Source organism: Plecotus auritus, assembly GCF_963455305.1.
Source record: "Plecotus auritus genome assembly, chromosome: 2".
Classification (NCBI taxonomy): domain Eukaryota; kingdom Metazoa; phylum Chordata; class Mammalia; order Chiroptera; family Vespertilionidae; genus Plecotus; species Plecotus auritus.
In genome coordinates, this window is record NC_137771.1 from 159,445,596 (window position 1) to 159,498,036 (window position 52,441).

Here is a 52,441-nt window from a genome sequence, read left to right on the forward strand (position 1 = left end):
TTCTGGCCTTACATCTCTCAAGAAAGGTATCTATTCAGTTTTTATTTAGCTAACTTTTCCAGCTAACTTTTCTTTGGTTCTCAAGACTCCAAAAATAGGCTGACTCACTTTATCTAACCTTCACCTTTAATTCTAGCTCCAAATCATTGCTCCAATATTTATGACCAAGACATTAAAGTAGCTTTACTCAAAGTATATCAACCACAGTGACTTTTTAAGTAGTGAAAAACAAGATAAGGCCTTACTTGTTGATGCTTGAGACGCTCCAGAATTACATTAAAAAGTGTCAGAGCCGGAATCCAGAAATCCTTGTATCACATTTTATTTAACCATTTTTCTGTTATTGGCCATTTCATTTTTTTCTTCTGTTTGTTTCCAAAACTGATGCTGTAGTTGCCCTAGCCAGTTTGGCTCAGTGGATAGAGTGTCAGCCTGCGGACTGAAGGGTCCTGGGTTTGATTCTGGTCAAGGGCACGTACCTCAGTACCTCAGTTGCGGGCTCTTCCCTGGCCAGGCCCTGGTCAGCGCTCCTGCAGGAGGCAACCAATCGATGTGTTTCAATATTTCTTTCCCTCTCTCTTCCACTCTCTCTAAAAAACTCAACGGAAAAATATCCTCTGGTGAGGATTAACACCCCCCCCCAAAAAAAAAAACCACTGATGCTGTAGTAATAATATGAATCCTTTTGTGTTAATATTGTTTTCTATAGGGTAGTCACAAAATGGGACCACTGGATCAGGGGTGTTGAAAAATGATACATATTTTAAATTATAAAGATGTGGTCATATTAGTTGACAAAAGAGTTTAGCAATTCACATTCCCACCCACCATACATTTGTGCCAGTTTCCCAGGATTCTTGACAATAATTGCTGTTTTTAATTTTTGCCAATCTGATGGGTGGGGAAAGATGTCATGTTATTTTTTTAATTCACATTTTCAAATAGGTTGAACATCATGTTTACACATATGAACTGCCTATTCATAGCCATTGACCAATTTTATTGGAATTATATTTTTTATTATTTCTAGAAGCAGATTAAATAGAAGTATTAATGTTCTATTGTGCTGTAAAATGAATTTTTCTACTCTCATTTGTCTAGAGGTGCCTTTTACCATTCAAAATGTTTAGGCCTGGCTGACATGGCTCAATGGTTGAGCCTCGACCTATGAACCAGGAGGTCCTGGGTTTGATTCCAGTCAAGGGCACATGCGGAGGGGGGGGCGGGGGGGGGGGGGGAAAGGGTGCAGCTGATGGATGATTCTCTCTCATCATTGATATTTCCATGTCTTTCTCCTTCTTCCCTCTCTGAAATCAATAAAAATACATTAAAATGTCTGTATATAGTCAAACATTTTTATTCTTTATGATTTGGGAATTTCAAATTTTAAGATTAAGTCCTTTCTATCCCCAGAGTATAAAATGTTCTCCTATATATACTTATTTCTTCTGTTGAGATGTTTTAAAATCCTCACCTGAAAATGTTTTTGATTTTAGAGAGGAAGACAGAGAGTTGTTTTTTTGTGTGTTTTTTTTAACCTACTGGGATTTATTTTTGCATATAACGTGAGGCAAGGGTCAGAATGACTCAGTAGTCAGGCAGAGGAAGAGCAAGAACAAAACCAAATTTATAAGGGGCTGAGGAGCAATGAATGTTCTGTTCTTGTTCTGTTCTACTCCTCAAACAAGGAGGTTTAAGGTCAGATTGTGGAAGCCTTTCCAGTACAGGTTAAAACTGTCAGGGGGTTCGAGGTGGAGGAGATACAGGGAGGATAAATGGTGATGGGAAAAAATAACATAAAGTTAAAAATAAAAATGCAAAAAACCCTCCAGGGTGAGTGACTTGTAATGCATCAAGCTTAGCTTTTACGCTCCCACTCCCTAGAGTCCTCAGGTCGATGAGACGGGGGTTTCCAAACTAAGAACCTTGGAAGGGTTCCTCTCTGCTTCCAGCCCTGCAATAACTACCTGCCCGCTAAGTAGGCTCCCGACAGCCCCAGAGGCGAACCCACAGCCCCAAAGCGAAAGCAGGCAAGAGTGACGCCGCTTTGCGCGTGCGCGCTTCCGAGTGCTGCGAGTCTTCCGGGCGCTCTTTAGCCAATCCCGACTTCCAGCCGTGGCGCATGCGCAGCCTCGCTTCCTCTGCGCCCTGCAGCGTCTCCGTAGGTCAGCGCGGGGCGCAGGGGCCGCTGGAAAGATGGCAGGAGTGGGCATGGCGGCTGCGGCGGCCAGGGGTCCTTGTCGGAGGTGGGGCTGGACGGCGGTCTCCTTCGGCTCCCACCGTGGCCTCTGCACGTTACTCGTTCGGAAGCCCGAAAAGGCGACACGGTGGTTCCCAGGTTAGTGCCCGAAAGACGGGAATAGAAAGCGTTCTTTCGAACATCCCGGTTTCATCCGTTCATTTCTGTGCGTTTTTGGCGCCCCATTCAAAAATGTTCTTGTCCCATTCAGTACCCCAGTCCTAGGCGATTTCGACAATTCTGGCGAACGCTCTGCAGAGAGCTGTGCGGCGGCCCGGGGTGTCCTGGACCGCCCGGCCTCTGCTAGCGGTTTACGCTCTTGAAGGATCCCGGTCTCTGCCTGCCTTCCCTGCGCTCAGCGCCAAAGGGGGAAAATTAACGTGCATTATTTAATGCGTTTGATTATTAGTTTATTTTTCTTTCTTTTCTCTGCGGGTTGTAGGGTGGGTTTACAGATCGTCACTCTGTGAAGGTGCTTAGACCTGCCCTCCTTGGACTTGAGGGGATTTACAGTTGGAACAGTCTCTTTGTTAAAAGTGTATAAAGATCGAGCCTTACTTCTGATTTTGTCTTCTCGATGCTCCCGCTCTGTGAAAACCATAATCATTACTTGATAAAGGACACTGTAATTTAAGCCAAAAATCAGAGCACTTTAATATTTTCTTTATTTTGTGCTTGGTTCCTCCCTCTCCCTATTCCAGCCCCACCCTCCCATATATAGGGTGTCCCCAAAATGTATATACACTTAACAGCTGAGCTCCATTGATGTTTCTTACTTTTCAGATTTAACCCATTGGAATTAATAATTATTCAAAGTGCATATACAATTTTGGGGGACACCTATATATAGTTGGTCTTTCTAAAGTTTGCCTTTTTACCTTTTGGTTTGGTTTTGTCCACAACTTGAGCACTCAGATGCATGATTGCTTGGAATGGGAATTGTCATTGCAGATACTCTTTGTTTTGAGTTAAAATTTTTAAACGTTTATAATCAGTTTAACTTGCATTTAAGTGTGCACAATCAAAAGACGTGTTATATGTTTCTCTGGGGTAGTATTAACCGGTAAATTTCGTTAAAAGAAGTTTCAGTTCATCTATTGAGCACTTAAGCACCAGGCTTTGAGCTAATTCTTATTGTACAAAGGTCCTTTATGGATATAATGTTAACCTGTCCACTTAAAACTTACCAAGGTTAAATAAATATTGTCTCACGGAGACATTCTTGTGTTGGGAGGTAATATTAAGAGGATAGGAAGGATTTTTGAGTGGTGAACTAGGGAAGTGGGAAATGAACATTTCTGCTTATACAATCTGCCAACCAATGTAACTGGCTCCTGCTAACCCTGTTTTTCACTGAAAGTTTTAAATTTGGAATACTTCACTATACATTGAAACTTAGAAACAAGCTTACATGTAAAAATAGTAGTTTTAAGATCTCCAATTTAATTTTTTAAAATCAACTTCTTAAATTCAGAATGAGGTAAACTTTATCAGCTCACGTAGAAGAGACTGAGAAGTTTTTGTTAGCCGCACTGAAGGAGAGGAAGGTTTCATATGTTTTTGAAGAAGCAAGATTGGACCTTGCTCAAAGAAGGTACTGATTTTGAAATGAGGATATGCACAGACTTGTCATAGAATATGCACAGATGCATAGAATACGTCAATGTTTTGTGTTTTCTATTAAGTGGAATTAGTATTTGACATCAGTTTGACAAGCTAAGAAAGTTAAGAATGAAAAAAAAAATATATATATATATGGTTTTCCAAAAACTGTATTTGCAAACTATGGTTTATGTTTTGTGTACTTTGTTTAGCTTGCAGACAAAAGGCATCAGTCTCTTTCCTTAGTCGACCAGACCTTCCAAAACTGGCTTATAAGAGACTAAAAGGCAAAAGTCCAGGAATTATCTTCCTCCCTGGCTATATTTCTAATATGACTGGTACAAAAGCATTGGCGATTGAGGAGTTTTGCAAATCTCTAGGTCACGCCTATATAAGGTAGGAACAACACATTTCAGAGAAAATATTACTACCATTTAGCATGGCAGTGGAGAATTACTTCTGCTCTAACCAATTGAAGCAAGTGCCAGCATTTTTATAGATTAATTTATTTTAATGGTTGTAAACTTTCTTGTGACTTAGGGTGCTTGTAAATGCAACCTTTAATAAGACCTTTTTAAAAAGTCTTTGTGCCACATTGAATGCTGGCAGGAAAGGAAACTAATGTAACTAAGCTCTTTAGATACAATAACCTAATATGACAACAAACCAATATACTATTGTTGGCTTTCTTGTGATTATATTGTGGTTTTCCATTTGGGGCTTAAGGACTTTTACTTACCACTGTTTATTACCGTACTTTTTAAAAATATGTATTTAAAAATAACATATGCATTTAAAAGTACAGTAAGTCATCAGTTAATGTCATTGATAAGTTCTGCAACTGTAAGTGAAATGACATATAAACAAGCCAATTGTACCATAAATGCCTGTGACATCTCATCAACATTATAATGGAACTAGAGGCCCGGTACACAAAATTTGTGCACGGGAGCGGGGAGGGGGCGTGTCCCTCAGCCCAGCCTGCACCCTCTCCAATCTGGGATCCCTTGAGGGCTGTCCGACTGCCCATTTAGTCCAAATCGATCCTACCGAGCCTGAATGGGCAGTCAGACATCCCTCTCACAATCCAGGACTGCTGACTCCCAACTGCTCACCTGCCTGCCTTCCTGATTGCCCCTAACCGCTTCTGCCTGCCAGACTGATCACCCCCTAACCACTCCCCTGCCAGCCTGATTGATGCCTAACTGCTCCCCTGCCAGCCCAATTGCCCCTAACTGCCCTCCCCTGCTGGCCTGGTCACCCCTAACTGCTCTCCCCTGCAGGCCTGGGTCCCCCCAACTGCCCTTCCCTGCAGGCCCGGTCGCCCCCAACTTCCCTCCTCTGCTGGCCTGGTCACTCCTAACTGCCCTCCCCTGAGGCTTCATCGCCCCCAACTGCCCTCCCTTGCAGGCCTGGTCCCTCCCAACTGCCCTCCCCTGCTGGCCTGATCGCCCACAACTGCCCTCCCTTGCAGGCCTGGTCCCTCCCAACTGCCCTCCCCTGCTGGCCATCTTGTGGCAGCCATCTTGTGTCCACATGGGGGCAGCCATCTTTGACCACATGGGGGCAGCCATCTCATGTGTTGGAGTGACAATCAATTTGCATATTACTCTTTTATTAGATAGGATTAGATAGGATAGAGGCCTGGTGCACGGGTGGGGGCCAGCTGGTTTGCCCTGAAGGGTGTCCCAGATCAGGGTGGGGGTTCCCTTGGGGCGTGGGGCGGCCTGGGCAAGGGGCCTGTGGTGGTTTGCAGGCCGGCCATGTCCCCCAGCAACCCAAGCAGAGTCCCTGGTATCTGGGATTTATTTTCCTTCTATAATTGAAACTTTGTAGCCTTGAGCAGAGCCAAGCCTCCTGCTTGCTCGTGGCTGCAGCCATTTCTGTTGGGATTTATTTATCTTCTATAATTGAAACTTTGTAGCCTTGTGTGGAGGCCTGGGCCCGCCAGGGTGTGTGGAAAGCTTGGCTTCCTCCATTGCCGGGGAAACCCAAGCCTCCTGCTTGCTCTGTGGCCGCAGCCATCTTGGTTGGGGTTAATTTGCATACTCGCTCCTGATTGGCTGGTGGGCATGGCTTTTTGGTGTAGCAGAGTGATGGCTAATTTGCATATTACTCTTTTATTAGATAGGATAGCCTTGAACAAAACATTGGAGGACCTCCTGTATTATAAAATTAGTATTGTATAATTCATATTTCTTCTGAGTTTTCTTTCTACTCACTGCTGTAATTTCAGTATGTATAAGCATAAATAGGGATAGATGGTGTTTAACTAAAACTTGATTTCACAATTTGTAATATTTTATGCTGATAATTATTTTAGTAAAATAATATGTTTATGTTGCTGTAATTAGGTTTGTTTACCTATAACAATTATTTATTTAGTGCCTAATAGATAGTATGGTTTAATAGAAAGAGCACTGGCCTGGAATTCAAGAAACATGGGTCGTAGAAACAATTCTAGCAATAACTGTGACAGATAAATCAGTTAATAAACACGACCTATTTTCATCATTAAAAAAATGAGATTTGATTAAGGTAATTTCTTAATTATTTTCAGAACAGCCTAGGTAAAAAGTAGTTCTACTAACATTTCCTCAGTAGATCTAGAAAATACAGCTTTTAGAAATAAAGTAATAAATAAAAATTAAAAACCTTTAGACTTTATCTGTTTAATATAATAGTAGAAATTGTATCAATTATATGCATTTAGTCTTAGTTCTTTTATTAGATTAACTGAATTGTTTCATTTTCATTCTCAGAACTCTTAAAAAATCTGTTGACTTAACTGTTGTTCTGAAGACTGGTGTATTTTTTGCAAGTAGACTTCGTAGCACTGTATTAGGTGCTGTGAAATATAAAACTCTAGAGACCTGGTGCACAAATTCATGCACCAGTGGATCCCTCGGCTTGGCCTATGGTATCGGGCTGAAACTGGTTCTCCGACATTGCCCGAGGGGTCCCGGATTGTGAGAGGGCGCAGGCCAAGCCAAGGGACCCCAATGGTGCATGATCGGGGCTGGGGAAGGACGCGGGAGGTTGGCCATTTGGGGAGGGTGTGTCCATCCCGTCTCGCTCAGTCCCGATCGGCCAGACCCCAGCAGCAAGCTAACCTACTGGTTGGAGCGTCTGCCCCCTGGTGGTCAGTGCACCTCATAGCGACTGGTCAACTGGTTGAGTGTCTGCCTCCTGGTGGTCAGTGCACGTCATAGTGAGTGGTTGAGTGGCCTTAGTATATCATTAACATATTATGCTTTGACTGGTTGGATGGATGACCAGACACAGCATATTAGGGTTTTATTATGTAGGATGGTCATTACCCTTAAAGGACCTTTTGTAAGGCTGGGAAACAGGAGAAAATACAGATGATTAATTTGGCAAAAATACTCATCAGAAAGTGATAGTGTCAAAAGAGCAGTACCCTTTATTGTATCAAGTGAGAGAAAGAAAACAGGATTGAAGTGGATAGAAAAGTCTTTATAAAGGAACACTGAAGAATAGCTAAATTTGGGATAAGAAGGAAGAGCTATCTAGGAAGGGGACTAGCCTCAGCAAAATATCCTGATAACAGAAATATTGTCATCATTCTCCCTCTTTGTCCTTAAAATATTTTGAGTCAAGAAATCACCTTTTTACCAGTTCTTAAATTTAATTTGAGGCTGAGAGAGCTATCCGTTTCTATTTCTCTATAAGACATATGTAGATTTTCTGAATTTTGGATACATGCAAAATACATTTTAAAGGTATATTAAGTAATCATAATAAAATTACAATGTTTGTAGACTATTAAGTGGTATAGTGCTAAGATGCAGTCTATGTATCCTATGTAATAAAAGCCTAATATGCTAAGTGTCTGGTTGTCAGGTCATCCGTTCAACCAATCAAAGCTTAATATGCTAATGATATGCTAAGGCCGCTCAATCGCTCACTATGACGTGCACTGACCACCAGGGAGCAGACAATCGACTGGTCGACCAGTTGCTATGACGTGCACTGACCACCAGGGGACAGACACTTCAACCGGTAGGTTAGCTTGCTGCTGGGGTCCAGTTGATTGGGACTGAGACGGGCTAGACATGCCCTGGAGCCCTCCCACGATCCTTCCTCGGCTGGCCAACCTCCTGTGTCCCTCCCCTGCCCAACCGTGCACTGATGGGGTCCCTTGGCCTGGCCTGCACCTTCTCGCAATCCGGGACTCCTCATGGGATGTCAGAGAGCTGGTTTCAGCCCAATCCCGCAGTCCAGGCCGAGGGACCCCACTGGTGTACAAATTCGTGCACTGGGCCTCTAGTATCTTTATAAACCCTTAGAAAGGATAGCCTTTCATTTCAAATTTTTAATTTGATCAAGTCTGTTACTTGCTTTTATCAATCTAATCACCATTACCTATTGATTGCATTTAGCTTGTTATAAGAGATTTTATCTTCTATTTATACTTCACTTTCTCAGTTTACTTTTGTTGTGATTGTTGGCTGTAAAATTTAAAACTTGATTGAGGAAATGGTTAGTTAGTTTTATGTATTATACAACAAGTAGTACATCAGTCTATATGAAAATGTATTCTTAATGTCCTGTTACAATGCCTAAAATAAAATGGAGTCAGAGTTAAGGACTATAACATGTTGTTTTAGGGCTGGTATTGTAGCATAATTATTTCTAATAGAATATTTAATTCTAGATTTGGGAATATGTCCTAGAGTATTGAGGCTACTAGGACAGACTTTTTTTTAAAATGTTTTTATTGAGTTCAGAGAGAGGAAAGGAGAGGGAGAGGGAGGAGGGGAGAAGGAGAGAGAGAGAGAGGGAGAGAGAAACATCGATGAGAAAGAAATATTAATTAATTGGCTGCCTCCTGCAGGCCCCGCACTGGGGATCGAAACCAGGACATGTGCCCTGACTGGGAATAGAACCAACAACCTCTTGGTGCATGGGGACATTGCTCAACCAACTGAGCCATACTGGCTGGGCTAGGACAATCTTTTGTTTCTGTGTTTAAAAGTCCTAAAACTGCTGAATATGTTTGAATTATCTTTAACTTTTGGTTAGGGTTCTTACTTATAACCTATTAGTCTCACTGGTTATAACTTCCTTTATGAAGTGCCTTTATATGTATTCTGCATCTTTACCATATATTTGGAAGGGAAGTATAAAAAATTCAGCAAGGAGAAATACCCAATTGCCTATCAAGGAGAAGAAAAGGAGGACTAGTTGGTGCCTTTCTCTACTCTTTTCCCTGTCTCCTACGTATCCTGGACTGAGAGGAAATAATAATTGTGATTTAGACTTCAGCAGCTGCCTTGTTGCTCAATTTCCCGAGGGTCAGTTCACTAGACATCTAAAGAAAATTTTAATTTCTTTTTTCTCCATCACTTACAAATCCCTTATCTATAAGAAAATAAATATATATTATGTATTACATATATACTCTTACATGTATACTAAACATATTAGGATTTATTAGTTTCTACAAGATTTTAAGAATCAGAAAAACATAAAAGCTTAAATTTGAATAAAATAATTCTTTTTACTTTTACCTTCCATTTCTATTCATTTAGAATGTATTATGATATTCACTGTGAGGTTTACATACCTAGTCACTATGGAGAATGTAAAGACAGAGATAAGATCATGATACTTTTCATCTAAGATCTATAGTCTCAGGGGGATAATAAGACATATATATGCACACAAACTGTCTTATAAAGCAAGATTTGATTGTGATTGATAATAATGAATTCTGTAGAAATTTCATTAGCTAAAGTTTTCTTTTTTCAATTTTCTTGCAAAGTCTTCCCAGCAAAAAAAAAAAAAAAGGTTCATTTATACGAAGTTCTGAGAGAGGAGATTAGTAATGAAGATGATGGGAAAAGGTATTTCAGATGAAGGAAATAATATGAATCATGTAACAGAGAAAGAAAACAGCTTATTTTAGGAGCAGCAAATTGATCAATTTGGCCAAAGCAGTAGTTTTCTTTGATGAAATGCTAAAGGTCAATCTGGGGTGACCAGAATATAATGGTCTAAAAATACAGGCTAAAACACAAACTTTTTATGTTGTATGTCATAGGGAGCCATTGAATTAAATGTCATACCAATATAATATTAGGAAAAACCTGTCAGTTATAAGGGGGATCCATCCAAGGAGAAAATAGAGTCATAGAGCACAGTTAGGAGGTTACTGTGATATGGTGGTTTTGACATGACAAAAAGCTGATATTGGTCTTACCAAATTGCAGAGAATGGAAAGAATGTGAGGGGGGAAAATGCAAGTGTTGGTTAGGGCAGGCAGTTTTGAATAAGACATATGCCCTTGAAGACGTGACATTCTAGTCAGAGAGAGACATATTCAAAACCTGATTACAACACACAGTATGAAAAGTGTTAACTGAGTACATACATAAGACAGTGACTGACTGGTTCTAAACAGGGCATATGCTGCAAAGAAAGTTCCTCAAAGGAGGTGACACAACTAGGAATTTGGGTAGGAAAGGAGGGTCTTCTAGGCAGTAGGAAACCATACAAAAACTCAAAAGTTATGAATGGGCTTAGAATTGTGTGTAGTTCAATATAACTAGGGTTTATGGTAATCTACAGGAGCGGTATGATACTTCATGATTTATTGAATTGAGACCTTGAGGAGAAGTGAAATTCACAGATCAGGCAGACTTTGAGCCAGGAGAACTAAGAAGTTGGAAGGAGAAGAAACTAAGTGGATGGGCTGGTGATTAATTTGATTCTGATCTCCTCTTTCCCTTCCACTAATAATTCAGTAAGTATATACTAAGCACTTACCATGTGCAAGGCACTGACCAAGGCACTGGGAAAGCAGTGGTGAACAAAACAAAGCCTATGCTCATATGGAGCTTCCATTCTAGTGTGGGAGACAGAGCACACCCAAAATAATCAAATGTCATGTATAATGTCAAGTAGCAATGTTTGCTAGCCTATATAATAAAAGGATAATATTCAAATTGTCCCCTCCAGAGTTTGACCCGGAGACCAGGAGTTCGATCGCTTGCTTTGACATGCGCTGACCACCAGGGGGTGTTGTGGAACATGGCCAGTGACCAGCGGCAGGGCGCTGAGGGAGTGAGGGAAGGAGTAGATGGGGTGGCCGGGAGGAGGAGAACCTGATCGGCCCTGATTGCCCACCAGGCCTAAGGACCCTACCCATGAACGGATAGGGCCCCTAGACCTAGCCGGTGATCAGGACCCATCGGGCCCTTCCTTCCCCCTGCTGCCAGCTGCCAGCTAGGGCCTTCCTTCGTTCTGCGCCACCCTCTGGTGGTCAGCGCACGTCATAGCGAGTGGTCGAACTCCCGAGGGAACAATTTGCAATTAGCCTTTTATATAGAATTATAGAAAGCCTTTGGGGGGTTGTACAAGACATGATTTTTATTTTAAAAACATCACTCACTACAATGTGGGGAATAAACTATGAGGGTGAAAACTGGAAAGGGAGACTCTTAGACCAGTCAAGAGAGGATAGTGATGTGGACCCGGCTGCCAGCATTGGAGGAGATGAGAAAGTGAGTGGCTGTTGGGGCTATTTGATGGGTAAGCCAATAGGATTTAATACATTTTAGGCATTGTATAATGATGAATGTGCTGTATTTCTTAAAAATCAGAGAAGCAAATATATAGTTAGATAGATATCTGGATATAGATATGTATTTTCCCTTTTTCAGGTTTGATTACTCAGGAGTTGGAAAATCAGAAGGTAACTTAGAAGAGTGTACAGTGGGAAAATGGAGAAAAGATGTTCTTTCTATAATTGATGACTTAGCTGAAGGACCACAGGTGACTGTTTTTGTTAAATATGATATCATTGTTGATGATACCCTCATGATATTTGAGCTATTTCTTTGATATCAAAATTTATTTAAATTTTAACCAATTTTGATATTTGATTTAAAATTGTCATTTTTACTTCCTCATGAAATGTAAGTACCATTTTACTTATTTTACCTATTTTATTTTCATAATTCTCCATTGGAAACCAAATACTTTAACAAAAAGTAATCATAATTTTAATTCTACTTTATATTAAATATTAAAAGTCTAAGAGCCAAAGGATATAAAAGAAAAAAAGTATATACATTCTATTAAATTACTCATTACCTTTATAGAAAAGAAAAATAAATTGCTCTTTAAAACTACACATATTTTTATATTTAGATACTAGTTGGATCTAGCCTCGGCGGATGGCTTATGCTTCATGCTGCAATTGCACGGCCTCAAAAAGTTGTGGCGCTTATTGGTGTAGCTGCAGCTGTAGATGGCCTAGTAACAAAGTTTAATCAGCTTCCTGTTGAGGTAAGTCACAGGCATACCTCCTATCATCCTTCTGGTCCCTCTTTCTTTGAATATTTGTTCATATGTCATCATTCCTTTGATTGACTATATTGGGCCATCTTTTGTCCTAGCTGCTCTTTAAAATACCATCTCTTTGCTTTCTTTACTATTTAGTCTCTTGTTTAAGGTTTCCTTTTCTTCAGTCCCTTCAACTCATTTTGGCAAATGTTTGTGCCATATTAATGAAATAACACACTTTAAATTTCTTTTTAAGCAACATTTTCTTTATTAATTGCATTTACTTATTTGGATCAGACACCATGATCTCTTCTTGTCCTCTTACTTTGTGGCATGGGAAAAATAGTACCTTATGACCACATTAAACTTGACTAATCAATTATGACATTTTTTTTTTTCTTTAGCCTGAAAGCAGCCTCAGATCCTCTCAGCAGAGCTCTCCAAGAATTAGCTCACAGGAAATGAGATTGCCAGTTCTGGCTTAGATATTTAGTTGACATTCTTTTTTTTACTCCTACTTCTCATCTTAAAAGAGAATACTTTTTCATTATTAGCATGTTCCTCAGCAAAATGTGGTAGAATGAGGTTTCTGAAATAACTGGGAAGGTAATTATTATATTTTATTATTGGACATATATTTAAGCACTTCAGTTGTCTGCAAGGGTAAAGAAATAGTGGGTAATAATTGTTTATTTTTGTATATGTTATTTATTTATTACGATCTATTGAGTTTTCCTTGGGCGTCTTTTCTTAGGGATATAAATTTTACCTGTGGGACTAAGATCCTGGCAGGCCTGTGGCCCAGAAAATTAGAGAAAGGAAAACAGTCTAGAGCAGTGGTTCAAAAAGTATAATTCCTAGGCCAGCAGCCTCAGCACCTGAGAATTTGTTAGAAAGGCATATTCTTATGGTTCTTGTCCTTTTTCATTTGACTTATTTCGCTTAACATGATGCTCTCAAAATTCAGTTGTTGTTGCAAATGGCATTATTTTTTTTATGGCTGAGTAGAATTCCTTTGCAAATATGTACCACATCTTCTTGATCTAGTCATCCACTGAAGGACACTTCGTTTGTTTCCGTAGCTTGGCTCCTGTGAATCGTGCTGCGGTGAACAGTGAACATAGGGGTGCCATGTAATTTCACTCATATGTGGGATATAAAACAGAAAGCTACAAAGTAAACAAACTCATAGACACAGACAACAAATAGTATGGCAGTTACCAGAGGAAAGGGGGAGGGGCAAAAAGGGTAAAGGGGGACAAATATATGGTGACTGAAGGAGACGACTTTGGGGGATGAGCATACAGGTGATGTATCACATAATTGAACACGTGAAACTTATATAATGTATTAACCAATGTCACTGCATTAAATTTAATTCAATAAAAAAAAATCAAAAAGCATATTCTTGAGCTTCACCTGAGACCTACTAAGTCAGAAACTGGGAGTGTGGCCTAATAAGCTGTTTTAACAAGTCTTTCAGGTGAAGTTTGAGAACCCTGCTCTAGAGAGTGAAGGAGCAGAAGGAAAAAGAGAAATAAAAATAAGAAAAAAATAACATACTATTTCAAAAAAAATTGGTGACACTCTTAGTAATCTATAATTTTAAGTAAAAGGGAAATAAACTTAGGAAAGATAATTTTTTTTTTCATTAAGATGTGTCCCTCCATGCCCTAACTGGTTTGGCTCAGTGGATAGAGCGTCGGCCTGCGGACTCAAGGGTCCCGGTTTCGATTCCAGTCAAGGGCATGTACCTTGGTTGCGGGCACATCCCCAGTGGGGAGTGTGCAGGAGGCAGCTGATCTATGTTTCTCTCTCATCGATGTTTCTAACTCTCTGTCCCTCTCCCTTCCTCTCTGTAAAAAATCAATAAAATATATTTAAAAAAAAAAAAAAAAAAGGTGTGTCCCTCCATGCTGGGTGTGACTCAGTGGTTAGTATGTAGTGTTAAATGATAGTATGTCATTAGCTTTTGTCTCAAGTTCTGCATTGAACCCAGTGCCATGTATTATCTGTTCTAAGTTTATTCTTAGCTTACATTGTTCTTCCCGTCTCCTTAAGAAATGGCATTGATTGCAGTCAGGTTCTTTATGATTTCCTATCAGGGCTAAAATTGGGAGGCCGGTTTTCCTTGCACTTATCTCCTATTTCTGAGTTTTTTTCACTTTCTTGGTTATTTCTCAGACATAGTTGCTCAGTATCCTCATGCTGCTAAATTTTCCTACCATTGCATCTTTCTGCATCTAAACCTTAGAACCTTTTGACTGCATCCTCTAGGTGGCTAATATAGTGCTGCTCATGGTAAGAAATTATTTCAAGAACGTGGCAGACTGGAAAGGAGTTGATTTAACAGGGTGGTTTCTTTTGTTTGTTATTGACGAATGACAAGATCTAAGTACATACATTTCTATTTGTGTGTGTATGTTCACATCACTCAAAGGGACGATTATGGTATACGGTAATACCCCCGAGTGACTGAGAAGATCTATATTCTGCCAATCAGAGCACATTTTTGCTAATCCTAAATCAGACCAGGAAACAGTTGTTAACAGAAACATGTTGAGCCCTTATTAACATAAAAGCATGTGTAAGGAAAGAGCAGGGACACTAGGGCCACTATTTTTTATTTTCTACACTAACAGCTAGCCCTAACAGTGTCCAGGGAGCAGAAGTGGGGAGTGTTACTACTTTTTCTAGCTTTGAGATGTTAAAACTCAGCATTTCTCATTGTGTAGGAACTTGATGTGCCTCTTAACTGACGCTAATCATTGTCTCCTACTTTGGACACTAGAGGGCGTCAGATAGGATGTACAGCTGTTTGGAAACCAAGCTTTTCAACCACATTGTCTTGATACTGTTTCTTGGTGTAAAACTTATGCATATTGCACATTTTCTTTGGTTAATACTATTTTTGAACTTTTTTTTTTTTGAGGATTCAGGACATAAAACATTCTGTGAAGTTTTTTCTTCAGATGAACAATACTCAATTCAGTGGCAGATAACAGCTATTTGAGTAGGGATGTTTAAAATGCAACCATTATTGTATCTCAATAATTAGCATAGTTTCCACCTCATTTAATAACCAGTGAAATTAAGTTCTAATTACTGAAATTACAAATTCAGGAGCAATCCGGAATAGTTAGAAGATAACTGAGTATCATTTTTGTTTTAAATATTTGGTTCACATGTTTCTTTAATGCAGAAAAACCCATGATAATAATATAGATTCATACATTTTATATTTTTTTGAATTTTACTGATTTCAAATCATTTGAGACATATTTTGAAGTATAGCTTTCAGGTATACAGCTATTTCACTGAAATCAATGGATTTCAACCACTCACTTTCACTGAATCAAATCTTTCTGGTATTAAAAAAGACATTAAAATGCCTAAAAATATATATTATATTGTACATATTTTTTCTATTTCAATTCTTAGATTGTTTAATACTATTGCATGTGTTAGTATTTCATAAATACTTTTATTTTCCTAATTTTTTTCAATAGGTACAAAAGGAAATAGAGATGAAAGGCGTGTGGAGCATGCCATCAAAATACAATGAAGAAGGAGTTTATCACATTCAACATAGTTTCATTAAAGAAGCTGAACACCACTGCTTACTACATAGCCCTATTCCTGTGAACTGCCCTATAAGATTACTCCATTGCATGAAGGATGACGTTGTATCTTGGCACACGTCCATACAGGTTGCTGACCGAGTAGTCAGCACAGATGTAGATGTCATCCTTCGGAAACATGGTGATCACCGAATGAAAGAAAAAGCGGACATTCATCTTCTTGTTTGCACTATTGATGACTTAATTGATAGGCTTTCAACTGTAGTTACCTAAAATCACATTAGTAATCAGTATGTAAACTAGTGGATCCAAAAGATTGAGAGAGGGATAACAAATGGAAGATCTTGATATTAGGTTTTTTTCCTGAGGTTTTGTTTAATGATGTCTTTGCACTTAAGTGATACAAATTTTGAAGAAAGTACAGTTGTCCCTCTGTACCCTCCAAGGATTGGTTCCAGGACACCCTCCACCTCTGGAATACCAGATTCTGAGGGTGCTCAAGTCCATTATAGAAAAAGGGCATAGTATTTACATCTAACCTACGCACATCCTCCTGTACACTTTAAATCAGCTCTAGATTGTTTGTAGCACCTAATCCAATGCAAATGATGTGTAAATACTTGTCACACTGTATTGTTTTAGGGATCAACCTTCTGGAGTTTTTCTTTAAGTATTTTTGACCTGTGGTTGGTTAAATCCAGAGATATAAAAACTGCAGAATCAGAGGGCGGAATATAGCAGCTGCTAGAAAGTTGGAAAATTTTCTTCTTCTTTCAGTCCCTGATTTCTTTTTTCATTATTATATTTCCTATATTTTTATTCGAGATGTTTAACTTCTAATGCTTTTGTTAACTCTGTCGGCTTTTAATTGTGTTCTGGTCTCCTTAGAATTATTAATAAAGCTTAAAATTTTCGTATTTTGTTTGGTATCATTGTATATGGAGATTTGTAAAATTCTGATTTTAAAATCAATTCACAAAATACAGGAAAATAAACCTAAAATGATTAGAGAAATGTCTGAAGCATAATAAAGTTCAGAAAATAAAGACTACTTTATATATTCTGTGTGTTATATTTGAACTTAAAATTAAGGCTATCTTTTTTAAAGGCTCAAAGCTACAGTGATATACAGGGGATGTATCATTTCTAAGTTTTGGCTTATATGTAATGTATTTAAATGGGGAAATTTTAATGATATACTTCATATTCTAAAGAGAGAATTAATCATTACATAGTATTGCCTACCTGCAGAAACATTATTATTAATATGTGCCTTACGTTTCAATAGGCAAGTGCTTGCCATCTAAGTTAGAGGACTTCCGGAAGTGCAAATATAGTAAGAAAACAGGAAATACAGATACAAGGTTTTTTTGTGGATTTTTTTTAATAACTGCAATAGTCAGTGTCAATACTATTGAGTTGGTGTATTTTAGATTTTAGGTTTGGTTGGACTTTATTTAGTTTGCTAGAGTTGTGTCTGTCAAGGTAAAAGTTGACAACATGAAAATGCTGGGATAAAATTCTTGTGTCAAAGAGTTAACATAGCAGCAGCCTGACAACTTATCCTCAGAGACCTGCTTACCAGAATGGCCCTTGGCTGGCATCTGGGAACCTGAATTTTAGGAGGGTTCCCAGCACTGATAAAAGTGGCTCACTGTGCCTATACTGTCTGCAAACAATGTGGTTTGTGCTGAACACCTGCTTGCCTTCTGGGAGTCTGGAATTTGTCTGGAAAAGGTGCCAGGCAGAGACTTCCTAAGTGACCAGCTCCTAGTAAAAACTCTGGGCTGTCACAACACGGCTGGGATTAAGTTCATCCGGTGTGTCTCCACTGGGAGAGAATTATTTGATGCTTCGTGCCTAGTTTTTCCAGATTTCACCTCAGATTCCTTTTTCCTTTGTGGATTTTGCTTTGTATCCTTTCACTCTCATAAATTGTAGCTGTGAGTACAGTTATATGCCAAGTCTTAACAAATCAAACCTAGAAGTGGTTTTCAGGAATCCTGACACAGATATGAAACCGGTTAATGTCTTACAAGGCAATAAAACTACAGTCTGAGTTATCTTTTACACCAAACAGAAATCACTTAACAAATAAATATGAGAATTGTGTGTGCCATAGTGCCTGGTGCTAGAAGGAGTTGATAGTGGATGGCAGGAGAGCTATTCCAGTCACTGCCAGGCATGAGGATTACAAAGATGAGGAGGAAAGGGCCTGGCCCATGGGAGTTTTCTAGGGTTAAACATAACTGCAATAAAATGTAATAAATATGATTATAGATCCATAGTACATCTGTAGAGGAAGAATAGTATGTATAATGGTTACTGACAGACTATAGAGTGGACTTAAATCCTGGCCCACCATTTACTAGCCCTGGGATATAATATACTTACCCTCCCTGAGGTTTCCTCATCTGTAAAATGACAATATAAACCTAGATGATAAAGTGTAGGAATTAAGTGCAGCACAAATAGAATGAAACAGGAGTCACTACCTTTTCTCTTTAGTATGCACAGAGCACAGTCCTGTGAGAAACGGATGAATGCAATCAACGGGGCATTTGGGAAGAAAAGTAGAGGCAAAGTAGTAGAAAGAAAAGTGAAGACAAAGTAGTAGTTATCCTTTACTAACTTCCTGTGGTGATCTGGAGCATGTGTGGTGTGGTATCCTTTCAAATGTTCAATGGTTAAAGAAAGGGGGAGGGGAAAACCTTTACTATCTAAAGATAGAAACAATTTTAAAATTTAATCTAGCTTTGCAGAGGGTAACATCAAAAATTCAATAGGAGTTTGAATCAGTAAGATTTAGTGTATTCTAGTAAATTATTAATTTCTTCAGTGTTCCTTTTTTATTTTTCCCAAAGCTCTTCTCCCCACTCCCCCAACCTAAAACCACTCCATGCCATATATTCAGTGACATGGAAAATGCTCCAACAACCAGCAGCCCTGAGTGCCTTTTGCTATTGATCTCCCGAGTTATTCAAAAAGCGATGTGACCCCTCTCAACAACCTCAGCATGTTCAATGGGAAGGAGGCTCAGTGAGGCCACATGATACATCTGCTGAGCTCAGAGGCACTTCCAGCCAAATCTAAACAGTGTGCTGTCCTCTGAGGAACCAATAGAAAGGCCTGTGCAGAGGAGAGAAGGAAAAGGGCGTTGGGCAGGGCTGAGTTTTATAAAGGAGATAGAAAGCAAGGAGAACATTACCCACCACATAGCCATTTCCAGGGCAGCGCCCAAAAGGAATATGTCACATATTAAATTTGGGACGGTTTACGAAAGGACTTTTATTTTCTGGGGGAAGATGGGTAGAATTATATACATTTTAAGATCCCCTTACATACAAATCTAAAGTAACTTTTTTAGTTTAGAACATACTCATATATGCATAACTTGGTTCAAGGGGAAAATGTGATGATTTGCTGTTTAGAGAATATACCTAGAAAAAGGCAGGCAGGTTTTTTTAAACCAAATGAATCTTCAGAGGAAATGATTCTTTCCCATTTGGGCTCTCTCTTGTCTTGGGCTTCCAGGGTTTTGCTGACAGATCAAAGGAGCTCCTCATCTCTCTCTCTCTTTAAAACTTGACCCAATGGGTCAAGTTCGCCGCTGGGTCCTCTGTGCTCTCTCATGAAAAGCAAGCACCCTCCTCATGCCCTTTGATAGAACTTACTCCTTTGAGATTCTCAGTTTATATGCCAGCCTCCCTCTCTCAAAGGACCATTGAGGTCAGAGGCATTGTTTATCCCCAGGTGTCTCTGACCCACGCTACATCAACCCATTTTGCTGACTCTCCTCCTTACCCACCTTGTAATGTTAATATGCCCTTTTCATTCTGACCTTGGTACTTACTTATGTACCTTGAGCAGCCATACCCATGCTCCGGGTTTTAAGTGCTACCTGCATACAGATGATTCAAGTACATTCCTCCATTCCAGGCTTTTCTCCTGAGCTCCAAATACATAAAACCACTGCCTAATGAACTGGGACGAACCATGTACCTCTCAAATGCAGTGAGTACAAACCTTATTATCCTCTCCCTTCAGATGCCTCCCTACCTATGAGTCCACTTACAATAAATGGCACCACCATTATCCCTGTATACAGGTCAAACTTCTTAGTCATCTGACTCTCTCCCTTTCTTTTATCCAAATCAGAACTGATGCTTCTCTTTCCCTATGAAAACACACACACACACACACACACACACACACACACACACACACGCACACTTCTTTTGCATGATACATAAGTCTAAATGTCCAGGGTGTTTGAGGTGGGGGGCATCTTGATTCATAGAGTTTACCAACATCTATGGCATAAATACTCTTGGCTGCTTTCATGCTACCACTGTGACATCACTGAATATGAGGAAGCTGGGAAGAAGTGGCCAGTAGCACATTGTTATGTAGAATATACACTATCTAGATGAAAAATGGGCCACATACTAAATGTGATAAGCTCAGGGAAGGCCTGCATGGTGGGTCTTACAAACTCAGAGAGGGTCATCTAAACATAACAATTCCTAACTAAAAGTGGGTCATGAGGGCTACCTGGGCCTGTAGCTTCTTTGATAAAGGTCAATATTTACCTTTGAAATTGTCAATTGTCTTTGTGCATCAAAGATAACATACCTTTGAAATAGCAGAGGACTATTCATTTCCAGACCCAGATTTCCCCACTTTGCTTTCTCCCACCTTCCTCATCTACCTCCATGGATTTCAGGTAACCCTCCCTGGTTCCTCCCTGGATGCTAATCTATATATATAAAAGACTAAGTGAACGACCAAACGTTCATGTGACCATCTGACCAACAGCCAGTACATATGACGCATGCTGGCAATCTATATATATAAAAGGCTAATATGCTAAGTGTCCATCCGGGTAATGACATCACATAGCAACGCCCAGCTTCCTCTCCCTAGCGACTAGTCTCCTTGCAGTTTCTTCAGCCCAGGAACACTACTTGCTTTATAGCCAGGTGGAAACATTTTACACTAACCAAATGTCTGTGAAGCATTTTCCCGTGCCTCATTTCATTTGATCCTCACAGAATTCCTGGAGTAGATAGAGAGGAGACTCAGTGGAATCCTATTTTCTTCTCATTAGCCAGAAAACAGAGATTTAAGAAGCTTAGAAACTTGACCTGCTGAAAAGAAGTAAGAAATGGTGGATCTTGAAAATGACTTCAGGTTTTCTCACTGTGCAGAATATAGTCAAACACTGCTGCAGTTAAATATTTTACCCTTTGTTCTCCCTGTGTGCCCTACAATAATAATCTGCTTTGTGTTGATATTTACTGCTGTGTTGACAATTACCTGAAAGAGAAGTTGGGGTGCTTCACTGGGCTGGAAAAAGTTTAGCTAAATTAGAAAGCAGGTCTAATTAAGCAAGTTTATTATCCTATCTAATAAAAGAGAAACATGCAAATTGACCATCATTTTGCTATGCCCACCAGCCAATCAGTGCTAGTATGCAAATTAACCCAACTAAGATGGTGGCAGCCACAGAGCTGGAGCAAGCAGGAGGCTTAGGTTGTCCCCAGTGATGGAGGAAACCAAGCTTCCCGCCCGCCCTGCTCAGCCCTGGCCTCCGCTCAAGGCTACAAAGTTTCAATTATAGAAGATAAATAAATCCCAACAAAGATGGTGGCGGCCACGGAGCTGGAGCAAGCAGGAGACTTGGGTTGCCCCTGGCGATGGAGGAAGCCATGCTTCCAGCCAGCCCTGGCCTCCACTCAAGGCTACAAAGTTTCATATGGAAGATAAATAAATCCCAGATACCTGCTTCCAGCCAGCCCTGGCCTATGCTTGGGTCGCCGGGGGGCATAGCCAGCCTGCACACCACCACAGGCCCCTCGCCCAAGCTGCCCCACGCCCCAAGGGAACCCCCACCCTGATTCGGGACACCCTTCAGGGCAAACCAGCTGGCCCCCACCCATGCACCAGGCCTCTATCCTATCTAATAAGAGTAATATGCAAATTGACTGTCACTCCAACACACAAGATGGCTGCCCCCATGTGAACACAAGATGGCAGCCACAAGATGGCCAGCAGGGGAGGGCAGTTGGGAGGGACCAGGCCTGCAAGGGAGGGCAGTTGGGGGTGATCAAGCCTGCAGGGGAGGGCAGTTAGGGTGACCAGGCCAGCAGAGGAGGGAAGTTGGGGGTGACTGGGCCTGCAGGGAAGGGCAGCTGGGGGGGACCCAGGCCTGCAGAGGAGAGCAGTTGGGGGGGACCAGGCCTGCAGGGGAAGGCAGTTAGGGGTGATGAGGCTGGCAGGGAAGGCCACTTGGGGGACCATGCCTGCAGGGGAGGACAGTTGGTGGGGGACCAGGCCAGCAGGGGAGGGCAGTTTGGGGTGACCAGGCTGGCAGGGGAGGGCAGTTAGGGGTGACCAGGCCAGCAGGGGAGGGCAGTTAGGGGGAATCGGGCTGGGGGGGAGCAGTTAGGCATCAATCAGGCTGGCAGGGAAGTGGCTAGGGGGTGATCAGGCTGGCAGGCAGAAGCGGTTAGGGGCAATCAGGAAGGCAGGCAGGCAAGCAGTTGGGAGCCAGCAGTCCTGGATTGTGAGAGGGATGTCCGACTGCCCGTTTAGGCCTGATTCCAGTAGGATCGGGCCTAAACGGGCAGTCAGGCATCCCTCAAGGGTCCCAGATTAGAGAGGGTGCAGGCTGGGCTGAGGGACACCCCCTCCCCCCCATGCACGAATTTCCTGCACCAGGCCTCTAGTTTTGTTATAATGGGAAGAAATCTTCAGGTACAAAAGATCTGCAAAGCATAGCCTAAAAAAATATAAAACGGGGGCGAATGTACCTCTTTCAGAATTGTTTCTACCTTTATTAACAAACCACTGTCTTCCTTAAAGTAATTCCAGCCACAAAGTGACATACCTTCTCCCTGGGCCTCCCTTTCCTTAGTCTGAGGTTGGAATTGCCTTTATTGCTGCCACCCATGGTACAACTCTGTGACGTTCAAAATTCTGCTGACAGTTTTCCCGCCCTTTCCCTAAGCTCCAAGTCGCTGGAGAGAATTCTGTTGTCTGTAGAGCTTCAGCTGAGGATTCCACGCAGCATCAAAACCTTCATTAGTCAGTCAGCCCTTCTCATGCTGTTTTCTACACTGGCTGCTCTCCTCAAAACTCCTGAATCTCGAACAACCCTTAGTTTTTCAGAATTCTCTCACCTAGGCCTTCAACTACTGACCACTAAGTCTTTTCTCAGGCACACCCACCACATATGTACTAAGTAATTAAATTTTCACTAGTCCAGGCTCCAGCCAGCAGTAGATTTTTTTGCAATACATGTATTATTTGAGGAGTCATTTCCTGCATAGCTTCTAATCAATTTCCCACAGAAACAAAGATCACCATCCCATGTACTAGAACTGCTTTATCTAATGTGCCTGAGTCAATTCATCAATTGTTCTTGAGGCAAGAATTATACTTTATTCCACTCAAGCACAGTACATGACACAGACCGACAGTTAAGTGCTCAAAAACTATTTGTTGAATGAACCAGAGAACAATGTTTTTGGCTATTTCTCTCACGATAAGTACCCAGAGACTTAGACAAAACCAGTAAGACTCAATCTTTACTCCCAGAAGATAAACTGCCAAACTCTTTAACAGTTATAAAAATTTCAGGTCAACTTAAGTCTGATGATTTCTTCTGAAGTCTTGTTTGCAAACATAGTTACCACTGATAATATATTAGTTGTCCTCTACTGTTCCTTAATTAAAATAAAATCTTTACACCCTGCCCAAATCTTTTATTCTAAGAGTTCTTAGCATATTGAGCTCTTTTTAATTTATAAACCATGCTCTCGGTGTCTTTCTAGTAAAAACAGCATTAAAAAGCTGCAATCCTTGAATAAGTCAAACTGAGGCACAACAGTTTCCCACCAGGATGGAAGTTTCTGGATGAAATCTGGCTGGCAGCAGAGGAAGTTAATGGCTGTAGCTCTCAGCCCCTCCTGTCCCGTCCTGCCAGACAACTGTTCCCTCAGGCGGGGGGGAGGGGCTTGGCCACCCCTGACAGATGGACAGCTGACTGCATGGACCCTCTCCCAGGCCCCATTCCCTGTGCAGCTGTGCGCTGGCCTGGGATCCAAGGGGCCTTGTCCCCCAGAGGAGGGGCAAGAATACTGCAGCTGAGAAAGAAGCTCTCAGCGGGAGGGAGGCGGCGGGCTTGACTGACAACAGAAGAGGGCTGGTTTTTTGGAGGGATCTTAGCAACGGCCCTGGTGTGACCTCCCTCAGCCTGGAGACAATCGAATCAGTGCACCATTCTAGCAAAAGCCATGCAGCACAGGCAGCTGACCGTCAAGGTGGTCTTCCTCTCTGCCTGTTAATTACCTGCTCCGTCCCATCTCAGGGTCCCTGCCTTGCCAAGTGCTACTTGAAGGAGTAAGAAACGACCACCCAGCCCCCCTTGCTGCCTGTGAATGTGAGTCCTTGTACATCGGGTTGATAGGCGGGACCGATAGGCGGGTTCCAGACCCCCCCTCCCCCCGGACCCGCAGGGGCTTTATTCTAGAGTCACTGGCGCGTGGCTGCGCTTTTCTTTCTTGTTTGTAGGTGAAATCCCTGTGGCTTCATTGGCTCCTTGATTTAAACCACGCCCGGTTTTCTACCCGCTTTGCTGCCGCGGGGCCAGGCGGCCCGGCCACCACCAGCCCCGCGCTATTGTGTGGATGCCGCGCGTGTCCTCTCTTTGCAGCGATGGCTAACCGGGGCCCGAGCTACGGCTTAAGCCGAGAGGTGCAGGAGAAGATCGAGCAGAAGTACGACGCGGACCTGGAGAACAAGCTGGTGGACTGGATCATCCTGCAGTGCGCCGAGGACATCGAGCACCCGCCCCCAGGCAGGGCCCATTTTCAGCAGTGGTTGATGGACGGGACGGTAAGGACGGCGGGATCGGTGGGCAGGGGAGCCTCCGGGGCCTTCTCTTTTCAGGTGAGGCTGCGGGGGGGAGCAGCTGCTGTCCACCTGGGGTCCCCTGGGAAGGAATGGAATTGCCTTGACTTACTCGGGGTTGGAAGATCTGCCCCCCCCCCACCAACCCCCACCCTCCATCCCCCCCATTCCCTAGCTAGCTCAGGGGATTCTCCACCCATCCAACACAGCAGCTGCCTTCTGAGCTGTTGGCAAATCCGAAGCCCTTTTGCTCTTCCAGTGAAAATAGAGGTAAGTTATTTCCTTGAGATCGCTCCAGCCTTTTTGGTGCAACAGCAACCTTTTTGGTGCATCAGCACCCATGGGTGCTCCATGTCTGTCTGGTGAATGGAGGGGCTCTCAGGGAACTGAAGGGAATGCTTATTTGATAACCGCTTTTCTGACCAGATGCTCCTGTGTTTGGGAAAGCTGGGACCGCAGGCTCTGCTGATTCAAACAATCCCTTCTTTTTCCTTCAGGGTGTGATTGACTGTCGTTACATAACTGTTATCCCACGCTTCTGTTGGGTTGCCCAGCATTTGGGTGATAGGTATCTGGGAGGAGGGTACCCTGTTCAATTGGTGTATACATCATTAGCATATATGGGATGAGTTACTGAAGGCTGACTCGGATCTGCCTTTTGATAGCGGAAATAATCTTAGATGCTATCATTTGACCACCCTGGGCGCCACCACTAGCTCACCCCTGCATTGAAATCATGGCCTCGTCCCTGCACATCATTTCCTATCTGTAAATATTCTTACCCTCACCCGAAAAAAGGAAGGGAGGAGCAAGGATGGAAGGGGATTCCTGGGCTACAGGACTCACTGCAGTCAGCAGCAGTCCTGGGATGGGGTTACCTGCGTCTTTGGGGTTTGTATGGGAGCCTGGCCACCCAGCCTAGAGCCCATGCCTGCCTGAGGCCCAAGACTTGCTTGTGACAAACCTCTCAGCTGTGTCTGGTGGGGGCCAGGGTTCACTTTGCATTAGTGGTGGGTAAATATTGAAGGGAAAATTGATGGTGTCCCTGCCTTTTCCCCTTCAGGTCCTGTGCAAGCTGATAAACAGCTTATACCCACCTGGGCAAGAGCCCATTGCCAAGATCTCAGAGTCCAAGATGGCTTTTAAGCAGATGGAGCAGATCTCCCAGTTCCTGAAAGCTGCAGAGACCTATGGCGTCAGGACCACTGACATTTTCCAAACAGTGGATTTATGGGAAGGTAAACAGCCCTGTGCCCCTGGGGCTTGTTCTCCCCCACCCCCCTTGCCCATCTCTTTGTGAAATCTGCTCAGTGTTCTTCCCTGTGCCTGTGTGTTTGTGTGTGTGTGTTTGTGTATGTGTTTGTGTGTGTGAGGAGGGGGTGTGTTACCAGCTGTCACCCAGGAGTGTTGTTAGCCTCCCCTTTATGATGTTCCATTGAAAGGGGTACCCTCCTCGAAGGAAATGCACACCCCATTTCACACCAGGGACCTCAGAACACTAAGGAGTAAACAGAGAGGAAGCTAAAAATCATTATATGGGTGCCGTTCATTCCTGCTATCCCTCCCACATCATACTCTTTCTGAACAAAAAGCTACTGGGAGAGAGTGGGGAGTGTGTGTGTGTGTGTGTGTGTGTGTGTGTGTGTTTCTGACTCACCAGCAGTGGGACTCATAGATAAAGCCACCTGGTACAATTTTGTCATTCAATCTCAGAAATAAATAGCACCTCAACCGTTTATTAAACTAGGAGCTTGGTGACTATACCTTCCAGATATGTATTCTATCAGAGAGTCTGATAAATGGTTTCTTCTTTCACATTTGCAAATTGACTTGATTAAGAAACCTTAAGAGGCATAAAAATCATATCACATTTCAGGACATATTTAACAATCCACCATTATTGGGGGAAATGAGGTGAATGGAAACACTGCCAGAGAAGTTGGGACCTATGGTCATAGTACTGTGTCCCCCTGAGACCAAATGTAGGCGCCCATCCATGCAACTGTTCACACTAGACCTGCCTGGGCACAGGAAGACAAAGACCAGTCCCAGAAGGGTTTCCAGGTTGTCTATGCTCTGTCCTGCTCATTGTCACTGGTTGTCATCAGTGACCCAACCAGCAGGATGCTCGGGGCATCGACCCAAATGGTTCTGCTGGCAGTGAGAATGGGGTAACTTTCCTGTGATCAATAGACAATGAGATTTTAAGGGACAGTCAGATGATGGTTGAAATATATTTCTAGCAGAACACTATGCTACTAAACAACTTTTAAAGAAATTGTTGCCTCCTTAATCATCACAGCCTACTCTATGTTAGGCAGAGAGCTGGCATTTCCTGTTTCACTCACAGGTGAGTAGTTAAAATCCTAAAATGCCTGTCATAAGATTCCTAGTGTTTGCCATTAGGTATCTAGACATTCAGGCCAGGCCATTGACTTCATGGGCACGTGCCTCCAAATCACTGTGGAATGCCACAGTTGATACTTTCTTTTTAGATCAAAACTATGATGAGTTTCCCCAGCTAATGAAGATAGCTACTGCTTATTGATATTTCCCTATGCACTAGGCAAGGTTCAAGTGCTTTACTACATACTGCCAATCAATTCTCCTACAGTTCTATGAAGTAAAAGTTATTCATTTGCCCATTTCATAAATGACAAAACTGGAGCTTGCCCATGATTGCATGTGTTCATCATTTGGCTGGCTGGTAATTAGCAGAGCTCAGGACTCAAACTCAATCTTTCTGATGCCAAAGAATAAGGCCTTAACTAGTCTGCCATGCCACGCTTCAGCCAGTAGGCTGTTGCCTTCACCTATACGATGAGTGAGCTATTGAGTCATAATGATGATGGATGAGGTTGAAAAGGAGGAGGATGAGTCAGAGCTGTGTGGGACGAAAGGCTAGAGCCCCTGCACTAACTAGGGGGTTTGTGTAAAAGGAAGGGGCCCTCCTGACCTCCCCCCAAGTACAAGAAGTGTAGGAGGATGAAGAACCCGGGAGGGGTATGAGAGGTGTGTCTCCCTAGGGTGCTTTTCTGACTTTCCATTACTGAGGATGCTTTGCTCACCTTTCCCCCTTTTCCAAAGACTATGCAGATGAACTTTCACACTCAGGAGGTGCTGACGGTGATGGGGGAGGGAGAGCAGGTGTTGGTCTACACCACCTCCCCAGCCCTGTGTGTTAGATACCTCTTAGGGAAGAGGGAGGTTGAGAGGCATGAGATAGGGTAGTGGACAGGTGGACTCCAGGACAGGTTAATGCTCCTAGAAAAAGCAAGGATGGGGGGGGGTCTCAACCTCAGGCAGAAGAAGGATGGGGCTTTAAAGGAATTAAGGGAGGAAACCCACTCCTGAGGTACTGTGGCTGGCCTACTACAGGTAAGGCCATGCAGTAGGCAGGGATAGCTGGCCATAGGAAAGCAGTGTGTAGGAGTGTCCAGATGGCCTCTAGCATCCCCAGGGTGTGGTGGCCCTCTCCATGGAGTGGTAACCGAGAACTGAATTTCAGGAAGACTCATTCTAAACCTTAGAGGAGGTACTTGACATCCCCCAAGATCACTGTCTGAAGCTTAGGCCAGAGATGGTTTCTATGCAACGGAGCAAGAGGTTTGAAGGTAGGTTGCTTTGAGCAGAGAAAGAGGGAGGGGCAGTGGCCCTAGAAAACCCAGCAGTGAGCCCATAGTATGGCATGTGGACTGAGCAACCGAGGCTGGGTCCTTTCTGTAGGAGCTGGTTGTCATTCTTGAGTTTGGGGATGAGTATGCAGGCATTAGAGGGATGCTGTGAGGCACGGTTAATGTGTCTATGTGTGTATGAGTGTGTATGTGTTTGTATACAGAGCTATTGGACTAGCCATTTGCTTAGCTTAGTGCCACATGCCCCCTGCTATTCCACACCCTGACTGTGGTTTTCCGTTTACTCACATTCACTCCTGATTCTGCCCATGTGGCCCTGGCTCTTGCAGGTCCAGCCTTCCTTGCCTGAGTACTTCTCTTCCTCCTCTGCATGCATGTTATGCTTCACACCTCTCAGCTCCCCTCCCCCTCTGCCCGGCATCTCTCCAAGGAGGGCTCATCCTGCCCATAGCTGCCCGCTGACTCTGTGCTGCTATTATGTTGCAGACATATAGAGCCTGGAGCCCAGGCTTGCCAAATGCCTTCTGTTTAGGCTTCAGTTATCTAGACAGGCAGAGGCTCCAGATGTACCCACTATCCTGAAAATTCTTTTAGATACAACGTGAAATGTTTGAAATGGAATGGGGGCACCAGAATGAAAGGTTCTGGACTTTAAAAAGGAACCCAGGGCTGAATGGTCCAGAAAACAACCCATTCACAGGGATGTTATAGACAAAACTAGTAAAGTTCCCTGGGAGGGAGCTGGTGATGCCGAAGGAGTAAGGGCACTTAGGGCATGGGAGAGGACTGGGCAAGTCTCTCTTCAACAGGAGAAGCTGAGCGTCTGGTTGGTGCCTTTCAGGGAGGGCCACTGGAAAGAGCAGGGGTAGCGCAGGGATGGGGCTGACTCAGCTGTCTGTGACTCAGAGGAGAGCAAACTGGAGCTTAGATTTCAGCATCTTCAGAGGGAAAGGGGGAAGGAGAGAAAGGGATGAGCAAGAAAAGTGTGTTTGTGTGTGTGTGTGTGTGTGTGTGTGTGTGTGTGTGTGTGTGTGTAAAAGAGAGAGAACATGTGAGAGTTAGTGAGTATGCTTGTCAGACAGACCCAAAAAACACTTATCCTGGAAGGTAGTCCAGTGAGTCAGAAATTAGACTGTGGTTCAAAGCTCTGCTCCATCACGTATCAATTAACTTTTCTAAGCTTCGATTTCCTCAGCTGTAAATGAGAATAATCATATCTACTTCACAGGGTTGACATGGGGAGTGAGATAATGCGTGAGCAGTGCTTAGCATAGTGCCTGGCAATAATAGTGCATAATAAATGTAAAAATTACTACTGTGATTGGCCTGGCCTTTTTTTTTTTTAGTACTAATACAAAATGAGAGCACAGGAGCAAGGCTGGAACGGCACAAATTTTGTCTTGTAACAAATGGATTCCATTAATGGCTTTACACAGAAGCTGGCAGGGTTACCTGGATGACCTTTGCCCTCATTTGTCTGCCATTCCTCAGTAGGGAGGGGCGGGCTTTGCAGGTCACCTTACTGACTTTTTCCCACCTCCTGGCCATTACCCTCCTTTTTTTAAAAAAAATATTTTTATTGATTTCAAAGAGGAAGGGAGATGGAGAGAGAGATAGAAACATCAATGATGAGAGAGAATCATTGATTGGTTGCCTCCTGCACACCCCCTAATGGGGATCAAGCCTGCAACCCGGGGATGCGCCCTTGACCGGAATCAAATCTGGGACCCTTCAGTCCGCAGGCCAATGCTCTATCCACTGAGCCAAACCAGCTAGGGCCTGGTCATTATCCTCTTGATGTCTTTCCCCAATTTCAGACCCAGAAGATCTCAGCACAGTGGGAAGAGCATGAGTCTGGGAGCCACGTAGATGGGTTGAAACCCTTTAACTATATCCTAGTTGTGTGACCTTGTTTGAACTGCTTAGCTTCTCAGAGCCTCAGTTCCCTTCTCTATAAACGGGTCTAGCGCCTTCCTCAGAGAGTTCTTGTAAGAATTAAATGAGTAAAATGCCTAGCACAATGCTGGCTTCTTTCCCCTACTCTAAGTCCCTTGACGACTAACCTTTGTATAACTGTGGTGAACATTACACATGTAGAATTCTAGAATGTCAGAGCAGGCAAGACTCAAAGATCAATCAAATCTGATTACTCTTCTCCGTGATTTTACTGACGATGAACCAGACACCTGGGTTTGTCATGCCTCCCTGTCCCCCCTCCCGGATGGCTGGCAGTTAGTGGGGAGGTGGGCTGTACAACCGGGGGTGGAGTGCCTGGAAAGTCTAAATATATTCTCTGAGGAGGTGCCACTGCATGTGTCATTCCTCAACAGCAGAGCAAAGAGATATTTCACCCAATTTGAGAGATATTTTGGGATATTGTGAGGTGCCTATAGTGACTCGAGACGTCACAGATGCCTCCTGCTTGAAGCCTCCTTTTCTATCCGAACAGCCTTCACAGCATTTCTTACAAGTGCTGCTCCCAATTGTGTTTGGCTGGTTTTCCCTCTGGCAGGGGTTCTCAAACTCCAGCGTGCATCAGAACCACCTTGTTAAAACAGATTGCTGGGCCCAGCCCCAGAGTTTCTGAGCTATTATGTGTGGGGTAGGGCCTAGGAATTTGCATTTCTTACCAATTCATAGGTGACACTGCTTCTGCTGGTCTGGGAACCACTGCCCTAGAGAGTTTCTCCAGGGAGACAAGCAACAAAAATTAATTGAATTCACAGTGCAAGCCCTGCCTCCCCTCTGACGTTTCTCCATTGACTATAGCAAGCTTTCCTCCACCTTGAAAGGAGAATTGGGGCCTATGCCTAAGTTACTACTCAGGGAAATAAGAAATGACTCCTCCTTCCACTGATTGCTTTCTCTCTAAGTCCCAGAAAGATGAAAAAAGTTAGTAATCCAGGAGTAGCAAAGGATGAGTCAAAACTGATGTAATATGGAAGCAGCTTTGGAGCAGAATTTTGACCATAAAACTAAGTTTCAGTATTGAAAGTAGAATGTCCAACTCAACTTTCTCCACTAATGTGACGTTTCTCTGGCCTTTTTTTGTTTTGTTTTGTTTCCTTTTTACTGTTCTCTATATTTTTCTTTTCAGAGACATGCATAAGCTATCATGAAAGTAATAAAAAAAAAACCAAAAACACAAAATCTTTGTTCTAGTATCTTTAGGGTAATGGACCTTGAACTTTATGGGCATTAAGAATCCCTGAGGTTGGGCCAGGGGGGCCTTACAATGCAGAACCTTGGCCCCACTCCCCAGAGATTACCATTTGGTAGCTTGGAGTGGAAGAAAGACCACACTTAGAGAAACACTGTTTTGTGATAATGCAGCAAACAGGAAGCACTCTCTTTTCAAGTAGAAGTGGCAGTCGATATCTGAGACTCTCTGAAAAGTTTTGTTGGTGAGACAGGGAAGCTGCTGGGCCACCATCTTTTTTCACAACTTCAAGTTCTAGGTAGCTTCCCCTGTGACAGGGAGCTAGAGGTAGCCTGATTAAAACTCCCAGCTGTTAGTATACACCTGGCCACTCCGCTTTCATGTGTCTCTACCCTTCTTTGTCCAACGGTCTCATTCTTCTTTTTATTTTTTATTTGTGTTAATTCTCACCCGAGAATATTTTTTCCCCAATGATTTTTTTTTTTTAAAGAAAGAGTGAGAGGGAGGGGAGCGGAGAGAGAGAAAGAGAGAGGAAGAAAGAGAAACATCGATGTGAGAGACCAAGACTGGGAAATGAACCTGGGACCCTTTGGTGCTCGGGCCAGTGTACTATCCATTGAGCAACACTGGCCAGAGCAGAGGTCTCATTTTTAGATCACCATTAGGAGTCAGTCTCATTTCTGCTCTTGAGCATCTAGAAAATCCCCAGCACTTAGTTGGTGCTATTCTCTCCCCGCTGCACCCCGCCTCAACACCCTGTTTGGGAGAATAGCCTTCAGCAGTGGTTTTCAAATGGTCTTGCCACAGTATCTAGGGGTAGCTTTCAGGGAGCAAAGAGATTCCAAGCTCCCAGGCCTCTGAGCTGGCTCACAGCTTGGAGCAGAGCCCTTCTAATTATTGATTTTACTATTTGACTTTGTAGAAGATATCTCTGAAGGAAGGAGTTATTGCGTAATGAATACTATTTAGTACTTACCAAATGCCAGACATTTTGATTTTTTAAGAAATTGAAAACCAAAGAACTGGAGCAGTGCTTGCCTGTCCAATCTGGCTGCATCACAATCGCCTCAGGAGATTGTCCCAGAATCTGAATTTTTAAGATTCTCAGGTAATTCTGATGATCAGTCTCATTGGGAGCCACCAGGTGAAACCCGAGTTTCTCAAACTTGCCTGATGGAGTGTATTAAAAATATAAACTGCTAGGCCCCACCCCAGGCCTGTCGAATCAGTCTCGCCAGGGAATGACCTCAAAATTCATATTTTTAAAGAGACCCCTGTACCATCCCATAAATCATCCAAGAAGCTCTTGCCCTGAAGCAGGCTTTGCTCTCGGCAGATGTTGCACTTGGTGGTGACACAGCAGTTTAGCTTTCCTTGCTTTCTACCTGGCACACTTCACAGATACTGCTTCATCTCGCTGCTCCTTTAGACATTTAAACGTTTACCCCCCAGTGACAGGGATCAGCCTCCACCAATGGCCCCTTCCACCCACAGCCCTTGATCTGGGCTTCGGAGCTGGTAAGAGCAGTGCGGCCTGAGTGCTGGAATTCTTCCCAGAGCATCTACCAGAAACGGAACCACACATGACAAGAAACAAGCTAGACACGAACTAGTTACAGACACAGGTTTCGGTTCAGGGCGTTATTTAGAATCTGGACAGTAACTGACTTGAACTGCTTTTTCTTGCTTCAATCTTTATTTGAGTTGAGACCTGGAGAAATTATTTCAGACAAAAACACTCAAGGACTTACCGCCATTCGCTGCTGGTGCCTTTGATCTTGTGGGGTCCCAGAACTGTGGCCAGTTTTCTCCTCCCAGTGCGTTCGCTCCGGCCTGGCACTGAAGCAGCCACGGCTGTACCTTCGGATCATCCCTGATCACCGAGGCAGGTGCCTCAGCCAGCCTGCGGTGGGGGCCCGTGTCAGGTGGCTTAGTGGACGGTTTGTGTGCTTTATTTTCAGACACCAGAGCTAAAGCCAGGCCCTGGTTTACTTGGTGGGTGAATCAAGTTAGTTAATATCCCTGGACTCATTTTTTTTATCAATACATTGGGAGGAATAGCATCAATTCTATGGGGTCGATGTCACGTAAAGTGTCTGGCCTATAATTCATATCAAATCTTTTGCCTTGGAAACTCTCTTAAGGAAAACCTTTCTATGTTGTTCCTATCGACTGCCTCCTTTTCTAGTTTCTTTGGCCCCAATCATGTAGTTGCTTTCTTTTTCATTCTCTGGGATGGAGGTGGAGAGGTCTTTATAGTTCTAGATATCTTCCTTTCACCCCCAACTTAGTTCCCTCCATCCTTTCTGGGTTCATGTAGTATATACTTTAGCCCTCTACATGAAGGAGGCTGGGTCTCTGGTTAACAGAACTTGCTTCTGCACCCATGGCTCCAGCAGAGTGTCTGTGGCTGTGTTACTGGCTGTCAAGCTCCACAAATTCCCAGAACCTGGACATACCAAGCATCAGAAACATCCCAGTGTGCTCATTGTACAGAGTGGAGATGTGTGATTCACCCTAACCTTCCTAAGCCTCCCTGTGCTTAATCATTTCTCTAGGTTCTCTTTAATGACTCACTACTTAACAACAGACCCTCTCCCTCTCTCTTCCTAGAGTGGTCCTTCAGAACAGCATCACTGCGGTTCTATTTTTTTTTTTTTTAATATCCAAATACCCTGCTATTCAGCGACAATTACAAAAATGTTTTTTTTATCTGTAGAAGAGAAAAATCATGCTAATGACCACATCTGTGTTTCCTCTTTCTTAATTCTCAGTATTCCTTGTGCTCTCTTCCTTTCCTCCGCTGCCCAGATTCTCCATTCTCCACCATCTCAGCTGTCCCTTGAGTCTTGGGGACTCTACATTTAGAGCATTTTATCCCTGTATCCATTAACCAGTCCCACAGGGCCTCAGGGTCCAGGAAACTGCCCATGGTTAATGGGACGGAGGAGAGAAGGATCTGCTGTCTCTCTCATCTTTGAATAAATGGACATCCTGAACTGGACTTCCTCTGTAGGCCTTAATTGCTTATTTTATTAGAGTTGTACTCCATTCTCACTTCCCGTCTGCCTTTCCCCCAGAACTCTGTATTTCCCAGTGACTGCGCAGCAGCAGTTGGGCTGGAGAGCCCACAGATGGCTCACTCAGCCTGAAGAGAGCCTTTTAATCTTTGTCCTTTAACTTTCTCCACTCCCCAGCAGGCTGCATGCTGCCTTCCTTTCTAACCCTGTGCCTTTAGCTTTTGCATTCCAAACTTGGCTCGTATGGACCTTGGATCTGGTTCTAAACTGCAGGGCTAATCACACAGCAGCATCTTTCTCAGTCCAGGACATGTTAGTCAACTGGAAGGGAGGAAGGGAGAAAAGATGGGAGGAGCAGGCTGACCTGGAGGGTCTAATTGCCTTCTCCTTGGGTTAAGGGTCCCCGGCCATCTCAGCTAACAGTGCTTCCCCTCCCATAGATCTCTCTCTCTCTCTCTCTCTCTCTCTCTCTCTCTCTCTCTCTCTCATGCATGCTTGCCTACCACTTATTTATTGTCTCCATTAACTCCTTCAAGCAGCACAAAATAAAGTGTCTCTCATCTGTGTCACTTGAGTGCTTCTGTGTTGATTTGCTTTTCTTCATTTGCCAGGCCTCTAGCCCAAACAGCCGTGTGAATACTCAATTTGATGCACATGGGTGATTTTAGATCCTTTTAACCCAGATAAAGTGAAAGAGAGAAGCCACCTGGGGTTTGGTGCAGTTAATCCATCCAACCAGTTTCTTTCCAGTCTCCTTTTCTTTTTCCCGTCCTGAGGAAAATCCTCTTCCGTTATCCACCACACCAGTCTGCCACAGGACTTCTCCGCGCCACAGCCAGTAGAACCCACCCAGGCCAGGGCCTCTGCTCAGAGTGGGGACATACCTAAATCTGAGCTACTAAGTGTTTGGAGTGCCTGATTCATACAGCAACTCTGAACAGGTTAGAAACTGGCATCTCTGGTATGCATCATATAGAAAAGAATGAGCCCAGTGATTCTTTTGTTTGTTTGTTTCTGAGAGATTGGGCTATGCTTATCTTCAGGCCACTTTGAGAAGTATTTGCTATCCCTGTCCCACATTCATGATTGCCTGCAGCCTCTTATCAGAACTTCCTTCCCGAAGGTCTAGCCCCCTCTTTCCAGATTCCTTGGCCCTGACACATGGTTGGCTTGAATCTCTTCATTGGTTTCCAGGGAAGGACATGGCAGCTGTGCAGAGGACCCTGATGGCTCTAGGCAGCGTTGCAGTCACCAAGGATGACGGCTGCTACCGGGGAGAGCCATCCTGGTTTCACAGGTAAAATCCTTTCTCGGCCCTGCTGGAGCACAGGTTGACTTTAACAAAGGGAGCATCTGAAGCCGTGTAGTTCCCAGAGGCCATTTCAACACAAAGTCCGTAGGGCAAGCACTCCTGGCCCCACAACTGAGTCCCCCAGAGCAAGGGAAGACCGATGCTGATGTTCAGGTCATCATCCTCCCCAGGGCAGAAATGGTCAGGCCTTTCCTACCATTGTTTCCAGGTTCTGGTCCTTCTGAGATTGAGCAGGACTAAATTGCTTTTCTCAGAGGTGGCTTGATGTCTAAACTTGGTTTTATTATGATCCAAGTAGCCCTGAATATCAAACTAATATCTATTCTCTCTCTCTCTCTCTCTCTCTCTCTCTCTCTCTCTCTCTCTCTCTCCCTCTCTCCCTCTTTCTCTCTCTCTCTCTTATCTATCTCTACATATCTATCTATCTATCTATCTATCTACATAATGAAGGGAAATATGTACTATTTGCCTGAGACAGTGGTTAATACCTGTCGTCCTGGTGTATTTATTAATAGCACTCTCAGACGTGGCCTGGTCTGAATAATAAATTATACAGTCACATCAGTAAAGGGCCTTTTCCTAAGGAGATTTGTTTTGTTGTTGTTGTTGTTTCAGGAGTTGGGGGTAGCAAGGGAGCTGAAACTCAACCCAATAATTCAGTGGGAGATGAAGAGAAAAGAAAATGTTGTACCAGTTAACTGACTCTTCATTTCCCTAACCCCCTTTTCTTCTTTTTGACGGTTATAAAAAGGTGCAAGTCTGTGTTATTTTAAAAAGAACTTGGTCTGAAAATCACCTAGATATTGGCCAGTTGAAATCCTGGTTTCAGTCCTAGTTTTATTAATGACCTCCCATGGTCTCTATGGCACCCACAGCCAAAATTAGTTACTATCTGGCCCTTTATTGAAGTTTGCTGACTTCTTGTCTAGAGTAAGAAATTTCCCCTTTATAACTTCTAGGTCCTTCAGCTCTAAAATGGAACTTTAACCCTTAGCCTTTACAGGGAAGGGTGGAACGGGATTAAGGACATGCTTTGTAAGAAGAGCTGGTTTTAATTTTCATAAGGGTTTGAAGTAACTGTGAGAGACAGGGTGACAGAAAAGCTATCTGAGAGTGAAGTCCCCAGAGAGGCAGCTACTGATCTTGGCTGAAAATTCTAGAAAAACATCTGGGCTCCCAAGGAGTAAGAGTTCATGCATCATGGCAGGGCTTGCTTGTGGTAGAACCGTAACTCAGGGTGGGTCCATTGCTTAGGGCCGTGGTCCGCAAACTGCGATTCACGAGCCACATGCGGCTCTTTGGCCCCTTGAGTGTGGCTCTTCCACAAAATACCACGGCCTGGGCGAGTCTATTTTGAAGAAGTGGTGTTAGAAGAAGTTTAAGTTTAAAAAATTTGGCTCTCAAAAGAAATTTCAATCATTGTACTGTTGATATTTGGCTCTGTTGACTAATGAGTTTGCTGACCACTTAGGGTGTGGCCATAGCTCAGGGTAGAACCACAGCTCAAGGTGGGACCATTGTTCAGGATAGAGCCATAGCTCAGAATAGGGCCATTGTTCAGGATAGAAACATAGTTCAGGGTAGGGTCATAGTCCAGCGTAGGGCCACAGTTCATGGCCAGGCTGTAGCCTAGGATAGGGCCTGCTCGTATATCCGGTGACCGCCCCCACCAAAGCCTGTCTAACTACATATCTTGCGAAGGGTTTGAAAACTGTCAGAATGACATTATTCCATCTCACTCCCTCTGCCCAGGAAAGCCCAGCAGAATCGGAGAGGATTTTCAGAGGAGCAGCTTCGCCAAGGACAGAATGTGATAGGCCTGCAGATGGGCAGCAACAAGGGCGCCTCCCAGGCGGGCATGACGGGGTACGGGATGCCCAGGCAGATCATGTGAGATGCTGCATCCTGTCCCCAGTAGAGAGGACGGATGTTCCACACTACGGTCTCTATGACAAAGAAATAGTTAGTCACCTTCTGACCTTTCTCAAAGCCTCCTGTCCCAGGTTTTTGCAAGTGCTGCATTTCTGCTGAGAATCCGCGTTGCCTACTGCTGCCACCTTCTGTTCATTTAGAACTATGCAAAGACTCCGCTTCCTCCCCCTCAGCTCCTTCTTTGCCCTCAAGCCTCCGTTTGCCTGATTATTTATTTATTTATTTCCCCAAATTTTCCCTTCTCAGCTTATAGAACACACCAAATAAACAAATTAGTCTTATGTCTTAAAGTGTAAAGTTCATTTTTTTTTTTTTTGTCTTAGGGACTTTGCAGGTAGGACTGATTCCTATTTCACTCAAGTGGACACTAGGATAGAATTAAGCTGTAGCTGTAACTGTGCAAATAGAGCTTAGCTTTGAGGAAGCTCTTACAAGGTTGTAATGTTTATCTCTGAAATTGTAGTAGACAATTGAGAAATAGTTTTGCCCACTCCGAGAGCCCAATGTCATGAGTTCAAGAATAAGGTCTTTGACCCCCACATATTTTTTGAGTACCTACCTTGTTCTTATTATTCTAGACTCTGTGGGGAATGAGCAAGCCAAAATCCCAGTTCTTTTTTTTTTTAAATATATTTTATTGATATTTTACAGAGAGGAAGGGAGAGGGACAGAGAGTTAGAAACATCGATGAGAGAGAAACATCGATCAGCTGCCTCCTGCACAACCCCCACTGGGGATTTGCCTGCAACCAAGGTACATGCCCTTGACCAGAATCGAACCTGGGACCTTTCAGTCCGCAGGCGGACGCTCTATCCACTGAGCCAAACCGGTTTCGGCAAAAAACCCCAGTTCTTAAGGCACTCTCTTTAGATGCCCAGGAAGTGTCTGACAGGTGGGTGGTTTTATCAAACGGATGGGTGATGAACAGCTGAAGGAATGAGCAGTTTTCACTTCTCTAGCAATAATCTTTTCCCTGCAGGCCAGACCCTGGGTCTGATGATGACATTTATACAGTTTTTTCATCAGCCAGGAGTGATAGACAATGCAGATTGCTTGTTTCTAGTTATTATAGAGTCTAAACCCCCAAACTACTGCCTAAGACTGAGATCTAGCAAAAATGGGGTAGGATTTAAAGATTTTCTCCACAGAAAAATTAAAAAGGCAAATTAGTCTGGGGACCACCAATTCACCTCATTTTTGCTACCAGTAGAAATGGGGGGCGGGGAGGGCAAAGCAATGCATTTAAGTAAGAAAACAAGTAAGATCTTTTATCCATATACTGAACTGTTAATAAATAAGAAAAGATAAAAATAAATGAAATTATAAACATTACTAAACTCCTTTTAGGTGGTGGTTTTTCAGACGGAGTTCTTTGCAGTTCTAAGTTTCCATAGAGATTTCTATGGCATCCACATGGCAGGGGAGGGCAGGGCTGCTGAGGAGGCAGAATCCTGGGTCCTCAGTCCTTCCGTCAAGGCACCGCTGATCTTTCCTATTTTATACATTGGGACTCAGCAGAAAATTTTGAAAGACTTTCTGCTAATTCTCTCTTAGTGACTTTTCCTAAGGCAGTGGTTGGCAAACTGCGGCTCGCAAGCCACATGCGGCTCTTTGGCCCCTTGAGTGTGGCTCTTCCACAAAATACCATGGCCTGGGCGAGTCTATTTTGAAGAAGAGGCGTTAGAAGAAGTTTAAGTTTAAAAAATTTGGCTCTCAAAAGAAATTTCAATCGTTGTACTGTTGATATTGGGCTCTGTTGACTAATGAGTTTGCCGAGCACTAACTAATGTCTTAATGTAGCATTCTTTTTCCCCCCAATTATTTATTCAAAACTGTCCTATCCTGGTAATCATCAAAAGCCATCTATGTGCTGAAGGTATTAAAATGAATAGAAAACCATCCCTATCAATCAGTCAGTCAATAGCGTTTATTGAGTCCTTAATATAGGGTGTCCCAAAAAAATGTATACATGCTAGTAGCTGGTGACTCAATTGACGTTTCTTTCTTTTCAGATTTAACCCATTGGAATTAATAATTATTCAAAGTGTGTATACATTTTTTTGGGACACCCTGTATATTTAAGGAATTGTATTAGGTACTAGGAGATACAAAGAAATACAGACATGGCTCTCAATTGAATGAATTTGTAGTTTATTTGAGTGAACGGAATATAACCTACCATTTCTTGTATCTTTAGTTGCTTATTTAAGTGTACGGGCTAAAAGAGAGCAGAGTTCACCTGGATCTCTGAAGGAAGTTCTCTGGCCTGCAATGGTCAGGGAATGCTTGATAGATGAGACCGAACTTAAGAACTTCTGCTTTGTGCCATCCTGGGAATGCATTGTGGGTTTCTACCACTCGTCCCAATAGACTGAAAACACTGAAGAAGAGGCTTGGATTTTAAGACCGCTCCTTCCTGGGTGGACTTGAGCAAGGGCCGTAGTGATTGGAACAATAAATACTTATGCTCCAATGCTGGGAAGTCTTATCCCATCTTGGACCTCTAAGGAGCAGGGTTAAAAGTCAGGATCTTAAGGTCATGAAATTTGTTTGTTTTCAAATTACATTTTAAAAGGCCAAGTTCAATCAGCTTAGTTAGAGCTCGCCTTGATGTGAAAGGTACAAATTATTCCATGGGATGGTTGCAGGTCAAGAAATCCAGATCTCAGCTTCACACATCTGTCGCCTCAACCCAGAAGCCAAGGTCAAGGCTCCTGCCAATCACAGGAACAAAAGGGTTTTCTAATGGCTAGTGCCATCTGCAGGGTTGAACCAGGCTGCACTGTGAATGCATGTTCCATTCTTTGGTTCTCGAATATGTCAAAGACAGAAAGATGATTTTAAAAAATGTGACTTCAGCCCTAACTGGTTTGGCTCAGTGGACAGAGCGTCGGACTGAAAGGTCCCAGGTTCGTTTCCAGTCAAGGGCATGTACCTTGGTTGCAGGCACATCCCCAGTAGGAGGTGTGTAGGAAGCAGCTGATCCATGTTTCTCTCTCATTGATGTTTCTAACTCTCTATCCCTTTCTCTTCCTCTCTGTAAAAAATCAATAAAATAAGTTTGTTTTTTTTTTAAATAAATGTGACTCCAGTCAGAGCAGGCCAGAGTTCTCTACTTTCCATATCACCCTTCCCCCCAAACACTGGGACTAAAGCTGGGTCTTATGTCAATGGAAACACAAAGCTCACTGTTTTAAAAGGTCTTATTTTTTATTTCCAGGCATGCTGCCATTTTAGGCATTTACAGAAAGCCCTAATGACATCATGCATAGATGGCAGCACTATTGTTGATAGTAAATGTAACTGCCAAAACTGCTAATTTTACCAGTCATTGAAATTGAAATAATCTTGTTGACTATGAATCTTCCACAGTGATAACCATAAAGCACAAAGGTAAAATTTTAAATTACGATAGCATTATTGGCAGAAAAGAGCACAGCATTCTTGCAAGTTGTTCCTTTGGACATTTTGAAAGCTAAATTTCCTCACTTAAATAGGCCATGGTCAGCTTCTTGAATGATGTGGATTCAAGGCCATCTTTCACACGGCCTTGGCCTTGATAATGTCCTCAGTTGTGCAGATAATGAATAAGCTTAAGGCCACTACATATATCCTCTGAGTAAGGTAAGATTCTCTGCTCCCAAGCATTGTTTAAGACCACTTCATCATTGAAATGGACAGCAAACAGTGTGGTGATTGCTCTGGTGAGGGAGAGGGGGTGGTGGAGGAGGAAGAGGAGGTGGTGGTAGAGGAACAGGGTCTGGGAGGATAAGTGGTGAAGGGAAAAAAAAGAACTACATCACATGGTAGGTGCCAGTCCTTGATAATTTATTTACCCATTTCAGCTTCATAAAATAATCTAATGGTTTATTACATCCAGAGCAAAGTCCTTAAAATAAACACACACACACACACACACACACACACACACACACACACACACACACACAGAGCAATCTTTTTCTTCTCTTAAATTATAGATCTACTTAGCATGCTATGTATTCTTTTTAATTACAAGCAGAGGTGATTGAGAGAGAATAAAGGCTGCATAGTTATTATTCAAACCCTGGGTGTCAAGAACACCACGGTGCCTTTAGAACTGGCTTGGGGGCCACTCAGCAGCGTTCTTCTAGGCATCTGGCACTTAGTTTTTCTCTGTGTGATATTGACATGCTGTAAATTATAGAAATGGCAATTTTCACACCAAAACAGTCCTCCTTTGCCATCATGTGCACTCAGCAAACAATAGAAAGAGAATGGAATCTTTTTTAACATTTATACTTTCTGCAATACATGATTAAGTCAAAATTGCCTTGTATTGCCAGTGACTGCTATGACATAATTCATACTAGATGAGCATCTGAAACCACGCTCCTTGGAAGCACACAGTGACTCAGACGTTGGTTTGTAGCTATGTTATTATCTTGCTACTGCTTTGTTAATAACATGGGTTTTTATGTTTAGCATGCTTAATTTATTAACTATCACTCAAGCTTCAGGGTATTTGTGCATTGGGTGGGCTTGATAGCTTTTTCTTTTTATATTTCAAAACAGATCCCCCCTCCCCCCGGATAAAACTTTGTAAAATATTCAGGCAATTCATGACACATGAAAGACCCTTTGTGATCCCACTGCCCACAGTTTAGTGCCTATGATTGTAGAATTCTATAATGCACGTGTAGAAAGTCTACATCTCTATTATCCCTTGGCAGTAACCTAGGTTCTCTTTGCTACCACCTGTCCACCACTGAAGCTTCTTAGAAAGAGGAAGAGCAGCTAGCTTATCCCAGGAAGATGTGACCCACAGGGATGCCTCCACAAAGTGAAAAGAGGAAGCTGGTTCTTTCTACCTGAAAAGCTTTTCTACATGAAAAAGACTGATTTCCCCCCCAGAAAATTAATTGAATAAACATATCACATTTCATTTAATTAACCCTTTATTGTTGAATTTTAGAGTTTTCCAAGTTTCACCATTAAAATTAGTGCTCTGAAACATTCTTGTACATAATATACATAATATATCTTTACAACAATTTTCTTAGGATAATTTCCTAGAGGCCAAACATCCATTTTTGAGTAATAGTCTCAAATTACCATCCATAGCACCAGTTTACAGTCTTACCTGCAAAGTTGAAGTGTGACCATTTCTCTACACTCACATCAATTTAAAAATGTGTTTGTGAATATTTTGAAGGACACCATCTGCATAGTAGGGTGCTGGTGGAACTTGGTGTTCTTCTTGGGCAGCTGCAAAGGAGTTTTATAATTGCTGGGTTCTTGCCCAAAATCTTAGAATTTTTCATTTCTGCCAAAGAGCACACTAAATCCATGAACTATTCATGCTTGTTAGTGACTCTGCAAAGCACACAGGATTGGTGGACAAAAGGGTCAACTGGTAAAAATCATATCACAAAATATGGGACCAAAATATAAATTATTAGTTCCAGAATTTAACTTGAATCTCTTAGACAATTACAGCAAAATGTGGTTAATTGATTTGCCACTCGGCTAAATAAAAAATTGGATATGGCTATGAGCCTATTATATATTTTCAAAATAAATATGTCAACTTTTATGGCCCTGAGCTAAGAATGTAAAGCTATTTTGAAGGGCAAGGATACATCTCACTATGGCTCAAATGAATTTAGGGTAAATATTACCCTACTGACCTTTATTTTAATGACACACACATAATGGCCTTCTACTGGCTAAAGTTAAAGATCCATTCTGGTTCCACATTCTTGGGTTAATAGTTCTTTGGGAGAGCATTGCATCAGTCTTAAGATGGGATGAGCTTGGCTCACATAGATTACAAAATGAGACACTCTGCCTGAGAAGAAATCTTGCTTCAGAACAATTGAAGGGGAAAAATAATGACCTAAGAGAATTTCACTTGCAAGATAAGCACCTACAAAGTATCAGGTGCTATATACATCTCCTCTAATGCTATAACAATCCTGTAAAGTATTTACAAAGTGTTCCAGATGAGGAAAGTGAGGATTAAAGAATTGCCCAAGCTTGCACAGTTAGTAAGAGGAGGAACTGGAGTTTGAACGCTAAACATTGTGAATCCAAAGTTTTATGAATTCCACTCTACAACACTGCCTATTAGATCCTAAACTCAGTATTAGGCTCTAGGGGATACCCAGGGGAAGAAGGGGTCCCTGCCCTCAAGGAGCACTTAATATTTCCCCAGCAGGAGCTCACAGGAAAGAGCTGTCTAAAATTCAGGACAGCATAGACAGGGACTGATTTTCTGGATGCAGCTCAAAAGATGTGTTTAATTCCTTTCTGAGTTCAGAGCACCCTGTGTACATAAGTAGCCAATACTTAAGGTAGCTGTTTTACATATAATTCCTGACCTGAATTATTCCTGTAAAACCGTGTCAATGTTGTGCCAATCTTTCTTTTTATTTAGAATCCTTTAAGTGGGCCCAGGATCTGGATAAAATGAGCGAGGCACTCTCCTTGAGCACAAAATTTAATTTTGAGAAGCAACCCAATCTGCAATACTCTCTTCTGTAAAAGTAATAAGGATGGATAAACTAGGTCTTTAGCAATGCTGTATTCATTAATTCATAGAAATTAGTAGATGCTATTAATTGGTACTTAATTAGTACATTAGCCAAGATTTACTGAGCACTTGCTATATGCCAGGCCCCCTGAGGGGTTTGGTAAGGAACAAATTCCCTCAGCTGAAGTGGACTTATCATGAGGGAAGTCAGGAACTGAGCCCCTACCTGCGCAGTCCTGCCTCATGGCTCCAGATTACTGTGGAGAACAATGACCCTTACAGTCTGATACCAGCCCAGTGGGCAGATTCTATCCTTTGCTAGCTTGCTAAGACACTACAGCATTTTATCAGTGAGGCTGAAGGGCCTGAATCTTGAGAAAGGGGATTTGGCAACTGTGGGTAACTGTGAGTTGGTGCTATCAAGGACTTCTTCTAGTGACATTCAACTTGTGAAAGAAGTGCAAAAGTACCATTTAAGATAAAACTCTTTCCAGCCCACTGGAGCAAATTGATGCACTGAATGGTCACTTAGCAGAAACATCCACTCATATATCCTTTATGCTTGATGAGAAAGTGAGACGATGGCAGCAAACACCCTCAGTAAGCCAGCTGCACTTAGCCTGGTGGGGAAAGGCAATAAAATTCCACTGGAGGTCCCTGCATCCTGGCACTAAGCCCATGAGCATTCCCAACCATGGTTTAGCATTCTCCAATGAGATCAATAACAACATGACAACCAGGAGACCTGGCAAATAAACACCCATCTCAGATACGCTAAGATTTTTGGGAAGCTTTGATCAAAGAGTTGCTAATGCTAATGCTACATAAATCACACAGACATTGTATGTATTGCCAGGGACAAAACCTGCACCTACAGTTGGTTTGTAATTGAAAAAAACAACAACAACAACAACAACAAAAAAAAAACAACAGGAGTGGAGAAACCAAGATGGCGGCATAGGTAAACACCTAAACTGCTGCCTCGCACAACAATTTCAAAACTACAACTAAAAGACAGAACGGACACCATCCAGAACCACAGGAAAGCTGGCTGAGTGAAAATTCTACAACTAGAAGGAAAGAGAAAAGCTCACAGAGAATTGGAGGTACGGCAAAGGGGCTTTGTGCGCGCAGAGAGGAAGGGCGGCTGAGAGCCTGGCTGACTTTCTCTGGCGGAAGGGGGAAGGAAGCCTCCGACCGCACTGAACCCCAGTTCTGACTGCACTGAACCCCAGTTCCAAGCGAACCCCTGGGGACCCACGCTCTTAAGGGGGGAGTCTGGACTCTCGGGCGGAGACTCGAGCTGGGAAAGGCAGAAGTCTGAAGGCGCACGCGGGCCAGTGCGCACAAAGGCTGCGGAGGTTGCCACAGGCTTTCCCTAGTGGAAGGGAGTCAGAGGATCCTGACTGCACTGAGCCCCAGTTCTGACTGCAGTGAACCCCAGTTCCAGGCGAGCCCCTGGGGACCCATGCTCTTGTGGGGGGAGTCTGGACTCTCAGGCGGAGACTCGAGCTGGGAAAGGTGGAGGACTGAAAGCGCACATGTGCGCAAGGGCAAGGCTGACAGGAAGCCAAGACTGAGACTCCACCCCATCCAAACTGAGCACAGAGGCTATTGCAATTTGGCAAGTCTAATCCTATAAGGCTGTCTCCAGCACCGAACTTCTCCCAGCATAGACACAGCTGATCCTTACAGCCAACTGGCCCGGAGGTCAATTCTTCCCAGTGATACCAACAACAATAAAGACTTAATTACAACAAGGCTGTACACACAGTCCACAAAGGGGTGCACCAAGAGTGTCCACCTCAGGTTAACTGGGGAAGCAGACCCACTGGGCCATATTGGAAACCTAGCACAAATATCTACCTTACCAACTCAGGGAATCACTGAAAATGCGGGGTCAAAGAATCAGATCACAAACGAAAGAATGGAGGAAAACAAACGACTGGATATAGAATTCAAAACCACGGTTATAAGACTTTTTAAGAATATCCTAGAAAAGGCCGATAAATATAACGAGACCCTCGAAGATATGAAAAAGGACCAACTAGAAATTAAACATACACTGACTGAAATAAAAAATATTATACAGAGACCCAGAAACAGAATAGAGGAACACAAGAATCAAGTCAAAGAATTGAAATACAAAGAAGCAAAAAACACTCAACCGAAAAAGCAAAAAGCAAAAAAAAAAAAATCCAAAAAGTTGAAGATAATGTAAGAAGACTCTGGGACAACTTCAAGCGTACCAACATCAGAATTATAGGGGTGCCAGAAGAAGAGAGAGAGCAAGATACTGAAAACCTATTTGAAGAAATAATGACCAAAAACTTCCCCCACCTGGTGAAAGAAATAGACTTACAAGTCCAGGAAGCCCACAGAACCCCAAGCAAAAGGAATCCAAAGAGGACCACACCAAGACACATCATAATTAAAATGCCAAGAGCAAAAGACAAAGAGAGAATATTAAAAGCAGCAAGAGAAAAACAGTTAATTACCTACAAGGGAGCACCCATGCGACTGTCAGCTGACTTCTCAACAGAAACTATGCAGGCCAGACGGGAGTGGCAAGAAATTTTCAAAGTGATGAATAGCAAGAACCTACAACCAAGATTACTCTACCCAGCAAAACTATCATTCAGAATTGAAGGGCAGATAAAGAGCTTCACAGATAAGAAAAAGCTAAAGGAGTTCATCACCACCAAACCAGTATTATATGAAATGCTGAAAGGTATTCTTAAAGAAGAGGAAGAAGAAAAAAGTAAAGATAAAAATTATGAACAACAAATACATATCTATCAACAAGCGAACCTAAAAATCAAGTGAATTAAAAACCTGAGGAACAGAATAATCTGGTGAATATAATAGAATCAGGGGCATAGAAAGGGAGTGGACTGATAATTCTCAGGGGGAAAGGGGTATGGGGGGTTCATGAAGAGAATGGACAAAAATCATACACCTATGGATGAGGACAGTGGGGGGGAGGTAAGGGCAGAAGGTGGGGTGGGAAATGGGTGGAGGGGAGCTATGGGGGGAAAAAGGAGAAATAATTGTAATAATCTGAATAAAGATTTATTTAAAAAACAAACAACAGCAACAAAAAAAAACAACAACAACAGGAAAATTAAAACCCTGCTTCAGCACCATATAACTCCCCTCAAGTAGGGGAGGAAATGTTGGTGATCCAAACAACTCTTTTTTTTTTTTTCTTTTTTTTTAAATTTTTTATTTTTTTTATTAAATCTTTATTCAGATTATTACAATTGTTTCTCCTTTTTCCCCCCATAGCTCCCCTCCACCTGGTTCCCACCCACCTTCTGCCCTTACCTCCCCCCTACTGTCCTCATCCATAGGTGTATGATTTTTGTCCAGTCTCTTCCTGAACCCCCCCCCCCACCATACCCTTTTCCCCCTGAGAATTATCAGTCCACTCCCTTTCTATGCCCCTGATACTATTATATTCACCAGATTATTCTGTTCCTCAGGTTTTTAATTCACTTGATTTTTAGGTTCGCTTGTTGATAGATATGTATTTGTTGTTCATAATTTTTATCTTTACTTTTTTCTTCTTCCTCTTCTTTAAGAATACCTTTCAGCATTTCATATAATACTGGTTTGGTGGTGATGAACTCCTTTAGCTTTTTCTTATCTGTGAAGCTCTTTATCTGCCCTTCAATTCTGAATGATAGCTTTGCTGGGTAGAGTAATCTTGGTTGTAGGTTCTTGCTATTCATCACTTTGAAAATTTCTTGCCACTCCCGTCTGGCCTGCATAGTTTCTGTTGAGAAATCAGCTGACAGTCGCATGGGTGCTCCCTTGTAGGTAATTAACTGTTTTTCTCTTGCTGCTTTTAATATTCTCTCTTTGTCTTTTGCTCTTGGCATTTTAATTATGATGTGTCTTGGTGTGGTCCTCTTTGGATTCCTTTTGTTTGGGGTTCTGTGCGCTTCCTGGACTTGTAAGTCTATTTCTTTCACCAGGTGGGGGAAGTTTTTGGTCATTATTTCTTCAAATAGGTTTTCAGTATCTTGCTCTCTCTCTTCTTCTGGCACCCCCATAATTCTGATGTTGGTACGCTTGAAGTTGTCCCAGAGTCTTCTTACACCATCTTCAACTTTTTGGATTCTTTTTTCTTTTTGCTTTTTCGGTTGAGTGTTTTTTGCTTCTTTGTATTTCAATTCTTTGACTTGATTCTTGTGTTCCTCTAGTCTGTTGTTGGGTCTCTGTATAATAATTTTTATTTCAGTCAGTGTATGTTTAATTTCTAGTTGGTCCTTTTTCATATCTTTGAGGGTCTCGTTATATTTATCGGCCTTTTCTAGGATATTCTTGAAAAGCCTTATAACCGTGGTTTTGAATTCTATATCCAGTCGTTTGTTTTCCTCCATTTCTTTCGTTTGTGATATGTTTCTTTGATGCCGCATTTTCACTGCTTCCCTGAGTTGGTAGGGTAGATTTGTGTGCTAGGTTTCCTATATGGCCCAGTGGGTCGGCCTCCCCAGTTAACCTGAGGTGGACACTCTTGGTGCACCCCTTTGTGGACTGTGTGTACAACCTTGTTGTAGTTAAGTCTTGATTGTCGTTGGTATCACTGGGAGGAATTGACCTCCGGGCCAGTTGGCTGTAAGGATCAGCTGTGTCTATGCTGGGAGAAGTTCGGTGCTGGAGACAGCCTTATAGGATTAGACTTGCCAAATTGCAATAGCCTCTGTGCTCAGCTTGGATGGGGTGGAGTCTCAGGGCGGAGCAGACAGTCTTGGCTTCCAGTCAGCCTTGACCTTGAGCGTGCGCCCCTGCAGACCTCTGCCTTCCTCGGCTCCCGAGTCTCCGCCCGAAAGTCCAGATTCCCCCCACAAGAGCGTGGGTCCCCAGAGGCTCGCCTGGAACTGGGGTTCAGTGCAGTCAGAACTGGGGTTCAGTGCAGTCAGGTGCTTCCAACTCCCTTCTGCTAGGGAAAGCCTGTGGCAACCTCCGAGGCCTTTGTGCACACTGGCGTGCATACCTCCAAACCCCTGCCCGCCCGGGCTCCCCCGGGTCTCCGAGTCTCCGGGTGCCTTTCTCTCTACCTGACAGTCCAGACTCCCCCTGTATGAGCCTGGGTCCACGGGGTTTCACCCAGGACTGGGGTTCAGTGCAGTCAGAACTGGGGTTCAGTGCAGTCGGGGGCTTCCTTCCCCCTCCCGCCAGAGAAAGTCAGCCAGGCTCTCAGCCGCCCTTCCTCTCTGTGCGCACAAAGACCCTTTGCCGTACCTCCAATTCTCTGTGAGCTTTTCTCTTTCCTTTTAGTTGTAGAATTTTCACTCAGCCAGCTTTCCTGTGGTTCTGGATGGTGTCTGTTCTGTCTTTTAGTTGTAGTTTTGAAATTGTTGTGCGAGGCAGCAGTTTAGGTGCTTACCTATGCCGCCTTCTTGGTTTCTCTTCCAAACAACTCTTGAGAGAAAGGGTCTAATTTAATTCTGAGATAGTTTTTTTTCTTCTGGGGGGAGGGGCTAGAGAAGGGCAGAATTTTTGCTTTTATTTGGATGTTAGCTGTGCTGCCAAACATTTGACCTTTAACAGAAATGACCAATATTGAGGCATTTTTAAAAAAAATGTTTTTATTAATTTTTTAGAAAGAGAAGAAGGGAAAGGGGGGGAGAGAGAGGGAGAGAGGGAGAGAGAAACATCAATGATGAAAGAGAATCATTGATTAGCCGCCTCCTGCATACTTGAAACCTGGGCATGTGACCTGACTGGGAATCAAACCAGTGATCTCTTGGTTCATGGGTCAGTGTTCAACCACTGAGTCACACCAGCCAGGCTACTGAGGCATTTCTCCTTTGCCATTTGTAAATTACATCAAGGCCACTGGGATCTCTAATTGGGACTGAGTTGGGATAATGAGCAAATAGTTGAATGGTATTTATGTCAGATTCCAGAATATGCACATGGTAGCCTATGGAAAAGTTGTATGACAAGGTGCTAAACTCCAAAGAAGCTTGGAGCATGGAGCAGCATGACAGAGATGAAATGGGTGGACAAGCTAACTCTGCAGAGCAGGGCAAGACTGGACTCTGCTAATAAGTGAGATGCTCTCCAGGACCATTTAAGCAATGGAGTGCACATTTAAAATGACTTAATTACTCCTGTCCCTTTGTTTTCTTCTCCTCTTGTTTTTATTTCTGCTTTTTTTTTTCATGCCTCCCTATGCCAAGTTCATTTGATTTATCTGTTTTATTTTATTCTATCATTATTATTCTCATTCTTCATTATTCAGTCATTTCCCCAATCCTACCCTTTCCATCTGATTGATCTGATGTTTAGTTGGTTTTAAAAAGCATTTCTTTGTTATGTAGTGACCTTCACATAATTTCCGAAGTCAATGCTTTTTAGTACAGCAGATTCATTCCTTCATCAAACATTGAGCTGACTCAGCTCCTACAGTGAGCCAGATGCCTTGCAAACTCAATATGTTGATAGTTTTCTGTGTTAGTGCTGGGCCTCTAGCATTTCTTTGGTTAGGGATGTATTGTAGAATGACTTCTGATCTAGTTCATCCAAGTGCCCCTTAGCTCAACCATATGTTTATATTGAATTGTGCAGTCTTTTCACCAGGCACCTAAATAGGGAAAAGAGGTCTTTTCAATGTGTTCACTGAACCAGAAAGGAAAGAGGCATAAGCAATTACCTTCTTGTTTCTGCATTTACTGGTCTAGTGCATGACAATCTCTGACCATTCGCCCTTGGTATTGACATGGCTGACCACAGTGATGTACTAATGTCTCCTCCTGGACCATGACTCAGTCATACTGTGCCATCCTCCCCGCTCTTCACTATGGAGGGAAAAAGAGTCAGAAGAGTGTGCTGCCAAACATTTGACCTTTAACAGAAATGACCAATTTTGAGGCATTTCTGCAGTGCTCTTAGAAGCAAGTCTACTCTGTTGAAAGAGACAATTCCCTAATAGTCTCTCCCACTCCCATAGACCTTACAGGGTGCAATAGACTTAACTATGTCCCCCAAAATATATGTTGATGTCCTAACTCCCATTACATCAGAATATGACCTTATTTGGAAATAGGATCATTGCAAATATAATTGGTTAAGATGAGGTCATAGCAGAGTGGGGTGGACCTTTAATCCAATATGGCTGGTGTCCTTATAAGGAGAGAAAAGACAGGGACACATGAGTGGAGGATCCTATGTACAACTGAAGAGAGGTAGAGACTGAAGTGTGATAGCTTAAAGCCAAGGCGCTCCAAGCAGCACCAGCTACCTACCACCAGAAGCTAAGAAGAAGCAAGGCAGAATTCTTCCCTACAGGTTTCACACATGGCTTTCTAGCCTCCAGAACTGTGAGACAACCAATTTCTGTCATTTTAAACCTCACAGTTTGTGGTACTTTGTTATGGCAGCCTCAGGAAACGGATGTGCTATGTATGCCAAGAATGTAATGTCCTGATGGCTACTCTGTTATTTTTTTCTGGGTATTTTTTCTGAGGATGAGTGAATATCTCAGTCAATTTATTGACCTATTTATAGTTTGCTATAAAAATGGTAGATTCCCCAAGCTCAGCATTCCTCAGCTATGACACAAACTGCAACCATCTGAACCATATTGTGTCACCCCTGTGGGACGTAAGGGAAATAGGGAGCCAATGCAAACACGCACACTCATGCTGTTTGCTGAGCCATCAGTCTTGTGTCTCCTACCACCATCCATGGACCAGGCTAACTTATTAGCTTGTAAATAAGGTGACGCCAGTCCCAGATGCAACCAGTTCCTGAAGGGACAATCACCCCCAGCCCCTCAAGGCTATTACATCAAAAAGGCTAATACAGGAGGGATCTGGTCTTCAAGGCTTTTGGAGATAGGTTATACACATGACAAAATGAAATAACCAAGACAACATGAGAGATGTCGCAAAGTGGTATTTGATTAGTTATTATAACATTTAATTCTCATGTGCTGGTATCTATACTAATAAAAGCCTTGGGGTGATTAGGCCAGCAGGGGAGGGTAGTTAGGGGCAATCAGGCTGGCAGAGGAGCAGTTAGGGGGCAATCAGGCCGGCAAGGGAGCAGTTAGGGGGCAATCAGGCAGGCAGATGAGCGGTTAGGAGCCAGCGGAAATTGGAGAGGGTGCAGGTTGGGCTGAGGGACCCACCCTGTGCACGAATCTTTGTGCACCGGGCCCCTAGTATACAATAAGACTTTTAAGTTATGGAAAAGAAGAGA

General features: G+C 43.0%; 2 protein-coding genes across 4 annotated transcripts; both read left to right on the plus strand.

Annotated features, from left to right (window-relative positions):
* Positions 1-2,100: 2,100 nt before the first annotated feature.
* On the plus strand, positions 2,101-16,786 carry ABHD10 (abhydrolase domain containing 10, depalmitoylase). Of its 2 annotated transcripts, XM_080654336.1 has the most exons (5): positions 2,101-2,338; positions 4,054-4,237; positions 11,530-11,641; positions 12,020-12,157; positions 15,664-16,786. In XM_080654336.1, the coding sequence occupies exons 1-5, from the start codon at positions 2,197-2,199 to the stop codon at positions 16,006-16,008; spliced, it is 921 nt and encodes a 306-aa protein (XP_080510462.1). In that variant the 5' UTR covers positions 2,101-2,196; the 3' UTR covers positions 16,009-16,786. The 2 variants fall into 2 exon arrangements, with proteins under 2 accessions (XP_080510462.1, XP_080510463.1); XM_080654337.1 differs by lacking the exon at positions 12,020-12,157 and having other exon boundaries at positions 2,133-2,338.
* A 6,957-nt stretch (positions 16,787-23,743) lies between these two features.
* On the plus strand, positions 23,744-38,000 carry TAGLN3 (transgelin 3). Of its 2 annotated transcripts, XM_080654339.1 has the most exons (5): positions 23,744-24,181; positions 24,455-24,636; positions 25,715-25,889; positions 35,661-35,763; positions 37,531-38,000. In XM_080654339.1, the coding sequence occupies exons 2-5, from the start codon at positions 24,457-24,459 to the stop codon at positions 37,670-37,672; spliced, it is 600 nt and encodes a 199-aa protein (XP_080510465.1). In that variant the 5' UTR covers positions 23,744-24,181; positions 24,455-24,456; the 3' UTR covers positions 37,673-38,000. The 2 variants fall into 2 exon arrangements, with proteins under 2 accessions (XP_080510465.1, XP_080510464.1); XM_080654338.1 differs by lacking the exon at positions 23,744-24,181 and having other exon boundaries at positions 24,337-24,636.
* The last annotated feature ends 14,441 nt before the right edge of the window (positions 38,001-52,441 follow it).

Bases quoted from the DNA above. Each gene is read 5' to 3' on its own strand.
- ABHD10 (XM_080654336.1), top strand. From the start codon at position 2,197: ATGGCAGGAGTGGGCATGGCGGCTGCGGCGGCCAGGGGTCCTTGTCGG. The intron at 2,339-4,053 runs GTTAGTGCCCGA...TACTTTGTTTAG, and splicing joins GGCGACACGGTGGTTCCCAG to CTTGCAGACAAAAGGCATCA. The intron at 11,642-12,019 runs GTGACTGTTTTT...TTTTATATTTAG, and splicing joins ACTTAGCTGAAGGACCACAG to ATACTAGTTGGATCTAGCCT.
- TAGLN3 (XM_080654339.1), top strand. From the start codon at position 24,457: ATGGCTAACCGGGGCCCGAGCTACGGCTTAAGCCGAGAGGTGCAGGAG. The intron at 24,637-25,714 runs GTAAGGACGGCG...TTTCCCCTTCAG, and splicing joins AGTGGTTGATGGACGGGACG to GTCCTGTGCAAGCTGATAAA. The intron at 25,890-35,660 runs GTAAACAGCCCT...ATTGGTTTCCAG, and splicing joins AACAGTGGATTTATGGGAAG to GGAAGGACATGGCAGCTGTG.